At 47.2% G+C, this 69,616-nt stretch overlaps 4 protein-coding genes across 4 annotated transcripts; 2 read left to right on the plus strand and 2 right to left on the minus strand.

The window, feature by feature from the left end:
• Positions 1 to 708: 708 nt before the first annotated feature.
• Positions 709 to 16,637, minus strand: LURAP1 (leucine rich adaptor protein 1). The gene is made up of 2 exons (XM_049617277.1): positions 16,353 to 16,637; positions 709 to 6,819 (listed from the first exon to the last, which is right to left on the minus strand). The coding sequence occupies exons 1-2, from the start codon at positions 16,548 to 16,550 to the stop codon at positions 6,298 to 6,300; spliced, it is 720 nt and encodes a 239-aa protein (XP_049473234.1). The 5' UTR covers positions 16,551 to 16,637; the 3' UTR covers positions 709 to 6,297.
• Positions 16,638 to 20,017: 3,380 nt separating this feature from the next.
• Positions 20,018 to 29,496, plus strand: POMGNT1 (protein O-linked mannose N-acetylglucosaminyltransferase 1 (beta 1,2-)). Its single transcript, XM_049617278.1, has 22 exons — positions 20,018 to 20,120; positions 20,635 to 20,804; positions 21,429 to 21,543; positions 21,695 to 21,813; positions 22,459 to 22,524; positions 22,614 to 22,727; positions 23,549 to 23,666; positions 23,860 to 23,958; positions 24,126 to 24,253; positions 24,608 to 24,678; positions 24,905 to 24,980; positions 25,161 to 25,244; positions 25,334 to 25,375; positions 25,588 to 25,646; positions 25,986 to 26,058; positions 26,147 to 26,275; positions 26,360 to 26,485; positions 27,692 to 27,756; positions 27,951 to 27,995; positions 28,227 to 28,362; positions 28,627 to 28,736; positions 28,836 to 29,496. Exons 2-22 carry the CDS (start codon positions 20,685 to 20,687, stop codon positions 28,921 to 28,923), a joined length of 1,983 nt encoding a protein of 660 aa, XP_049473235.1. The 5' UTR covers positions 20,018 to 20,120; positions 20,635 to 20,684; the 3' UTR covers positions 28,924 to 29,496.
• A 2,916-nt stretch (positions 29,497 to 32,412) lies between these two features.
• TSPAN1 (tetraspanin 1) lies at positions 32,413 to 37,426 on the minus strand. The gene is made up of 8 exons (XM_049617279.1): positions 37,172 to 37,426; positions 36,662 to 36,726; positions 33,999 to 34,205; positions 33,717 to 33,791; positions 33,502 to 33,600; positions 33,267 to 33,422; positions 33,083 to 33,166; positions 32,413 to 32,899 (listed from the first exon to the last, which is right to left on the minus strand). The coding sequence occupies exons 2-8, from the start codon at positions 36,716 to 36,718 to the stop codon at positions 32,852 to 32,854; spliced, it is 726 nt and encodes a 241-aa protein (XP_049473236.1). The 5' UTR covers positions 36,719 to 36,726; positions 37,172 to 37,426; the 3' UTR covers positions 32,413 to 32,851.
• Positions 37,427 to 40,932: 3,506 nt separating this feature from the next.
• Positions 40,933 to 41,669, plus strand: P3R3URF (PIK3R3 upstream open reading frame). The gene is made up of 2 exons (XM_049618682.1): positions 40,933 to 41,239; positions 41,523 to 41,669. Exons 1-2 carry the CDS (start codon positions 40,993 to 40,995, stop codon positions 41,564 to 41,566), a joined length of 291 nt encoding a protein of 96 aa, XP_049474639.1. The 5' UTR covers positions 40,933 to 40,992; the 3' UTR covers positions 41,567 to 41,669.
• The last annotated feature ends 27,947 nt before the right edge of the window (positions 41,670 to 69,616 follow it).

Here is a 69,616-nt window from a genome sequence, read left to right on the forward strand (position 1 = left end):
TACTCATGAGGTATTTCACCATATGTATGTTTGTGCGTACATGTATATATGTATGTGTATGTGCGTGGGTGTATACAGTATACAGTTGACCCTTGAAAAACACAGGTTTGAACTATGCAGGTCCACCTATACCCGGATTTTGTCTTTACAAATACAGTACAGTGCTGTAATTATATTTTCTCTTCCTTATGATTTTCTTAACATTTTTTCTCTAGCTTGCTTTATTGTAAGAAAAATATATAACATACAAAATATGTATTAATCAATTGCTTATATTATTGCTAAGGCTTCCAGTCAACAGTATGCTATTAACAGTTAAGTTTTAGTCAAAAGTTACATGTGGATTTTCAATTGCGCTGGGGGTCAGTGCCCCTAACCTATGCCATTATTCAAGGGTCAACTGTACTATTTTCTCTACTTGTGTCTATGTTTTAAATTTTATGTGATATAAAACAAAAAGTAACTGCAAGTGATTAAGACATTAAATATGTTAAAAACTACAAATTCACAATAATAACAAAGTGAGAGCAAAACAAAACAAAATCATCGAACTCTAAGTTGCTAGGGGATCAATTCACTACTTTAAAAGGGATAGATATGAACTGCCAAAACTGACCCACACAGGCACCCCCCTGGGTGGTGAATTTAAGCATTTAAGCATTCATCTTGCTATTCTAGTATAAACTTTATTTTAGGTTAACCAAATGGTCCTAGAGGATGTGAAAAAGGTTTTATGTGTAGAATTAGAATAACAGAGGGAATAATATTACTAGAAAAGGCATCATTTTGTAATCTCTAATAAAATAACCAATTTATAAAATGGTCATTAATAGATGTTAAAACAATTTGCCAAAAAGTTGACAGGAATTTTATGACACAGAATCAGGCTATCACCACCTGAAAATGGAAGGAGCCATTTCAAACCTGAAATGGCCAGGGGAAGAGAGCCGTCCAAGCGGGAATACCTGTGCTCCTGTGTAAGTGAAAAGGAAATGTTTATTGTATTAAATCACTGAAATATGGGGCAATGTGTTATGGAAGTTAGCTTATTGTAAAATAATACCATTTATATATATATATATATATGTATATATATATATATATATCTCAACATATAAGCGCACAATTATCTATTTTTTTAAAGATACAAACATATCCGAACACATACTAAACACATCAGAGTATATGCCTAGGTCAGGAAGAGGAATGAGAACAGGGATCAGGGATCAAAAGAAGAAAATAAAGCAATAAAGGGGCCTAATATCAACTGAGGATGAGAGTTCATCACACTATGAGGAGCATGGTTTAACTTATTAAGGAATAAAAACTAATTTAAAAAGGAGAGAACAAATCTACCCTTTCTAAAGAGAGCCCAGCCTAGTTCGCTGGTAATTACCTTCCGCCTTGCACAGAATGGTTCTGGAGAGGAGGCAGTGTTGAAGACAGAGCTTGCTGGAACCCTCCACCATGTTCACTAGGAGAGTGTCAAGCCTGAAAATTCCCTAAACTGAGAATTTCTCCCTTTAATCTCAGCTCTGCCTGGTAGTGATGATGCAAGAGGCACTTGCCATTCTCCAGACATGGGGCCTGCACCTGGCCACCTTCCCCTTGGCCACCACTTTCCCACCACCCTTCACTCCAGGCTGAGGGAGGCTGGACAAAGCATACAGGCTCATTCGGGGCCTGGGTGCATCCATCTGCCCACCTTCCATCTCTGCCTTTGGTAGGCTGAATAATGGTTCTTACTCCAAAGATGTTCATTTTCTGATCCTCAAAACCCATGAATATTTTACCTTTTGTGACAAAAGGGACTTTGAAGAGGTTAAATTAAGGATTTTGACATGAGGAGATGATCCTAGATCATCCCAGTGGGCCCAATATAATCACAAGCATATGTAATCACAATATAATCCTCAAAAGACAGAATTAAAGAAGATGAAAGAATGGAAGAAGAGGTCAGAACCTAAATATTAACACAAGGAGAGAAGATGCTATCCTGTTACCTTGAAGATAGAGGAAGGGACCATGAACCAAGGAATGCAAGCAGCCTCTAGAAACTAGAAAAGGCAAAGAAATGGATTCTCCCCTGGCGTCTCCAGAAGGAATACAGACTTTAATTTAGCCCGGTGAAACTGATTTCAGACTTCTGACCTCCAGAACTGTAAGATGCTAAATTTGTGTCATTTTTTTGTTTGTTTGTTTTTTGTTAGTGTTTATTATTTATTTATTTTTAAATTTTATTTTTTATTTTTTAAAATTTACATTCAAGTTAGCATATAGTGCAACAATGATTTCAGGAGTAGATTCCTTAATGCCCCTTACCCATTTAGCCCATCCCCCTCCCACAACCCCTCCGGTAACTCTGTTTGTTCTCCATATTTATGAGTCTCTTCTGTTTTGTCCCCCTCCCTGTTTTTATACTATTTTTGTTTCCCTTCCCTTATGTTCATCTGTTTTGTCTCTTAAAGTCCTCATATGAGTGAAGTCATATGATATTTGTCTTACTCTGACTAATTTCACTTAGCATAATACCCTCCAGTTCCATCCACATGGTTGCAAATGGCAAGATTTCATTCTCTTTGATTGCCGAGTAATACTCCGTTGTGTATATATACCACATTTTCTTTATCCATTCATCCATCGATGGACATTTGGGCTCTTTCCATACTTTGGCTATTGTTGATAGTGCTGCTATAAACATGGGGGTGCATGTGTCCCTTCAAAACAGCACACCTGTATCCCGTGGATAAATGCCTAGTAGTGCAATTGCTGGATTGTAGGGTAGTTCTATTTTTAGTTTTTTGAGGAACCTCCATACTGTTTTCCAGAGTGGCTGCACCAGCTTGCATTCCCATAAATTTATGTCGTTTTAAGCCAATAAGTTTGTGGTAATTCATGATAGCAGCAGGAGGAAACTAGCATACTAGCCCTGCTGCTAGGCAGCATAACCTGTTCTCCTAGGGGAGTAAGGTCTGTGACAGTAGGGAGTGGGGAATCAAAGACTTCTGGGAAGCCCCTGCAGCCAGACTGACCCAGGTTCCTATTATAGTTGATTTATTACCTATCTCACCATGAACATATATCTAAGCAACAATACATGATTAATAATGCATTATTTAGAGGGTTGCTAAGAATTAAATAGAATAATATTTATATTACCTACTATGACCTAATTAGCTACTTTTTAAAAAACAAGTCCTATCTCCTTGTGGGTTTACACACATTCGTTCTTCCATTCATTCAACAGGTGTCACTGAACACCAAGTAGTGCCTGGAACCCATACACACAGTGAGCCTGTCTGCTACAAGCTCCAAGCATTTCTCATCTAAGCTGCCACCGAGCTTCCAATCAGTCCAATACTCAACCTTACTGCTCCATCCTAAATGCAGGCTCTTACACTTGCCCACTCCCAAGGTCTCATATCTCCTCGATGGGCTCATCCTGTCAGCACCACCCTTTACCCTCCCAGGCATTGTTTTTGCAGCTTCCAGGAGCAGTCTCATCTCTGCCTTTACCCAGTTGTGCCTATCCAACTGTGCTGTACTCCCTAGACCTGCGGAGCTCCCCAACTCCACAGGATTCTTCCGGATTTCCTAATTTCAAAGCTCCCCACCCCCACCTTACTTCTAACCTCCAGGTCTGAAATGCTGAGCTCTTCCTCCATAATGTCTGGGCCTACTGGCCCTCCCTAGGAAAAGGGTTTGTCCAGGATGATTTTTCTTATATCTGCAGTCCAGATTCATGCAGCTTTTACCTAGTCGAGGTCCAAGGTTCTCTTTCCTCAGAGCCTATAGCACTTTCTCTAAACCCTGAGCTGCCTCTCTAGAGTAGGATTAAGAACCTAAATATTAACACAAGGAAAAATTGCTTTCTGTCCTTTGGGTGGTGTTAACTGGGTGGAATGGGGGAACAGTCTAGCCAAGTGACGGCACTGTGGGCAGACAGGCAAGAAATCTGGGTTCTCTAGAGTCTTGCCTTGGATCTACAATGGGTGACACTGGGCAAATCTCTGCCCTCTCTAGGCCTGTCTCTCTAGCTTGTCTGTGCACTGAAGGTCCAGTGTTCTGTAAGGCTATACTTGAGCTTTGAGATTCTAGGCAGCTACCCCGGCTATGGCACACAATGGCCACAAGATGGCGCACCTCCTCTTCAGCTCAGAAGTTTGTAGCCTAACCAAACAAGTAAGCTTCAAAAAAGAACACAAAGCTTCTAAGTGAAAAGGTAGTTTACCCGAGGCATGCTACAAAATGGCAACAGAGTAGGAACTGGAGAAGGGCATTTGAACTGCCACCCTAAGGGGAAGTCAGGAGCCCCAAGACCAGAAGAGGTGTTAAGGAGAGGGCTGATAAGTAGCAAAGGAGGAAAGGCTAAGAATATGCTTTAGAAATTTTGATCACTTTGAGGGGATGGGAGAAGAGCGAGTCCTTAGGGGGGAGCTATGGAATGAACACATTGCCCCAAAAGGACTGGGGTGGGAGTTGCAGAACAAAACTTGAGAAATTTAGGGAAAGTGGAGATTAACTTGTCTTCTTTCCCTTCTCCAGCATAGAACAAAAGGTAGAGAAATTGCAGGAGTTATTATAGCACTTGGGGAAGCTCCTCCTCCACGGTGGAAGGCACAGCAAATAGGCAAGGATCACCTGACATCCTTTTCTCTCTTTTTTGCCTTCCAATGATTAGTTTCAGGCCCCAGGAAAAACAAAGACCAACATATAGGCAGTTAGCTGGGGTTCAAAGGGTTAATCTCCAAGAATTCATTCTCTGACATCAGCCACAGCCCTTCTTTCACAACTGCACCCCCCCCCCCAACTACCCCCACTTGTCCTCTCCTTGGGCCCCAGGTTGGCAGCCTCCTTGAATTCCTTCTTTGCTGTAATTCACTAGGGCCTTAGGACCTAGGCTCAGAGCCAGTTCCCTGCTCCCACCTCAGGTCCCAGGGGTCTAGGGCTTGCTCTAAGGGAGGAAGGAAAGCAGCCTTCCCCTCTATCTCTGCCCCTCATAGGATGTGGGGCTTAGGACCAAAGAGCCTCTGTCTTTCCCTGCCACACCCCCACACTCCCATTGTAATCCAGACAAGGAGATTTCTTGTGTCTCAGCCTCTGGCAGGCATCCTTGTGACAAATGGTAGAAGGTCCGGGGCAGGATGGGGGAAGGGAAATCACAGGATCAGAGAAGATACCTCCCCTCTTTGGAAATTATGATACACCCCCAGAGCTCTTCAAGCTTCTTCTCCCTCTGATTCCCATCAGCAATGGGGAGAGAGGGGGGTAGATGGGGGACTCATCTGCATATAAAAGGCCGGAGGCCCTGAAGAAGTGGAAGTGGAAACTGAGAAGGTGTGGAGACACAAAGGCTAAACCTCCTGGCAGACAGTTTTGGAGCCAGAATACAAAAATGGGGGCAACCCAGGGAAGGGGTAAGACAGGAGACTGGCAGGGCAGGCCAAACAAACTTTTGAGCCGTGGGTAGAGGCCCCTGAATTTCCCTCCCTAAAAGCACAGATGTAGGAATACTGGCATCAGATAGGGATGTGGTCACAGAGGAAGTGAGACCCCCTAGAACAAAATGAGAACACCCAATTTAAAAAGTAAGAACCTTTCTGAAAAGGAACACAAACATCTGACAGTGAGAAGCTTTCCTACCAGGAGGGGTGATATGATCCCCCTAGCAAGAAGTAACGGTATGGAGAATAAATGGTGTGGTCTCACTTAGCAGCAGGGGCTCAGACAACCCTATACTGCCCTATCACCACTAAGAGACTGGTACAGAGGAAAGTCTATTCCATCCTGGCAGGAAATGACATCACTCACCAGACAGGAAGGGATGGTTCTACCAACCCCAGAGGCTTCTAGGAGGGCCAATCCATGGAAGGTTGGCCCTGAATGTCCATGTCCCTCCACAGTTCTCCATCTTGGCCAAGAGGGGGGCCAAGACTCCTAGATGTTGGGTGAGGTAATTACACCCCCATCTCTTCATCAGTGATCTCCTATGGGTCCTAAATCCCTCAAATCCTTACGTAGTTGCAGGGGGAAGGGGAAGAGATACTATCACACCAGAAGCTACAGGTCAAGCCTCTAGAGTCATTGTATCTATGTAAATAGCTCTAGGGTCCCAATAATTGAAGGATAAAGGCAGAGCCTCCTTAGGGGCCAGAAGGATGGTAAGGCCAGGTTTCCACGGTAACTGGATTTCAATGCAGCCTCCTCCTAGACCCAGAATAAGGGAGAATAAATTTCTAGGGAGACCAGGACCTAGTGATGAAAGAGTTATAGAAATATGAAAGGACGGGAAAGTTATTACAAGAAGGTCACATCATCCTGGCACTGCCCCCAATACCAGTGGGCCTCAAAGCCAAGCGTAACACTTTCATCCTCTAGTGGTTCAGGAGGTCCACCTTGGAGCCCCTCCCCTGGGGGCTTCCATACAGCCCTCAAGTTCCCTAGCCTGGTGGCTGTCAGGTCCACCTCAGTCCTGGCCCTGTCCCCACTGGGTATAACCTTTGCCCAGTCCATTTCAGGACGGGGAGCCCCAGGGGGGCCCTGTTCATCCATCTCGCTGGGGGCCACCGTGTCTAGGAAACTGCCGATGGAGACACTGTCCAGCCGGTCAGTGGAGCTGGTGTCTGGCAGGCTGTCCCAGCTGCCTCGCCTTGAGCGGCCTGGACTCCCGCCTGTCAGACTATATTGGCTGCTGGTGAGGCTGCTGCAGTGGCTGGTCAATGTCCCCCGCTCCTCCAACAGCCAGCGCACAGCCTCGATGCCCTCATTCAAAGTCACCAGCTGCTGCAGGATCTTCACATCGATGGCTCGCAGGTAAGCCTGGGGGAGTAGGAGAAGGAATCAGTCTGAGCTTCAGAGCCATGGGTTTCCCAAATATTTCTAGAGACCCCACTTTGTGGTCCAACCAACCATGCCTCAATTTTAAGAAGCATGGGAATAGAAGTATGGTTGATTTAGAGTGTGGGCTTTAGAAGCAGACAGATTGCAGTTGTTGTTTTAAAAAATTTTTTTAACGTTTATTTATTATTGAGATACAGAGAGACAGAGCGTGAGCAGGGGAGGGGCAAAGAGAGAGAGGGAGACACAGAATCAGAAGCAGGCTCCAGGCTCTGAGCTGTCAGCACAGAGCCCGATGCGGGGCTCGAACTCATGAACCGTGAGATCATGACCTGAGCCAAAGTCGGATGCTCAACAGACTGAGGCACCCAGACGCCGCAGATTGCAGTTTAAAATCTCAGTTCTGGGGGCACCTGGGTGGCTCAGTCCGTTAAGCATCCGACTTCATGATCACACAGTTCATGAGTTCAAGCCCCGCATCAGGCTCTGTGCTGACAGCTCAGAGCCTGGAGCCTGCTTCAGATTCTGTGTCTCCCTCTCTCTCTGTCCCTCCCCCATTCACACTCTGTCTCTCTCTTTCTCTTTCAAAAATAAACGTTAAAAAATAATTTAAGTATTCAACACAGTGCGTGACACAGAGTTAGGTCTCAGTAAATGTTTAGTATCGAAATCCGATCCCACTGAGATTTGAACTTCATAGAATAGGGCATTAACTATTGAACCAGTCCAGAATCAAAGAATAACCTGATAGGGAGTCTGGTGTTAATTAGGAAGTAGACTGAGCCAAAAGGAGGCAGGAGCTGGGGAATAAAGAGGGAGCTCACCTGGCCCCACAGTCCCTTCAGGGTGTGGGTAGCAGTTGTTCAAAGGGTCAGAATCCTGTTGGCTACAGATGCAGGGCTTCTCTTCACCACACACTAGTCTAGGGTGTCTGTACTGGGAGTAAATCTGACTTACCAGGTAATCTTTAGGTCCCTCCCACCTCAGATCCCCTAAGTTATCTTCCGCAAATACCGATCTGAATCTGTCCCTCCCTTGCTCAAGAAACTTTCTGGGCTTTGCACAGCTCTTAGAGAATAAAATCTAAATATTTTAGCAGCAGGCATTCAAAAGCTGTCATAATACATCCCCTGCCTGTCTCTCCGCTTCACTTTTAGCATACTTCCCTGGAAGCCCCCCAGTCCCGTCACACATGACTTTCTGATTTCATATTTATTTAATTTTCCTTTTAGGCAAAGTAATGGATGCACATAGATTAAAGACACAAAGAGTTCTGTGAGATTTATCATGAAAGTAATAGTCCCCCATCCTAATCCTAAATCTTTCTTCCCAGAAACAACCATTATTCATTTTTTATCTGCTTATTTTGGTACTTAGATTCTAATCTCCAAATAACATTCCACTTACTGACTTTTAAGTTTTAGGTGTTTTCTACTGCCTTCCCATACGATAGAAGGTTAAGGATTTAACTTTTTCATCCTACTCCCCGATCCTCTGCCATACAGACACCTTTCTCTCTGTATTCCAACATACGCGATAAAATGAATTATTCAGTATTTACCTTATTAGGATTTGGAAATGCTATTCGCGGCCAAGTTGTACAGTTTACTATGGCTACTTTTCATTTCTTACTTCATGTTTTCCTTAGAATAATAATATTATTGTAATTATGCCTTAGAATAATAATAAATGATATATATCATCTTACATAATTATTACGTTATCATATTATTACTACTACATACATTACTACTACTCTTTTGCTTAGTTTGCTATATAATCATCAGTAAGTCAGCCTCAAACCCTCTCCCAATTGTCTGAATTTTCCTCTCAAGGCTTTTAAACATATCACATCTTCCATCTATTCCATGTTCTTAGAGACAGCTCTTCAGGAGCCTTCTTTTTTATATATAAAATTTCTAATATTTATTATTTTTAAAAAACTTTTAATGTTTATTTATTTTTGAAAGAGAGAGACAGCGTGTGAGTGGAGGAGGGGCAGAGAGAGAGGGAGAGACAGAATCTGAAGCTCAAACCCATGAACTGTGAGATGATGACCTGAGCTGAAGTTGGATGTTTAACCTACTGAGCCACTAGGACGCCCTTATCTATTTATTTTTGAGAAAGAGAGAGCATGAGCAAGTAGGGGAGGGGCAGAGAGAGAGGGAGACAGAGAATCCCAAGTGGGGATGGAATTCATGCACCATGAGATCATGACCTGAGCTGCCCAGGCGCCCCAGGAGCCTTCTGATCTGCCCCAATCTGTACCTGCTGCACAACTATCCTCCAGGGATCCCCCTTCACTCTCATCCTAGGGACTCCCTTTGCCTCTTTCCTGAGTTGGATCCCTTGTTTCCTGATCCTATGTCTTCTTCTTTCTTGATTCACTCCTTTATTGTGTGTGTGGTGCTTTTCCTTCAGTAGCTTCCTGCAACAATCTACATAGGAGGTACATTTGTTGAAGCTTCACATGTTTAAAATGCTGTTTTCCTCCCCTCCCCTCATAGACAGTTGATGGGTATAGAATTCCAGGTTGAAAATAAATTTTCCTCAGGATTTAAGGCATTGTTCCATTGTCTTTTAGTTTCCAGTGTTAAACTTAAAAGTATGATGCCATTATGATTCCTGATTGTATGTATCCATCTTCCTTTTCTTTCTGGAAGTTTTTAGGATCTTCTCTTTGTTCCCAATGTTTTGTTTTGTTTTGTTTTGTTTTAATTTTTATTTGTTGTTTTTAAGTTTATTTATTGATTTTGAAAGAAAGAGAGTATGAGTGAGGGAGGGGCAGAGAGATAGGGAGAGAGAGAATCCCAAGTAGGCTCTGTGCTAGCAAAGTGGGGCTTGATCCCATGAACTGTGAGATCATGACCTGAGCTGAAATCAAGAGTTGTACGCTTAACCAACTGAGCCACCCAGGCACCCTGTTCCCAGTGTTCTAAATTATCCCAATAATTTGCCATGGCGTGGGTCTATTTTCATACATTGAATTGGCCACTTGATGGGTCCTTTTAATCTGGAGGCTCATATCCTTCAGTTCTGAGAGATTTTCTTTATTTCTTTCTTGATTTCTCCTCCACTATTTCTATGATCTTTCTGGAAATCCTATTATTTGAATAGAGGGTGTCCTGGACAGATCCTCTCTCTTTTTTTTTTTTAATCCTCTTCCATCTTTTTCTATATTTGTTCTAGTTTCTGAAATATTTCAACATTATCAACCCTTCTACTGAGTTTTTCATATTTTCCTATCATGTTTTTATTTCTAAGAGTTGTTCTAGTTCTCTGAATGTTTTCCTGTTTATAGCTTCCTGATATGGCTGCAATATTATCTTATCTTTTTAGGGATATAGTTAATGATTTTTTTATAAGTTCTCATCTTCCAATATTATCTCCATTTCATTCAAGTTGTTTTTTTCTGTTTATCTACATCTGTACAGTTAGAGGGTCTCATCAGGTCTCTTACAGTGTTTAGTAGCTGCTCATACTTCAGAGTGGTCTCTAAAAAGCTGGTTGCAAACTGGCAATTATCTGGCTGGGCTATTTGGGTTAGCCCTGAGTCAGTATCTCTTATGGTTACTTTCTCTCAGGTTCACCATATTCACCATATTATACCCATCTTGAGAATATAAGGAAAGCTGCCAAGTAGGGGGAAATGCTAGAAGGGTATATCATAACATTTAATACATTTTTACTTAATCCCTCTTGCCTTCAACTTTGTTGTCTCTCAATCTGGAGACCTTTGGTTCTAGGTGTTTTTTTTTTAATAACAATTTATAAATGTTTATTGAATTATTCAGTAAATGATTGTTTTACATCTAGAATGATAAACCAGAATATAACCAAGTATTTGTACACTGAGAAAAATATAGGCACTGGAATTAAACAGATCTGGATTCAAACTCCAGTTATGCCATTAATGAACCATATGATTTTGGAATTTTTATTCCCCTTTAAACCTTCATTTCTTCATTGTAAAATGAGGATACTATTTTTTTAAATTTTTATTTAATTAATTAACTTATTTATTTTTAATTAAAAAGTCTCCACACCCAACATGGGGCTTGAACTCACAACCCTGAGATTAAGAGTCACATGCCCTACCAACTGAGCCAGCCAGGTGCACCGAGGACACTACCTAATTAAAAAGTTTATTTTAAAAAACGGAAGGTTGTCCCTAGGTGGCTCAGTTAGTTAAGCGTCTGACTCTTGATTTCGGCCCAGGTCATGATCTCATGGTTCATGAGATGGCCCTGTGTTGGGCTCTGTGCTGAGCATAGAGCCTGATTGGGATTTTTCTCTTCCTCTCTCTCTGCCCCTCCCCCTCTTGCTCTCTCTCCTTCATTATAAATAAATAAACATTTAAAAAATAAAAATAAATGGAAGGAATGCATTAACATGCACAAGATACTGCCTGACAAGTATTAGTTCATAAATGGTAGCTATTTAACTTTACATATTACTATGGTAAACCTAATTACCATGGCATAAGCACAGAACAAAATTCTGTACCTGAAATTATTTGTGACTTTGGAATAATATCACAACTCTAACTCAATGAAACAGATGGTTATTTGGTTCCTGAGTTGTCTAATGATTACAAAGATAATGGAGAAACTGTCCCTACTTAACAGAAACTTGCAGTTTCAATAAAGAGATATGAACAGGGGCAACTGGGTGGCTCAATTGGTTAAGCATCCAACTTCTGCTCAGGTCATGATCTTGCAGTCTGTGAGTTCGAACCTCACATCGGGCTCTGTGCTGACAGCTCAGAGCCTGGAGCGTGCTTCAGCTTCTGTGTCTCCCTCTCTCTCTGCCCCTCCCCTGCACATGCTCTGTCTCTCTCTGTCTCTCAAAAATAAATAAACATTAAAAAAAATTTTTTTTAAATAAAGAGATATAAACATGAACAACTGAAATGCCACAGACTATACAGATTATTGACATATGATAAGGAAGATTATCTTCAATTGTTTCATACTGGGGACAAATAAGTTAACAGTGAAACCAACAGCCCTAGTCCAAAACCAAACTAGATGTATTAAATAAAACTTCTCATACTAAAAATGCTTCTCCTGCTATAATTCCTCCTTTCTTCCTTTCTTCTCTCCTTCCTTCCCCTTCTTCCCTTCCTTCTGTACTATTCTTTTCCAAAACTTACATCTCCAATCTTCTGTTAGGATAAAGAAGTGGCTGGCACCTGGTTGCCCAGTTAGGGAGGAGATCTTAGAATATGATTCTTTTTTTTTATTTTTATTAAAAATTTTTTTTAATGTTTATTTATTTTTGAGAGAGACAGAGACAGAATGTGAGTGGGTTGGGGCAGAGAGAGAGGGAGACACAGAATCTGAAGAAGGCTCCAGGCCGTCAGCACAGAGCCCGACGCAGGACTCAAACTCACAAGCTGTGAGATCATGACCTGAGCCGAAGTCGGACGCTCAACCAACTGAGCCACCCAGGCGCCCCATCTTAGAATATGATTCTTAAACAGACATTCACAAACCCTTCTGTTTTCAGCTTCACTTGTGCCCCTCAGTTCTAGAAATACCCAGTGCTTCCAACTCCTGTGACCTTTGAGGGTTTCTGTAGTGCAAAATGTGTTGCTTTTCAGCTTTCCTTGCTGCTAGCTTGAAATTCAGCTTTTTTTTTCAGGTCTACTAAGTTACAAGTCTTCCTTCTGATCTTTAGCTTCCAAAATTTTATTCCTATCATCTTCTCTCCTATTTTTGTTGTCATAATGGTTTCATGGCCTTTAAAATAATCCTTCTATTGGCTTTTTAGTGAAGTTTCAGAAGGAAATGAAGGTAAATGCATGTGTTCAATCTGCCATCTTGAATTGGAATTCCCACTGACTTTATTCATTTTTCAAGCCCCAGCCTCAAATGCCACCTCCTCTAGGAAGTCTTCCCTGCTCTTCCTCACGATGTAATTAATCCATTCAGTTATGAAACAATATTTACTGGGTGTTTCTTATAGGCATTGCATTGTGTTAAAGGAAGAAAAGACACCATTTCTTAGCTTCAGGGAGTTCACAATCTATGGGTAAGATAAGACAATGACACAAGCACTAAAAATTCAATGTAGTAAATGCTAGGGGAAACAACTGCTATATAGAGGGTCACAGGTACCTAGAGGGCCCTAACCCAACAAAGGGAGGTAAGAAAATGCTTCCTAGAATAAGGCACATCAGCCGAGGCATGAAGGTTAAGTAGGACTTAGCCAGACTAAGCAGTGGAGAGAGACATTCCAACCAGAGTAAACAGCATGTAACCCCTCCAATTCAAAGTGGCCTTTCCAGGGGTGCCTGGCTGGCTCAGTCAGTAGAGTGTAAGGATCTTGATCTCAGGGTTGAGGGTTCAAACCCCATGATAGATGCAGACATTACTTAAAAAGTAAATCATAAAAAAAAAAAAAAAGTAGCCTTTCCAGAGTACAAATCTGACCATGTCACTCCTTAATGAAAACTCTTCCAGGAAGCCCATGCTGTGTTCCAATAACACTTATGGTCCTGTACCAGAGTTATTAGTCTCTCTCCCTCCTTCCTGTGAATTCAGACTGTGAGCTCCCCGAGAGTAGGTCCTGCACAGTTCATTTATGGTGCTTAGCCTAGGTCATATTAGACTTTGTGATTCTATTGCCTTTACCATCCTTGGCCCCTCTGGAGGTCTCCAGGATTCAGGGGGTTGGGTTTTACCATGCTGATGAAAAATGAGTTCTGTGACAGTGGGATTCCCTGACTGTGACAGCATCACTCCCCAGAATAGAAAAAAGCAAGGCTTTTCTTGCCAGAAAAAGAAACACTCATTCCACACCGTCTCTTTGGAAACAGAAAGGTATAAATAGCTCAGAGAGATGCAGCCTTAAAGGCCACCACAATCCAATTCTCTTCCCAGGGGGATTCAGGTTCCCCACTCCCCCACTTAACACATACATATTAGACTCTCGGCCCAGCCCTGGGGTCACAAGTATGGCACCCTCATCACTCAATACAAATCAGGCCCTGGGGTAAAGCCCGGAGATTCCAGGCCCAGCTCCCCGGCCACAGATTGAGATTCTCAGACTATTCTTACTAGGACTATCTGGTCCCACAAGCTCCTGTCCTCTCATCTTCCAAGAGGCAGAAAAACTGAGGCCAAAAGAAAGTCAGGGCCCTGCTCAAGATCTCAAAATGATTCAGGAGCTGAGCCAGGACTTGAACCCAGGTCTTCTCCCCCTTCTTGCCTGAAGCTTTTTCTCAAGCTGCTCTGTGGGGGCTCTGTGGGGGCAACAGTTCTTTGGGTGGATTAAGTAGGGAAGGTTGCTATTGTTTTCCTTTCCTACATACCCCAGACTCTGGCTGGTTCACTCAACGTGTGAGAGGGGGAGGGAACCAAGAGGAAAGGAGCCTAGAAGCAGGAATAACCTTGGCCTCAAGAGCAGGCCTGTCCCCTCCCTACAGGATTGCTGGGAGAGGGACAGTTGAAAGACAGTGCTTAGAGGGCTTGGACCAGTACTGCCACCAGTTGCTCCAAGGGAAACCCCTTGCCCTGTCCTGTCCTCCCTAGGTGCAACCCAGTGGGCAGGGCAGAGTACGCAAATATATCAATGACACCTTGACCAAGGAGAGAGAAAGGAATGGGGTAGGTAGTGACCTTTCACTGTTTGGGCCCCCAAGCAAGTGCCCTCCTTTGTGCCTTTAATGGGCAGCCTAGGGTCCTAGACCAGGCTGGGTCAAGAATGCAGAGACCTGGGGCTCCTGGGTGGCTCAGTCAGTTAAGCTCCAATTTAGGCTCAGGTCATTACCAGGGTCTGGCTCTGTGCCCAACAGCTGGGGCTGGAGCCTGCTTCAGATTCTGCGTCTCCCTCTCTCTCTGCCCCTCCCCCACTCACACCCTGTCTGTCTCTCTCTCTCTCTCTCTCTCTCTCTCTCTCTCTCTCTCTCTGTCTCAAAAATAAACATTAAAAAATTTAAAAAACAGAATGCAGAGACCTGATCAGAAGTTAAATGCACCCCCTTAAAGTTTACAACCAGAAAATCTCCATCAAAGGCAGAAGAGTTCTGAGCCAGAGAGGAGGCATGGCTCCACCACGGAGCTCCTGAGTGAGCCCAGGCAAGCCCCTGAACACCTGCAAGCATGCTTCATCCTATGGAGGAATGATGACTGCTCTTCTCACTTCAATGACGTAAAATGTCTTTAAAGTGTCTGGCACAAAGCAGATCTCAACGGTAAAAATGTAAAGTGCAGGCAGATCATCTGGATTCAAAGCCTGGATCTGCATTTTACTTTTTATATGACCTTGAGTAGTTATTTAACCTCTCTGTGCCTCAGTTTCTTTATCTATAAAAGATCACTTGCCAAATAGGGTTGCTGTGAGTATTAAGCGAATATTTTGTAAAGTGCTCAACATGATACCTGGCACCACTCTGTACAATGAGGCAAATTCGAGCCCCTCCCTTAGGTGGGCAGTCACAGCCCTGCCCTGAAGAATCTGGCACTCACCTCCAACCTTCAGGGCCAAGTGCACACATGGCATTCGAATCCTTCCCCCACGAGCCTTCCCTGATTACTCTGCCCACAAGGCTCTCCTCTCAGACTTGCAGGCTGTCTAGGAGCTCCCATGCCCTCCTTCTCTGCTCTCTCACAGCCCAGCCTGGCACAGAACTGGGCAGACAGTAGGGCTCCAGGAAAACCTATTAACTGACACACTCACCATGGCCTCCTGGTTCTAAGCCAGAGAAAATTCTTCGGATCCCCAGAACTGGCTGCAAAGTGGTGGCAGGTGTGAATCACCCCCTTCACCGGAACCAGGGCCTTGGGGAGCCTAGGCAGCCCCAGATGCCCTTCTGGCTCTGAATCTAGACCAGCAGCAACAGGGGAGGGGGAGGGTGCCTGTTTCCTTCTCTTCTCCCCAAGAAGTTACAGATAAAATATAAATATCCTTGGGGTGCTCGGAGATGATGGAGCCAATGCTGATGGTGCTGCTACTCTGACTGCTCAGGTTCTAGGAACTTCCAAATATTTTAAGTGGGGGTGGGAGAACATTGCAGGAAGGGAGGATGTCTTTAGTGGCCCTAGTCCAGGAGGTTTTCACCCAGATCTCTTCTGTGCTAAATCCTGTCATGAACACTGAGGCCTCAGAGGAGCAACCCAGTTTGCAGGAAGAGAAGAAACTGGTTGCCCTTTAATGGTGGCGGGGGGATAGACGGCACCTGGTGGAGGGGTGGGGTGGAGGAGATTTGGGCTGTGCTAGGTTCTCAGTGTTTCCCAATCCTCACCTCTCCCCTCCCAATTATTTGGCAGTAAAAACTTCCTAGAGCCCATGCCTCCCACCTCAAGTCTTCAGGACCCATCAACACCCCACTTACCCTTGGGAGGGGCAATTAATGGACCCCAGGGTTTAAGGATTGATCTGGAAGGGACCCTGAGGAGTAAGGTGGGGAATTTTAATGTTCTCCTCTCCTGTCCAACTCTGGGGGCATAAGTCTGTCCCTCAGCCCTAGCTGGGGATTCCATCCCCTGGCCCATGGAGCCCACACTCACCAGCTCCATCCTCAGCGCCATGATCTTGTCCCCCAGGCCGTGGCCCGTGTTGGGCGCCCCCGGGAGCAGCAGGGCGCCAGAGGTTCCTGGCTCCCATTCGCCTCGCAGCCCGCGGAGCAGCCCTTCAGGGGTCTTCCTGCCCACCTTGCCCTCCACATCTCGAAGGTCAGGCGATTGGGACTCCGCAGTCCCCTCCATGCCGGGCTACCGCTTAAAAGTGCTGGGAGACCGGACGGCGGGATCTTGTTCCCAGGGGTCCTCCTTTCTCCGCTGCTAGCGCCGAGCGGAACCGGTGGGTCCCCGCCCGCGCCGCGCGGGGGCGGTCGAAGGGCGCCGTAACACTCAGAAAAGCAGCGCAAAGCCGCGCGCGCGTGTGCGTGTGCGTGTGTATGTGTGTGTGTCGGTCGAGGGCTGTGCACACGTCTGAACGTCTGGCCCTGGAATGGGTGGGGGTCGGCGATTTGTACTTGGATTTGTACTTGAAGGGGAGCTAGGAGAGTTCAGTGCCTTCTGCCCACTCTTCCAACTAAATCTAGCCAGGCACACAGCAGGCGCCCCGTAAGTGTTGCAGAACAAAGGCTAAATAAGCATCCTCAGGAATTTGGGAAATTAAGAGATCTGCAGAGGTTTTTGAAAGACTTCCTGGAGTAGAAGGGCTGGGTCTAAAACAGTGGTCAGAATTTAGCTACCTACACACACACACACACACACACACACGCACACACACCACTTTCAGTGTAGCCACTGAATTTATTTTTTTAAGTTTGTTTGTTTGTTTGTAAGTAATCTCTTCATCCAAGGTGGAGTTCAGACTCACAACCGGGGATCAAGAGGGAGTCAGTCAGGCACCACCACCACCCCTCCCAGCCACTGAGTTTAGATTAAAGAAATAGAAAGTAACATTCTGTGCCTTGTAGCTCAGTTGGTTATGCAAGGGACTCTTGGTTTAGACTCAGGTCATGATCTCACGTTTTGTTGGTTCAAGCCCCGTATCTGGCTCTGTAATGACAGTGTAGAACCTGCTTGGGATTCTCTCTCTCCCTTTCTGTCTGTCCCTCCCCTGCTTGCTCTAAACAAACAAACAAACAAACAAACAAACAAGAAAGTAATGTTCTTCTGGCCACTGAGAAGTAATCAGTATGAAAGATGAAAGGTCCACATGGGCCAGCCAGATCAGATCCTGTAGACTGATGCTTCTTAAGCTTGACTGTGCATATGAATTATCTGCACATCTTGTTAAAATGCAGATTGTAATTCTGTAGATCTGGGATGGGGTCTGAGATTCTTCTTTTCTAACAAGCTCCCAGGCGATGGCCATGCTGCTGTAGAACTGTAGAAGATAGTTCTATAGTGCTTGGATTATGTTTTATAAGCAATGAGGAGCCATGAAAAACTTTTTTTGTTGTTGTTTTGGCTTGATTTGGGTTTTTAATACAAATTATTTCAGCCCATGGTCACAGAAGGATTTACAATGCAAACCCTGCTTTATCTTTTCCCACCTCTATACCCACACCCCAAAGACAATGATGTTCAGCTTTTTTTTTTTTTTTCTGGTGTTTATACACATAACTCTACATATGCTTATATAGTACTACTATTTATTAATTTTAAATATCATCTACTGACTTCTATTATGATAAATATAGATTTATCTCACACTCTGTACTTCCCTTCTTCCACTGACCCTAAATATTTCTATCACTATTTTTAGGTCATCTAATGGTTACCTTGTAACCTTAAGTAATGTGTTTTTCCTTGATATCTCTTGATCCACAGAAGAGTTTTAAATCAGAGGTTAAAAACCAGATTTACCTTTTTGGAAAACTGCTCTGGATTTTGCAAGGAGAAAGGATTGGAGGGGTACAAATCTGGAGTCAAGGAACCTGGTTGGAAGGGAAGAAACTGAAATGTCCTGGACCAGGGAGGGGCAGGTTGTGAGATTGGAGAACAGTTAGACCACAGTGGAGGACTCTTAAGGAGGTAAGACTGACAAGAGTTGGTGACTGGTTACATTTATTTGTTTATAGTGGCATTCATGAGTATTTGCTCAGGAAACGAGTGATTTCAATAAATATTATGGAGCATCTACCATTTGCTAGCCATTGCGCGTGGTGCAGAGAGTATGCTGGTGAGTAAAGACACCTCGGCTGGTTGTTGGAGATGAGGAGTCAAGGATGATTTCAGCTGTTCCTGCTGTCATTCACCAAGGAAGGGAACCCCAAAAGAGATCTAAGAGTGGGAAGAGATGATTACAGCAGGGGTCACATTAAGTTGGAGGGGCCTGTGAAGATGTCCAGCAGGCAATTAGATACAGGTCAGCCTGGAGCTCAGGAAATATTAGGACTGCAGATATGAGTGTAAGAATCTAGGTGGTTACAGAGGTCAAGAGAGTGGATATGATCTTCCATAGAAAGTGAGATTGAGGAGTGAAGATCAGGAAGGAGCCCTGAGGGACATCTTTTTCAAATGCTAATAAAATGTGTTGCATTTTCTTCTGTTCTCTAATACATACTTATTAGGAAAAATCACCTATTATCTTAGCTTCTAAGATAAGTACTGTTAACATTTGGTGTGTGTGGGGGGGGGGATACCATCCCACCACGTAGGGAGCAGGTGGAATATGGAGAGCTCAAAAAAAAAAAATCTAACTGGTCTGGCTTCCTCTGTTTCCTTTTAAAACAGTCTTCACAAAACAGTAAAGCTTCTCTTAAATGGGACTATATTGCTCCTCTGCTTACAACTTGCATAGCTACCCATTCACTTCAAATAAGCATCTCCATCACCTAGAAACTTGTTAGAAATGCAGTATTCTGCTCTACCCCAGACTATGAATCAAAAACTCTTAGAATGGGGCCCAGCAATTTGTGTTTTAAGACACCCTCCAAGTGATTCTGATGCAAGGTAAAGTTTGAGAATTACTATGTTAAGCTAAGTGCTTTATATGTATTATCTCATTAAACCTTCACAACAACTCTGTATTTTTCTTGTCAGTATAGGGCAGGGGTTGTGAGTAAAATCCGGAGCTGGGATGCCTAGGTTTGAATTCTAGCTCTCCCAGCTTTGTGACATTGGGCCTCATTAGTAATAGCACCTAACTCATAGGGTTGTGGAATTCAATGAGTTGATGGAAGTAAAGTGCTTGAACAGTGACTGGCATAGAGTAAGCATCATATAGAGTAAGCATTTCACAGATGAGGGAACCTAGGCTGAGACTTGCAGTGACTTGCCCAAGGTCTCGGGTCGTGGTAGAAGCAGGTTTTTAATTCCCCTCAGCCTCCAAACGCATACCCTAGGCCTGCATACCCTAGACGTAGGTGCATGCAGCCTTGGCCAAGCAAGGGGAGCAGGTAGCTGTGTCCGAGGCCTGTAGGCCCTATGACCCTGGAATCCCGAGTGGTCTAGTCCAAAGCTCTAGGACTCCGACTTTAATCCAGTTTGCCATCGGCGATGCTGGGGACCAAGACATCGGGAGTGGGGGGGGGGGGGGGGGGGATCTGCTCTTCCCCAGCAGCCACCCCGCCCGCTGGTTGCGAGCCAGGGGCTGCTGAGTATTCCCGGCACTCGCGGGCTGCTGACACTCGTCGCCGCCGCCCTAAGCGCCGCCCGCCGCCCTCTCACCCCGCGGCGGCGGCGGCGGAAGCGGGGAGGCGGGCCGGGCCGGGCCGGGGCGGGGCCGCGAACGGCATGGAGGAGGCGGAGGCCGCGGCGCGCCGGGCCGAGCAGTGCGGGCCCGAGAGGGGCCCGAGTGGGGCCCGGGCCCCCTGAGCCGTGAGTGCCTCTGGGCAAGAGTCCGGGAGGGGTGGCGCGGCCGGGGCAGGTCTCCCGAGTCCTCAGGCGGCCCGAGCCCTGGGAGGAGAAGAATGGGGCCAGATAGGAGAGGGCGAGGGCGCAAGGGGGTGGAGGATTGGGGGCTGGGGAAGGGGGTTGTCTCCGCCCTTTGCCCATAACAGGACTAGGAAGACCTGGAGCTTGGCCCTTTTAGGAGCTGATAAACCTCGAGAGCCGATTATTTGGCCCCTTCTCCGGCGCGGGGGGCGGGGGGGGGGGGGGGGGGGGAAGGTCCCCGAGCAGCTGTGTCAGTTACCCCAGCCCCAGGGGGAGTTTCCAGGTGATCTGACCCCTCTGAAGGTTTCCTCTCCAGAGAAGTTGAGCCACTTTTCTCAGGTCACACAGCGTGGATGTCTTCAGAGAAGCGTTGCTGGGAGGTCCTCCCTGGTCTCCCTAGAAGGCATCAGACTTTGGGAGGAACACCTTACTCCATGTGACCCTCTGGTCTTCTCAGATTCCTGAAGGCATGGGTTGGCCAGGACAGTGGTGACTCCCCAGTCCGGCATGGATGACTGGAAGCCCAGCTCCCTCATCAAGCCCTTTGGGGCTCGGAAGAAACGGAGCTGGTATCTTACCTGGAAGTATAAACTGACCAACCAGCGGGCCCTGCGGAGATTCTGTCAGGTATAGAAATGTACCAAACCTCCTAGGGGCTCCCTCCCAGCTTTACCCTAGCCTAGACTATTGGCACTGGGACTTACCTTGGCTACCCCCAACCCTGGAAAGGGGCGGCAGGTTCCTAGAGAGGAAACCTCTTTGTGTCACGTCGCTACGAGGTGGTGGTATGGGCCCAGAGTTCTAGAATCAGAACCCAAGTACAACCTCCTAGGCTTCTGACAAAAACCTGAAGTCTAATCAGGAAGGCTTTGCCCAGGGGTACACACACCTGTCAGGCAGTCAGAGCTAAGACCCAGGTCTTCTGATCCCCAGCTTGGTTCTCTGGGACTGGCTCCATCTCTAGGAACTAATTGTGGAGGGGACCAAGGAAATCAGGGCCTCAAATGGAAGAATACAGGAGCTCTGGGTAGGAAGGGCCCTGATGAAGAGAGAAGGGTCAGGGGTGGTTCCCAGGAGGAGGTGGTTGTGAAACTGGACCCTGGCTGGGGGGAGTAGAACTGGGTGGACAGAGGGACAAGAGGCCCCAGGATCTCCCTGTGTCCTCACTGCAGCCAGGGCCCTCCTTTCAGGAAGACCCTCAATGATCTGGAGGGGGTGCCCCTCTTTAGTCATCCCTACCGCTCCTCTCAGACAGGGGCAGTGCTTTTCCTACTGGTGACCGTCATTGTCAACATCAAGTTGATCCTGGACACGCGTCGAGCAATCAGTGAGGCCAATGGAGACTCGGAGCCAGAACAAGACTATGGTGGGGCCAGGCTGAGGATGGGATTGGCTGTTGAGGTGGAGTGGTGGTGGGGGAGGGGTCCCCCGGGATCTCACAGCTGAAATGGTAGGCAGATCCCAAGGGATGAGATGCTGCTGGAAAGACCATCTCCCTGACCTTTGCACCTCTACAGATGAGGCCCTGGGCCGATTAGAGCCGTCACGGCGCAGGGGCAGTGGTCCCCGACGGGTTCTGGATGTGGAGGTGTACTCAAGCCGCAGCAAAGTATATGTAGCTGTGGATGGCACTACGGTAAGTGGGCCAGTGTCGGGTGTACAGTCATTGTATTCTACTCAGGGTGTGGGTCCGTGGCTCTGGGATCCACTGCCTAAGTGGGTACTGCATCTCTGCCACTTTCAAACTATGTGGCTCTGGAGGCCTCAGTTCCTTATCTAAAGGCTGGGACTAATGATTTCTCCTTGTCAGGATTAAAAGAAAAGTATGTGAAATGTGTTGCATGTAGTGGAATATTATGCAAAGTGATCGTTAGTATCAGTAGGTAGATAATTCATTGACTTATCCCATAACTGCTTTCTGGTCCCTTTGACCTCAGCCTAGTTCCAGGCATTGGGGACCTAGAGGTAATCAGAGCTGGCCCCAGTTCGAGGGGCTTAATCTGATGGATTATAATATCTCCAGCACGAGGAAGAGATGTTAGGGCTCTAAGAGTCTGAAAGCCGTAGAGAGGAGGGTTCTAGAAAGATCTGATCTCTCTAATGGATAACTTAAGGAGGTTTTCTGGAAGAGGTGGCATTCAGGCTGGGTCAGAAAAGAACTGTTAACAGAGGCATAGGCAGGAGGAGAGGTTTCATGCAGCTGATTTTTTAAATTCCCATAAGACAGAGAGACCTTGAATGCCACCATGAAGAGTTGGATTTTGTCTCTGCCACTCTGTAGGTGCTGGAGGACGAGGCTCGGGAGCAAGGCCGGGGCATCCATGTCATCGTTCTCAACCAGGCCACGGTGAGGTTCTAGGGGTGGGGGACCTGGAGGGCTGAAGCTGAGCCCACCTTGCTGGTGACATTAACTCATGAGAGGTATGTCCCTGCCAGGGCCATGTGATGGCAAAGCGTGTGTTTGACACATACTCACCTCATGAGGATGAGGCCATGGTGCTGTTCCTCAACATGGTGGCACCTGGCCGAGTGCTCATCTGCACTGTCAAGGTCAGTGACTCTGCCCTGGTCCTTCTCCCAATGCCCCCAATTCCAACTTTGCTCATGGCCCTGGGTTCTATACCCCTCATAAAGCATAGTGGGAAGAACCTCTGGAGGAAGGTAATACAGGTTCCAATCTTAGCCTTGTCATTTTTATTTAGCAAATAGTTATTGAGCAACTACTGCATGCCAGGCACTGATCTGGGTGCTAGAGCTACAATCAGAAGCAACCTTTATGGAGCTTACATTCTGCGGGGCAAGATCAACAACAAAAAAGCCAGATAAACGTGTGATGTCAGGAAATGATAACTTACTGAAGATAGTGAAGCAGGGAAGACAGAATAATGGGTGATGCATTTTAGAAAGGGAAGGTGTCTGTTAAGTGACATGTGAACAGAAAGCTGGAGGAAGTAAGGAGAGGGCCAGGTGGCTATCTGGAGGAAGAGTGTTCTAGAGAAGAAGATTGACGAGTGCAAAGGCCCTGAAGTGGGAAGGTGCTTAGCATGCTTGAGGAATTGCAGGGATGCCAGTGGAGCTGGAGCAAACTAAGGGAGGGGAGGGGAGTGGTGGGAAAAGAGCAGAGAGATGCAGATTGTATGGGATCGTGGTAAGGATTTACTAGCATGGCCGTCTTGGATAATTCTCAGAATCTCTGTAAACCTTCAGTTTTCTTAACTGTGGTTACTATCCTCAGAGGGTTGTTGGGATAATTTAACGAGCTAATTTAAATAAAAGGTTTTGTGTGATGCTTGACACATAGCGAGTGCTCCATGAAGCCAGGTCACCCAGAACCATGGCAGGCAGGCTGACCACTTTCTCTGGTCTCCCAGGACGAGGGCTCCTTCCACCTCAAGGACACGGCCAAGGCTCTGCTGAGGAGCCTGGGCAGTCAGGCTGGCCCTGCCCTGGGCTGGAGGGACACTTGGGCCTTCGTGGGACGGAAAGGAGGTACCGGCACCATGGGCCATCCACCCTAAAGTATCACGGGTCTGGAAGGAACAGAACACCAAGAGATGGGGTGGGGTTGGGGGCAAATAAGAGCCAGAAGTGGTGGGCTGGATGAAAGTGGGCAGAGAGTTGGGAAGAAGCTTTCAAACTGGAGCCTGGGCCCCCATTGCCCCTCATTCCTGCCCCCTGCTAGGTCCTGTCCTTGGGGAGAAACATTCTAAGTCACCTGCCCTCTCCTCCTGGGGGGACCCAGTCCTGCTGAAGACAGATGTGCCGCTGAGCTCAGCTGAAGGTGGGGTTAGTGGGGTCTGGGCTCCAGGGCAGTGCCTGGGCTGGAGGTGGGGATTTGGGTCCTCTTAATGGAGCTTTATTCTCTTGACTGAGTGCCTGGGGTTTTGTAAACCACACTGGTCTTCTGCCCCTACATGCCTCATCCTGTTGACCCCATCCCTCCCTCAGAGGCTGAGTGCCACTGGGCAGACACAGAGCTGAACCGTCGCCGCCGGCGCTTCTGCAGCAAAGTTGAAGGCTATGGGAGTGTGTGCAGCTGCAAGGACCCCACACCCATCGAGTTCAGCCCTGACCCAGTGAGTGCAGCCTTAGACAGTGAGGCTTGGACTCCTTCTCAACTTGGCCAGAGGCCCTAGGAAAGAGCCAGGTTGGGCTTTCCCTACCTCAGTCTGAGAGGGAACCAGGACCTGAGGATCTGTGCTGAGCTCTGAAAGACGGGGGGGCATCCTGTTGGGGGGAAGAGTAGGCCATGTGAACAAAGGCCTGGAGTTGGATGTGGGTTGAGTGTATGGGAGGGCCAGGACAGGGAGACCCTCTGCCTTTTCCCTCTCTACTCTGGAGTCGCCTTCTCCCCAAAGAACTCTTCCCTAGGTGGGCATCCCAATGTGAAGAGGGAGTGAGGCAAGAACTAAAAGCTGTTTCTCCCTCAGCTCCCAGACAACAAGGTCCTTAATGTGCCTGTGGCTGTGATTGCAGGGAACCGGCCCAATTACTTGTACAGGTGAGCCTGGGAGTGGGCTGTATCCAGCACTGAACAGGAGGGTGCTTAGCAAGTGGGACCCTCAAGCTTATCTGCCTGCAGGAGGAACTCTTGAGGTGGGCAGAAAGGCAACAGATTCTAGGCCCATTCACCCATGTGGGTGAACAGGGGGATGTGGACCCATCTATAAGCACAGGGGAACCCAGAGTTGGGTGACAGAGACCTAACCCATCCCTGGGCTCCCCAGGATGCTGCGCTCTCTACTCTCAGCCCAGGGGGTGTCTCCCCAGATGATAACGGTTTTCATCGATGGCTACTATGAGGTGAGTGGGGTTTGGGGGCTATGGGAAGAGCAGAGCTCAGGGCCGTGGGTGCTGAGTAGCAATGATCACAAGAGACGGCCGAGGCAAGGGCTGTGAAATGTGAATGGTTTGGCATGGTGGAGCCTGCAAGGTGGGCAGGGGGAGGTGGCTCACATGGTGACCAGTGGCCATGCCTTCTAGGAGCCAATGGATGTGGTGGCCCTGTTTGGTCTAAGGGGCATCCAGCACACTCCTATCAGCATCAAGAATGCCCGTGTGTCTCAGGTACTGCCTAGGCAAGGATGGAAGGGGCAGACACCTGACCCTGCCATCCACCCCAAAGCTCACGTGCCCTCTTTCCGCTCCCCACCCAGCACTACAAAGCCAGCCTCACTGCCACTTTCAACCTGTTTCCGGTGAGTAGTAAGGACAAAGTCCTTGGACCTAGGGAGGAGAAACATGGGTATAAGGTCTGGTCTTATTATATAGCAAGCTCTTCTCCTCTCTGGACCTCAGCTTCCTGATCTGGAAAACAGGGGTAGTGCTGCTTGAGAAATAAGATGGGGGTGGAGGAGGCACAGGATGGGAAAGGCCCCCTTGGGGTCATGCTGTCCCCCTCCCCCTGCAGGAAGCCAGGTTTGCCGTGGTTCTGGAAGAGGACCTGGACATTGCTGTGGACTTTTTCAGGTGAGGGGAGTGCCCTTCCATAAGTACCTCTCCACTCAGCTCCTATAGGCTTCCTTGGGCCTCTTTGCTTAACTGGGTCTCCAGGGAAGAAGACAGTGGGGTGTCTGGGAGAGCTTTCTGAGGGAAATAAGCTTAAAAGTGGGGGGAAAGCCTGCAAAGGTAGGACAGCAGGTGTTGGGGTTGGAGTAGAGAGTAGAAGGATGGGTAGAGACAGTGGGGATTTGGGGAAAGGGACAAGCAGGCATGACTCCTGAGTCCCATCTCTAGCTCCTCCAGCATCACTGTGTGACTGGGTTTGTCCTTGTCCTTCCCTGAACCCTTGGACCCTGCCTGTCTCAGTTTCCTGAGCCAGTCCATCCACCTACTAGAAGAGGATGACAGCCTGTACTGTATCTCTGCCTGGAACGACCAGGTAAGCCAAGTGGCCAGGGGTCCACTGGGGTGTTGGTACAGCACAAGCACCAAGCTGATACCTCCCACCATGACACCCCTGTCCCCAGGGATATGAACACACAGCTGAGGACCCAGCACTGCTGTACCGTGTGGAGACCATGCCTGGCCTGGGCTGGGTGCTCAGGAAGTCCCTGTATAAGGAGGAGCTTGAGCCCAAGTGGCCCACACCGGAAAAGGTGCCCTGGCAGGGTAGGGTGAGTGGGCTGGAGTCCCCTCCCAGCTCCAAACCTCTTAACCATTATAATCTTCCATGCCCCCAGCTCTGGGACTGGGACATGTGGATGCGGATGCCTGAACAACGCCGAGGCCGAGAGTGCATCATCCCTGATGTTTCCAGATCCTACCACTTCGGCATTGTTGGCCTCAACATGAATGGCTACTTCCATGTGAGTGGGAGGCAGGGATATTGTGGAGGTGGGCACAGAATAGTAGATAGAGCAAGAACATGGACTCTAGAGCAGTCCCAGCTCTGCCACTTATTAACTTTGGGGAAAATTCCTTATCTTCATTGGCCTCAGTTTCCTTATTTGTAAAATGAGGATAAAGATACTACCTATCACAAGGGTTCCAGGTTACGAGGCTTAAATGAGTTAATATATGTAAAATGCTTTGAACTGCAAGCATTATATAAGGGTTAGCTCGTATATTTTTTATTATTACTATTCTTAGCACCCGATTGTGGGTGTGGGGAGGGGATTTCTGCCACCAGGCGCTTATGCAGCCCTGGAAGCTTTGCCCTCTCCTGTCCTTGCAAGTGGAGGGGCCCAAGCCTCAGCTCAAAGTGAACAGGGAGGTCCCCAGGCCTCCATGCTTTACATGGCTGTGTCCAAAGGGTTAGGGTTAAGCAAGAGTATGCATTGAGACAGGCCAGCCCAAAGGAACATATGGTCAGCTTAGAACCTCCTAGATTCCAGAAGGACCCTGAAAGATTGGCTTATACAAGACCCTGCTCATCTCCCAGAGAGGGGCAGGCATTGACACTTTCAGTAACTTGGTCTTAGCACTTTCCTCCGTTTCAGCTCAGCCTGGCCTTTTGCCCTCTGGTCCCCACAGGGCCTGCTTCTGGCTTCTGTGGCTCTACAACAGCAGACCCGGGGAGAACCACTGGGAATAGGGACTAACCCAGGGGTCAGGAGCATGAGCTGCTGGTGTGGGCATGAGGTCTCTAGCAATGGGGGAGCTGAAATTAAAGCTAGTAAGAGCAGGAGCGCCTGGGTGGCTCCATCAGTTAAGCATCTGACTCTTGATTTTGGCTCAAGTCATGATCTCACAGTTTCTTTGAGCCCTGCATTGGGCTCTGCACTCACAGTGCAGAGCCTGCTTGAGATTCTCCCTCTCTCTCTGCCCCTCCCCTGTTCACAGTCTTTCTCTCTCTCAAAATAAATAAATAAACTTAAAAAAAAAAAAAAAAAGGCTATGAGAGCCGGCCAAGGATGCTACAAAGAGGAGGATAGGGAAGATAGAGGGAAATTAGGGGGACCTCTGTGGGTCCAGGACTTCATCTGTGGGCCTTGTGGCTACGTGGTGGGTCAATGGGCGGGTGTGGGCCTGACAGTGTAATGCCCTGATGTTCACCCTCACACCCACTTTAGGAGGCCTACTTCAAGAAGCACAAGTTCAACACGGTTCCAGGTGTCCAGCTCAGGAACGTGGACAGGTCAGGGATGGGGACAGAGCAGAGGGGAGGATATCTAGGAGCCTTGATGACCAATCCCCAATATTCCCCTCCAACCCTGGGGCCTGCTGTTTACCCCAGGCTTGCTGCCACCCAATTCCCATGTAATCCCTTGCCTTGCCCCTGGAACCTGAGGGGTTACCCCTTCCCCTGACCCATTTTTCCTTCTCCTTCAGTCTGAAGAAGGAAGCTTATGAAGCAGAAATTCACAGGCTGCTCAGGTATGGCCTATGGCAGTAGGGATATATGGCAGGGAGTGAGGAGGCAAATACTGGGGGTCTTGGCCCCATTATTTTTGGGTCCTGCTGCAAAATGAAAAGCAGGACACCTTGTTGAAAAATTAAGAATTTCAAGACAGCAAGAGCAGAGCTTTAAACTAAGCACAGGGCCTTGTAAAACACACCCATGAAGCAGGCTCTGTCGTGGCCTTTCTCCCCTACCCTCTGCTGCAGCGAAGCTGAGGTTCTGGACCACAGCAAGAACCCTTGTGAAGACTCTTTCCTGCCAGACACAGAGGGCCACACCTATGTGGCCTTCATCCGAATGGAGAAAGATGATGACTTTATCACCTGGACCCAGCTTGCCAAGGTGCCCCACTAACATACCCACCCCAGGCTTACTCCTCCCCACCAGATACAGGGAGCCTTTGTTCTGGAATCTTCTACCTCAGAACCTTCTCTACATCCTCTGGGAACCCCTCTTTCAAACCCTTTGTCCAATTCCATATTCTAGAAGATGCTACCTCTTACAAATTGAGACTGTTGAGGGGCTGGAGGCTGAGCCAAGGGTCCTCAGTGGCCCCTCCCCACAGCTCTCTGACCCTTGCCTCTCACTCTGTCCCACTCCTACCAGTGCCTCCATATCTGGGACCTGGATGTGCGTGGCAACCACCAGGGCCTGTGGAGATTGTTTCGGAAGAAGAATCACTTCCTGGTGGTGGGCGTCCCAGCCTCCCCCTACTCGTGAGTGACTCTTTTCTGCCCTGGGACATGAGAGTCTAGTGGGATTAGCAGGCATAGCTAATTACCTTTTCCCTATACATTTTCAAATTATCTTTCCAGGGTGAAGAAGCCACCATCCATCATCCCAATTTTCCTGGAGCCACCCCCAAAGGAAGAGGGAGCCCCAGGAGCTGCAGAACAGACATGAGACCTCTTCCAGGACCCTGCAGGGCTGGGTACTGTGTACCCCCAGGCAGGCTAGCCCTTCACCCCATCCTGTAGGATTTTGTAGACACTGGCAGGGATTGGGGCTGGTTTGTTTTTAACATGAGACTTAATTACTAACTCAAGGGGAGGCTTCCCCTGCTCCAACGCCCCTGTTCTTGAGTTGGAGGTCTATTTATTTACTTCCTTGTGGGAAGGGGCAGGATAGTACCTGGGAATCATCGGGGTCCCTGGGCAGCTGATCCTGCCCTTTGCACACTCCCTCCTCCCAAGCCTGGCTCAGAATCTAACCTATTTATTGACTGTCCTGAGGACCTTGGGAAAAGGCTGAAGCCTGGAGGGCCTTGATTCCTTTCTTGGCTGGGTGCTGCCCTGAGGGTGGGGCTGGCTCTTACTCAGGAAACTGCTGTGCCCAACCCATGGACAGGCCCTCTGGGGCCCACCTGCTGATGCAGACTCACTCAGAGACCCTCAGACACTGAACCAGGCCTCTTCTCAGCCTCCTCTTTGTCCAGGTTTCCAAAGCTGGATAAGGTGGTCATTGATTAAAAAAGAAAACCTCTGGGGATGTGTTTTATGATGGTGTGACTGTGGGGGGGGGGGGCGGGGGGGGGAAGAGAGAGAGATGGGTAGGAGAGAGAATGGTCATGATGGATAATGAGTTTTCCTTACTGTCCTCCACGGAGTTTAGCTTCCATTTGGCACCATTTGGCCACCAGGGGATGCCCCAGTCTCAAACACCAAGGTTTTTCCCTAAGCTCCACCTTAGGACAGCTGAGCCTGACCTTAGCCTCACTGTACTTGGGGCTGAGCTTACAGAAGCCACCCCAAGCCTCTTCCCATCAGGCAGTTAACCTGCCTAGCTTGTCTGTTTAGGTACCGGTCTCCAGAGATGAAGCAACAGAGCAAAAGGGATACTTGGCGTTAGGGGAGGTGATGGGAGAGCAGGTGAGTCTAAGGGGGTTGGAAAGGAAGTGAGTGAAACAGAACTGGGGTGGCATCATTCAGGAGGCTATGACTGGGCTGAAGATGGAGTTGTAGGAACAAGGATCTGTGGTCCTTAGGGTACTTTTTTTTTTTAATGTTTATTATTTTAAATTTTTTTATGTTTTATTTATTTTTGAGAGAGAGAGAGAGAGCGCATGAGCAGGGGAGGGGCAGAGGGAGAGGGAGACATAGAATCTGAAACAGGCTCCAGGCACTGAGCTGTCAGCACAGAGCCCGACACGGGGCTCAAACCCATGAACCGCAAGATCATGACCTGAGCTGAAATCGGACATTTAACTAACTGAGCCACCCAGGCACCCTTTAATGTTTGTTTATTTTTGAGAGAGAGCGAGAGCAAGCAAGTGGGAGAGGGGCAGAGAGAGATGGAGACAGAGTATCATAAGCAGGCTCTGCATTGATAGCAGAGTGCCTGATGTAAGGCTCAGACTCATGAACTGCAAGATCATGACCTGAGCCAAAGTCAGACACTTAACAAACTGAGCCACCCAGGCGCCCCCCTTTGGGTACTTTGTAAGCAGATTCCATATCTATAAATTTTTCTGGAGAAAAGCTATCAATTTCTTCTTAAAAAAATTTTTTTTAATGTTTTTAATGTTTATTTTTGGGAAAGAGAGAGAGCATAAGTGGGGGAGGGACAGAGAGAGGGAGACACAGAATCTGAAGCAGGCTGCAGGCTCCAGGCTCTGAGCTGTCAGCACAGAGCCCGATGTGGGGCTCGAACTCATGAACCATAAAATCATGACCTGAGCTGAAGTCAGATGCTTAACCAACTGAGCCACCCAGGCACCCCCGTTTCTTCTTATTTTTTAATGTTTATCTTTGAGAAAGCATGAGCAAGGGAGAGGTAGATAGGGGGGAATAAAAGAACTGAAGCAGCTCTGAGCTGACAGCAGCAAACCTGATGTGGGGCTCAAACTTACAAACTGTGAGATCATGATCTGAGCCGAAGTCGGATATTCAACCAACTGAGCCACCCAGATAGCCTGAAAAGCCATCATTTTCATCAGATTCTCACCTAGCCAGTGATCCAAAGAAGTTAGAAAGATCTAACTTAGTCATAGAAGCACCAGGAAATGGATAGGACTGTCTAGAAGGAGTGGATAAGAAAGTCTAAGGCAGGTGGCAGGACATTTAAGGGATCTAGTGTAGACCACACCTCTTGAGATGGGTCAGCCTGCAGAGTCTGTTCAAGGTAAGTGGTGAGTGCCTTATGTAGAGCCTTGGCCAGGGAGGCAGGAACTGACTAGAACTCCTGCCCTTTTATCAGCTCTACCACTCCCTCCACCATGGCACAGGTGCTCCGACATTTCTCGCCACCCTGACGCCTTCAGTGTTTGCTGGAGCTAGAGATAGTGCTTGAGGTGCCACAACAGTCAAGTTGAGGAGCAGTTAGCTCACGAGGTGGTGGAGGCCCGCCCTGGGCAAACAAATCCCCTGCAGCCTCCATGTAGGTACCTGGGGAAGGGTGGTGTGTGAGAGATGGTAAGGTTGTGAAGGTGGGGAGAGGGACTAGTTGCTCTCCCTGCCCAGCCCCCCAGCAGGCTCCTGATCTGGACCTGGGACTAGCTCTCAGGCACTGTGTGGTTCTGTCCAGGTTGCTGTTCCTTCGTGGGCTCAGCAAGGGGTAATAGTTCTGGACTGCCCTAGGAAAACCAGGTAGGGAGTAAGGAGGACTGGTTTGCTAGTCTGGGTTTTGCTGGCTGTAGCCTCCCTCCTTAGTGTTGTCCGTCCTGGTTCAGCAGCAATCAGATCTATGTCTGGGATATTCTGGCCTTCAGGTAAATTGGACTCCACATCAGCCAGGACCCCACCAGACTCTGGAGTCAGACAGTCTGGGCCCAAGTCAAGGCTCAGCCCTTCAGGGAAGGTTGTGGACGTGGAACAAGTCACTTGGCCTTTCTAGGCACAGTTTCTAGAGCTTGGGGGTGGTTAAGATTAAGAGATCAGATCTGTAGAGTCCCAGAGGCAAGCCAAGACCAAAATAAACAAAGTTCTTTCTAAAATCCCCAAGGCAAGGACAGGTATGGGCTTTGCCTGAGTGAGAAGGGTAGGCAGCTTGGATCCTCTGATGGGGGCTTCTGGAGGGATTCCAGAGCCTAAGAAGTGACCCTCCCATTGCCTTGGCAGTATTTCTTGTCTCTCCACCCCCACCTGGGCACAGGCTTGTTATTTTCATAGCTTTCCAGTCCACTGCCCCCACCCAGGAGGGGGTAGTTTCAGGCCAAAGTCCTCCGACATTATGGGAAGGCAGACTGGCCCAGCCCCCAGTTCCTCCCCGAGTGCCCTCTTGGTCATCCCTGTTAGGCTCCCTCCCAGGCCTGGAATCCAAATGAACGGGGAAAATAGGCATCTACCTCCACCCTTGTGACCTTTCCAGGGGCCTTCTGAGTCACCAGCCCCATAGGAATCTGAGGCCAAGTGAGGCAAGATGGGCCTGCCTCTCCAAGGATACGCGAAAAGAGTTCCAAACAGAGACATTTTAATTGGGTTATGAGTTCTGAAGAGCCTTCTACACATCCGCCTGGTGACTGCTGATTTTGCATGTGCCCATGTTTTAGGGTGCCTTTCTCTCATCCTGCAGCGGGGCTGCTGGGATCACTGAGAGCCCCGTTGGCTTGAAAGGGTGTCAAGGGTTTAAGGGACAGACTGGAAGTATGGGCAGGAGAACTGACTGCCTTAGAGGTTCTGACCCCAACCCCACCATTGAAAGGAAAACTCAGGCACAGCTGGAAGGGGGTGGTCCCCTATTTGGCCCCAAGTCCAGAGCAGCAAGGCTGGGCCCACTCTGGCCCAAATGAAACTGTTAGATCCTGTCCTCAGCCCAAGCACTGCCGCTTGACAGTGCCAGGATGCCTCTTCCCAGTTCTTATGTGGCAGCAGCAGTGGCGGAGGCAGAAGCAGACTTACTTCAAATTGCAGTACAGATACATGGACACGATCATGGCTGACAGCTGGTGGGAAAGGAATAGGTAGAGATGAGGGATATGATCAGGGTCCTTACGCTTCAGTCTCCTGCCTCCCAGACACTCTACATGAAGCTCTGTTAGAAGTCTGTCTCCTGCAAGGCCTCCAAGATGGGTCAAGCACCCTGATCCAGTGGGGATATCCTGCCCCAACCTCCTCATGCCCCTTACCTCCAAGCCCCCAATTCCAGCTGCCACAGCACCCACAGTGACTGCGTTGGTTCGGATGTCATACAGAAGCTGATTGAAGCAGCCCTTGGGGGAGGGAAGAGAGGGGCTATAGTCAGCAGCTGCACCCCTCCCTCATTCAGCACTTTGAGGACATTAAAGCAGCCCCCAACCTTCCATATCACACCTGTACAATGTTGTCATCAGCCTTCTCCTTGGTGCAGGGTTCTGTGGCTGTGCCATTGCCATCGTCAAGGCAACAGTATGGGGGAAAGGTATGGTTCTTCATGAAGTAGGGAGAGCCCTCAAAATCCGTGTAGTTGTTAAAGCCACAGCACTTGAGCTGGAAATGAGGAGGGAAGGGTGGTCAGTGGGGCCTCGTTTTTTCTCCCCACTCCAAAATCTCCCCCAGCCCACCTTACCCCTGCCATGGTGGTGTTCCACACTTGGGTGAAGTCCTTCTGAGAACCATAGTCTTTCTTGATGGTAGGCACTACCAGCAACGTCAGGAAGTGCTCAGCCTGGATGGGCCAGGTCAATGCTTAGGGCCTGGTAGGGAAGGTGGCCATTCACAGGCCACAGCCCACTTGCAGGGTTTTTCCCGATCTTTCCCCCTTGCCCCATCCCCACTCCTCACCATGGTGGTATACACCAAGGCAACCACAGCAGCTGCAACCTCAGCGATGAAGATGATGAGGAGGATCAAGAAGAACTGAATGGGGAACAGAGGTCTGAATTTTAGAGACAGTCCCTCCTGCCTCACTTATTGTAACCCACCACCCATTAAAACAAGGCAGTTGCCCCCTCTGCTGAGGCCTCTGGAGTCCAGAGCACGGTTTGGGGATCCCCAGAGCCTGGTGTCAAGGGTGAGGGGGCCCCGGGTCTCGGTTATGGGCCTATGGAGCTGGGTTTGACACACCATCATGAGGGCACACTTGTTCTCAGTCTGAGCACCGTAGCAGCCTAGGAAACCAAGAGCAAAGAGCACAGCACCAGCTGCGATGAGGAAGTAGCCCACGTTGACAAACTGCATGGCACTGGATGACAGCGGCCCGAAGATCTTCAGGAAGGATGACCCATCGACGGACACCCAGATGCCCACTGCCAACAGGGCAACGCCACACAGCTGGGGACAGAGAGGCAGACCGTAAAACAGTGTGGGCAAGCAGCTCCTTACCACGCAGCTGAGTCAGGAAGATGGGAAATGAGAAAGTTTCTCCCTTTATTGGCTAAGGAGTCTTAAAAACTCATCCTGCACGGAGGAAAATATTCTGTAGAGCCAGAAAAATGGGAGCTGGGCCACCCATAGCCAGCACCTATGCAGATATAAATGGGATCAGGGATTCAGAAATATCTACAGGATGGGAGAAGGGCAAGACTTTTCCTCACTGCTGTCAGGGTCAAGCCACATAGCTAGGAGTGAAAACAAGCAGGTGAGGGCAGCAGGGTATCCCCGCCCCCCCCCACCCCATTTCCTTGCAGAGTGAAACGCCTCTGTCTTCTGATAGGTGAAACAGTGGGGTTGTAGCTTGAGCAGGCTCAACAGTCACCATGGCAACAGAGGTGGGGCTGAGGTTTATACCTGCTTCCAACCTTGGAGAGGGACTCTGGGAGAAGGGACACCTACCTTGAGGCCCCATTTGGCCCCTCTCCAGGATCAAACTCCAGGCCTGCCCTTCATCTAACCTAGACCTCTCTTTGCCTCACAGGAAAACTGAGGCACCAGAGGGGGAGTACAGCCAGGGTTTCTTTTAGAGGCTCTCTCTTGCTCAACCCCAAACCTCAGGGGATTCTGAGGCCCAGACTGGGCAGGAGGTACACTGTCCAGACGCCACACCTCTTAGAGCAAAGCCATCCTGATCCAGAGTATTAGCAGATGAATCAGCCTGACATCACCTTGGTGCCCAGCTATAGAAACTGAGGCTAGAACCAGGTGGCAGATTGTGGCTGGATCCCAGGCATGTTTGCCCAAGGACAGAGAGCTGGGCTCCCAGCCTACAAGGGTCAAATTTCAAGGAGGTTGAGACCTGCCCTGCCCTGCCCAGCCTGGCAAAGCCTGACCAACAGAGGCCAGAAACCAAACCGGATTTGCCTTTAACCCCCTCGGACCGGAGCCCCTACTATCTCCATATTGCTGGGATCCCTTTGCCTTCTCCAGATATATGGATAAAGGCTAGTGCCCTGAAGCTAAAAGAAGCCCAAGGCATGGACCATATTGGAGTCAGGTTATTCACCTCTAGCCCAATTTCTCCAAAAATCCATCTACACTTCCTGTCTCTACTTCCTCACTTTTCACTGACTCTAAGCCACTCTAGTGTGGCTCCAAGGTCTGTGGTGCCATGCTGTGCTAAATCTGGTGGACACTTCATGTGCCATGCCCTTCTGATCTCTCTGAGATTGTGCTCTCCTTGATTTCTTTCCACTGCTCTTTCTCTATCTGCTTCCTGGTGGCCGTTTCTCCACATAATCCTTGTAAGTTGGGTTTCTCAGAGGTCACTCTGCCTGAGTGCTCTTACCCACTCAGTGGCTTCACTGACCATTTGTGGTCACATGACTTCCAAATATCCATGTCCAGCTCCAACCAGAGCTGCAGCCCTATTGGGTATGCAGCTGCCTGTGGGACATCCCCCAGGTTGCTCATACCAGAACCACAGACATTACCTCCAAAACCTCTGTCTGCCTTGCCCCCCTTCTGCCCCTTGGCCACCATCTGAGGCCTTTGTCTTTGTCCATCTCTCCCCATCTCCACCACCATCTCCAGGGTTCATGCCTCATTACTCAGCTTCCTCAAACATGCCCTATACAATCTGTTCCTGGTTTTCTGAACAATATCCAATTTCATTGCCTCTGGGTCTTTTTGCATGCTTTACAACCTCCTCACCCAGTGCAAATTCCCAGCCTCACCTATTTCCTCCAGATAGTCTTCTCTGACCAGGGTTCAGGCCCCTCCTGTGGGCTCCCATAGCCCCTCTGCTAAGGCCAGACACAGTACGTTGCCACCGTCTGCCTATCTGCTTTGCTGGATCTGAGATCCTCAAGGGCAGAGAAAGGGCTTGCTCACCTTTCACCCCAGCACTTAGCACAGTCTTAGCACATAAATGTTTGTTGAATGAATAAAGGCTGCTTGAGGTTTGTTGAATGAATAAAGGCTGCTTGAGGCCGACTCTCTGCTCTGAGGTCTTCAGGCATTTCTCCTTTCAGCTGCCTGTCCTACAGAGGCCACTGAATTTCCTTGATCACTAGGTAAGCTTGGGCAAACCTCTCCCTCTCACTGGGCCCCCAGTCCCTATAAAAGGGGACAATCGCTCCTGTTAGCCTACACTGCCCTGCGCTAAATCTGGGCTGAAGCTTCCTGGAAGGGAGGACCTTCTCCTACGCTTCTCCTCCCCAACTTGTGTAGCAGCCAGGCTGCTCCTGAGACCAGGACTTGGCATTTGGGGAGAATTCTGCACCCTATCATAATGGGAAATTTGCACCACAGAGTCTGGACACAGCAGTGTCCTATTTCCCAGCTTGGGCTCTGCTTAGGTTGTGACCCACTCTTATAGGGAGCCCCGAAGAGCCCACAACCCCCATACTTACAAAGATGAGGAAATTGAAGAGGGTCATCATGGTTTTAATGAAGCTGAAGCACTGCATGGTGGCTCCTGAGAGGCAGACAAGGGTGAGTTAGGAATTAGTGCCACGTGCCTCCACTGGCCCCTGGACTGGCTCTGCCATTTGGACCCTGACATAGCAGACTCCAGCATCCAGGACCCATAAATCACCAAAATTCCCCTGAATCTAGACTCTGACACCTCAGGACTTTTCCCAAATCCTCCTGACACCCCTACCTCTTTGTACTGCCCCAGACCTCTACCAGCACCTGACATTCTGAGATACTAACACCCCAGGTTTCCCCGCTGGCGCCCCAAACCTAGCCCCCACACTACAGATTACTTCATGCCCTTCCTTGGCACCACTATGTCCTGGACCTCTCTCCCAACCCAGCCCTAGACTCTTTCCGGACCCTCTCCATTGGCCTCCCAGCTTCCCAAACCTGTTTACAGGTTGATTTCACTTTATAGGATAATCCCTATCCTATACCATCACCTGTTCAGGGCTCTTGGTAGTGAGTTCTGAAAGAAGAATCTGCTGAGGCTCCAGAGGGGACAGGCAACTCCAGGGAATTGCCACTTGAGTGGGCAGGCAGTGAGAAGGGGCTGGCTCTCACACACCACTGCTCACCTGTAGGCGGGGCAGGGCTTTTCAAGGCCTCCTCCTCTGCTTGCCTTCCCGTCTGCCCCACCCAGCAGTCACTCAGCCTCCTCTTGCCCTGCTGCCCCCTGCTGCCTGGAGATCTGTCCCCACAGCCACTGGAGCAGCGGGCCTCGTCGGCCTGGCAACACCAACCGCAGCAACACCTTTCCTGATCTGAAGAAGGAAGAGAAATCTGAGGGTAAACAAGCAGCTCACAGAATTTCTGGGTGCCCTCCACCACCACCGGGCACATATGCTTCTTAGCCCTCATCTGCTGATACATTCATACACCCTGTGTGCTCACAGGCACGCACACCTCTGCCCAAGCTGCCATTTGTATACACACACAGAGATATGTACATAAACACCTACTAGCTCTCGTGAACGTGCACACAAACACATGCAAACACACATACTCTGACCTATGTGTGGACGGATCCCAGCAACTAAGAAACAACAAAGCAACATCTGAGGTACATTCTTAAAGTCTCTCTGTGTTTCTTTGTCTCTGTTTCTCACACACACACACACTCAAGCACATCTATACTTTCAAGGAAATGGCCAAGGTTTAGTAGCTTCTGTCCCCTCTTCTGAGCAGCAAATGACTCCTAGTCCTTTTCCCTCTGCAAAATCTCAGTTTCCCCATCTTTCTCCTCCCTTCTTTCCTCCTTACTCGGCTCCCTTCCCATCCTTTCTCTTGCTCCCCCGCCCTCCGCTGCGATCCAGTATTCTAAGCAATCTGCGTTAAGCACCCTTTTCTTTTCTGCCAGCAGGTGGCACCGTGGTCCCACAAAAACATCACCCCAATTTGAAGGCTCAGCAATCCCGTTCTACAAAAATCCCTCAGGGTTTAATTTGAACTCCTGCCTGCCTCTTTCCGCTGCTGGTCCTACTTTCCACTCTAATGCTGCCGCCCGACATTGAGGTGCTGGGGAAGTTCTGGCCTTGGAATCACTCAGACCAGGTACTCCAATGCTGGTTCTACTGCTTCTTAGCTGTGCAAGCCCAGGGGCATTTCTTAGACTCGTTTATTTTTCTTTTTATTTTTAAAATGTATCTTGAGAGAGAGAGAGGGAGAGGGAAAGCATGGGAGAGGAGCAAAGAGAGAATCACAGGTAGGTTCCATGCTATCAGCGCAGAGCCAGACACGGGGCTTAATACTGTGAGACCATGATCTGAGCCGAAATCAAGAGGTAGACACTTGACCTACTGAGCCACCCAGGCGCCCCTTCTTAGACTCAGTTTCAAGCCTCTGTGTCCTGGTCTGTATAACAGAATAGTTATATAGAGTTTTAAAATAAGATTTTCTCACCACTCTGGGACAAATGAGAATGACCACAGAGTGGGAGGTCAGAGTGGGAAGAATCATCACCAGAGGGGGTATGAGTTGGATGAAGTGGACTTTTAAAATTTTTTTAAAAATTTGAATATAGTTGACACTTTGTTTTGTTTTTTTATAATGGGAAGAGGCAGTGAAGAAACAGGGGAGAGAGGAGGGCTGATGACACTAATAGTTGTATAGATTGTGTTTTAAATGCATTACATATATAGTCTTTTTTCCCCTCTTCACAACCATTCTATGAGATAGATTCTCTTTTATCCCCTTTTTAAATACGGGGAAACAGAGGCACAGGAAGGTTAGGCACTTGCCATGATCACACAGCTCATAAGTGGCAGAGCCAGGATTCAACCCTAGTCAGCCTGGTGCCAGAGTCTGTATCTTAACCACCAAGCAGACTGTCTATATTGATAGAATCTCTGAGAAGGCAGGAAGAGCTGACATCCAGAAAGAGCAGAGGAAGAGGCCTTGGTCTGGGACTTGAGGAAGAAGGCCAAGAGCAAAGTGGGTTTATGGGTGTAGTGGCTAGAAGTTGATGGGAGAAAGGTCCATTTTCTAAGACTGAGGATAGCAAGAGAAGAGGCTAGAGGGGGAGTAGGTAGGTGTGAGGCTGTATAGGGTGGTGCTGAGGACCCTAAAATCTGCTGGCAGGCTCCTGCAGGAAGAGAGAAACAGCAGAGGCTGGGAAGGAGGACTAGAGGTGAAATAGGAGGGAAAGAGATTGTGGAGGGAGAAAGGACAAGTCCATAGTCCCACAACAACTCAGTGCAAGGCCTGGCAGAACCATTGACAACACTGTCACCTACAAGAAAGGAAATAAACCCCGGGTTGACGCAACTTACATCCCCTGGGGACCTAGCTGTTCCTCCACCTGCACTGATTATCCACATGGCTTTCTCTTCCCACTCAAGAAGAATCGGGGCCATGTCACCTCCATCTACATCCCCAGAGCCCAGCACATATGAAGTTGTTAGTGAACATCTCCTGGATGATTAAATGAATAAATGAGTGCAGAACAGCAAGAGTTAACTGTCTGGGCTTTGGGCCCTAGAGCCATCATGGATTTGAACCCCTCCCTGTCTCTAATTGTGTGACCTCACCTAACTGAGCCTCAGTTTCCTTATACAGTCAATCCTCATTATTCATGGCTTCCATATCTGTGAATTTGCCTACTGACTAAAATTCATCTGTAACCCCAAACCAATACTCGTGTCACTTTGGTGGTCATTCATGGACATTTGTAAAAATTTTGAGCTGCCTCATTCTCTTGTTCTCAGCTGAGGTTGAACAAGAGGATACTCTACCTTCTTGTTTCACCTCTTATAATATAAACACATGTTCTTCTTGTGGGCTATTTAGTGTCACATTTTATGCATTTCTGTGTTTTGTTGATGATTTTGCCATTTATCAAATAATGCTGAAGTGTTGTCTAGTGTTGCTAAGCACAAGAAGCCTGTGATGTGCCTTACAGAGGACATATGATATGTCATCCAGGTACAAGCTATAGTGGTGTTGGCTATGAGTTCAATGTTAATGATTCAACAGTATATTTTAAATTAGGTACCTTTTTTTTTTTAAGTTTATTTATTTATTTTGAGAGAGAGAGTGCGCACAAGCTGGGGTGGGGCAGAGAGAGGGAGAGACAGAATCCCAAGCAGGCTCTGAACCATCAGCGCAGAGCCCAATGTGGGGGCTTGAACTCACAAACTGAGATCATGACCCGAGCGGAGCTCAAGAGTCGGGACACTTAACCGACTGTGCCACCCAGGCACCCCTGAATTAGGTGTCTTTAAACAGAAACACATAAAACAAGGTCATGATCTGACTGATCAGTTGACGAAAAAATTGTGACCAGAGACTGGTAGGAATCTAACCCTGTAGATGCATTGGCTCAATTTACTAATGCACTATTTGTGGTGACGACTTTATTAACTACTATGAATAATGAGAATCGACTGTATATGAAATAGGAATAATGATAGAGTTTAAACTTTGTGGGATTAAAGAGATAGTGTTTGTAAAGTAGTCAGTACTGTTTGACACACAGTAAATGCTTAATAAATATTGTTAATATTGTTAATGCGGATAAATGAGAAAGTGAGGGAGTAATTTTCCCCTACTCAGAGTTCCTTTTCCCTAGGGGCCAAGCTGAGGTTTTCTGGCCCTTGGGCTGGACCTGTGGAGAGAATTGTGAGGAAGTCTGACCCATGGGGATGGGCTGGGGACCAGGACCTATAATAAAGAGCACCGCCCTTATGCAGACTCTATGTCATAGAGGCCCCAGCTGCCCTGGCCAGTAGTGCCCTCAGGCACACTACAGAAGCTCCCTGTGCCCATGGGCCCTTCTCAGCTTGCCCGTGCCCCTCGGCCCCGGGGCTTAAGATTCCGCTACCGCAGGCCAGGGATGGGCTGGCCTAGGCCTCGATTTCCCAGGATGTTCAAGTGTAGCCGTAGAAGGTATCGGCAGAAACCCCAAGGCAGAACTCCTACCACTGCAGCCACCAATTTTGCCACCCTGGCCACAGATATCAACAACACTCACACCGTCACCACCACCAGTGTGTGGATCCTTCCACCACCAGGTTAGCCAAGGGCCCTGAGGCAGGGTGGGGGGGTTGGCAAAATAGAGCCATTAGTTTTCCCCCACTTTAGCCCCGCATAGGCATTCTAGGAGGCACACTCTGTGAGAAATACCACCCCAAAAGTATGGTGGGGTCTTGATAGTAGACATCCTAAAGGCTCAGAGCCTTAATGGAGGGCATATTGACTAAAAGCAGAGGGCTTGGGAGACTGTGAATCTAAGAGCAGTAGAGCTTCCAGAACTGCTGTCTTCCTCACACTCTTCCCTTTCCTTCTTCTCCTTAGTTCTCAGACACCTCTGTCAACCTGGCAGCTTTCTGATCTTCTAGAAATGTCCAGAAACTAGTCCAGAAGCTTGGCTGTCTCCGGACCTGCATCTCCTAAGGGCCCTGGGTGGTTAACAGCAGACAAATACAATCAATTCTGCTCCAACTGCCTTACTCCATTCCAAGGTGTTTCCAGATAAATATGCATCAGGGTATGAGGGCAGGGTTGGGGCTGAATGCTCCCAGGGGCGGGCTTTAGTGACAACAGCAGGGATCACAGTTAGGCAATGGAAGGACAGGACAAGGTCGGCAACACACACCATTTCTCCATCTTTGGCCTCAGCTTTTGATCTGCCCTGGGAGGTAGGGATCCTTCCTGCACTGTACAGGGAAAAGGGTCTCCATAGACATCTTGGAAGTTATAGGGAGCCAGATCCTTGAGGAGGGAGGTAGAGGCACAGATCAGAAAGAGATAGGATGAAAGAGATTTCACTACTTGAGTGTAACTCCACGAGTGCTTGAATGTGAGATGTTATGTGGCTCTGTGCCTATGATGGCCAGTGTGCAGAAGTAGCTGTTGGTGTGTGTGTCTGAGTGTGTGTGGAGATGGGAGTCTGAGCAGACATGTGGCTGAGTGTGCCTCTCCAATAGATTGTGACTTTGTGGCCGGCTGTGTGTCGAGGGTAAGGCTACTGGTGTGCCAGACAGAGGCTTCAGCTAAGAGGAATGAAGGTCAGGAGAGAGGGTGAGGGGCAGCCTGAAGGAGGAGAGGGTTGCTTCTGAGGAGGACTGGTCACCTTCAGCCCCCTAGCTGTTCCCCGAGGCCAGTGTTTTCCAGGACTGTCAGCTGAGCTGCGGTGGTTAGGGGTGGGGCAAGACTGAGTTTGAGTCCAGAAAGGGGGAGGGTGTTAAGCACTCTGGCCTGGGGATTTTCCATTTGGATTTCTGAGTGTGTGCCCATGTGTCATCAGGTGTAGCTGCATTTCTGTGGGGTGTATCTCCATGGAATTGTGTCTCAGTGGTGGGAAACGTTGTGAGGGACTCGGTCTCTGAGGTGTCACTTTATGCCTGGGTGTGTGTCCAGGGCTCCCTTCCCTGCGGGGTCGGGGTGAGAGTGAAGTCTGAGAGCTTTGGCCTGGCCTCCTGGGGTTTAAGAAGCCTGTGAGGAAAAAATGAACTGTGTCTGTGTCCTTCCACTCTAAGGCTTGCCGGAGACTGGGACCCTGAGAGGAGGAAGCGGCAGAGAATTCACTGACACATCATGCCCAGACAGTGCTGGCTGGGGTGGGGGGAAGGGGGAGGCAGCAAGGTGGCTGGGCTAGTGCCCAAGATCCACAGAGGGGCCCACACATATAAAGACACATGCCACAGTCCATGAACATATGCAGACATGTAAATATAAGTAGACTCACAGACACACAAAGCAACAAACACAGGTGCATGCAAGTGCATACTTATAAACAGAGATAAACACTGACACTAATGCACATGGCCCTCCCCACATGGCATATGTAACAGCACATACACATGCCTACAAATGAACACACAGATATGCATGCATCTGGACAAGCACATAAGCATATAGATAGAAACATGCAATCACACTCATGCAAACCCAGGCACAGATAGACACCTGCACACGTGCAGACACACTCACCAGACTTCCCTGCCCCTGCAGCCCAGGAACCCAGAAACTTCCCTCCCCTAGCAGAGTGTGTGTGTGTGTGTGTGTGTGTGTGTATGTGTGTGTGTGTGTGTGTGTATGTCCACACTTGTGTCTGTGTGTATCTGTGTCTGTGAGGATGTGTGTGTGTGTGTGAGTGAGGGGGGTGCTGAGCTGTGGGAACCTGATGACATCATCGCTTCTGGCTATTTTTAGCTCCCTCTGCAATGACGGGCTTCTCCTCGGCCCCTCCCCCTCCAGGCTCCCAGAGGCAGCTGCAGCCAGAGGGCACCCACCACTCCAGTCTAGGTGACCCCTAGATGACTGGGTACAGCTCACTCATTCCCACCCCAGCAGGGCTCCCTGGAGGTTGAGAACCCCAGAGGAAGAGGCCTGGGCCATGTGGCAGCCTGGAGCAGGAGCCTGGTTAGGTGAGCACACCCGGCTGGTCTCCAGCCCCTAGGGTGCCTCTGCTTCTGCTTTTCAGTCTGAAACTCTGTCTCAGGCAGTAGTGCCTGCCATGTGCCAGGGAGGGTGCCAAGTTCTGGAGATAGAGCAGTGTGCAAGACAGCAGGAGTTCTTCCTGGTGGGTGTTACAGCTCGGTGGGAGACAGACATTAAACAGACCACACAGGCACGGCACCAAACTGTGGCAAGAACTCTGAACATTAGTAACAAGGGGACTCAGTCCGGGATGATGGATGTTCTCTGTCTCTTTCTGTCTCATGAGATAGCCTGAGGACACCAGAGGGGCACCCTCCTTTACCTTGCACCTTCTACCCCAAAAGCACACTCCAGAACAGAGCTTCCTTCTCACACCCCAGGCTGTGCTTCCAACATTGCACCAACCCACCACCCAAGTGGGGAGCCACTGTTATTCACAGCCCCTTTGTTCTGGAGCCTCCTCACAGTTGATCCCTGGGAGTCAAGCCAGTCCTTAGTCCTCCATCTGCAGATGAGAAAACTGAAACAGAGAGGGGCAGTGCTGGATCACACCTCCTGGTGCTGGGCAGGGGAGACTGCTGGCTGACAGAGGAGGAAGTGGTGGTGGCACAGCTCCGAGTAAGAGCAAGTGGTGGGGGCAGAAGGGCAGGAGGAAGAGGACAGTGGCCTGAGGGGTCCCGGCCCAGAGAAAGCTTCCCGCTCCAGCCAGCTTCTGGGCAGCCACCGGAAAATCGGGTTTGGCAGCTTCAGCCAAGCGCCTGGGGGCTGGAGGAGGGGTCCAGACAGCTCTGGGGAGGCTGCCTGGGGGCGGGCCCGTCCTCCATCCCAGAGTCCGGCCAAGCTGTCCTGTTGTGGGAGCATTTTGTAAAACTGGGACCTTTTGGAGTGTTGGGAGAACAGCTCTGGGCTGCAAGCTGGAGCTCAGAATTCCAGTCCTTGCTCTGTCCCAAACCCTAGTGTGATCCTTGGAAAGTCCTGTCCCCTTTCTTGGCCTCAGGTGGCCCTCCCAGGAAGGACCCCTGGAGGATCAGTTTCCCCATCCCCAATTTCTGCCCTCTGGGTTTTCCTGGGAGTCTGAGTCAGACACAGAAACACAAAGTCAATGGGTAGGGACCAGACCAGACCACTCCCAGGGCGCCAGGCTGGAGGTCCCTTGTCACCAATGGGTCAATGGCAGGAAGCCCAGCTCCAGCCTTACAATGCAATACCGGTCACCCCACCCTGACCAGTACCCTCACCCACACCCCCACTTCCGTCCTCTGTTCCTTCCTCACCTTCGGAGAAAGCTACAGGGCTCCCTGGGGAATCTCCCATACCTACTTCATTGGCTACCTGCCCTGCCCTGTACTCAGCCCTCCCTCCCCCTCTGCCCATTTGACCGGGCCAGCCTCCCAGTTAACTTTCTTTCCCGGATCCTGGGGCGGGGCAGGCCAGGGAGGAAAGGAAGCTGGGTGGAAGGGCTGCAAAGGAGCCTGCTTTTCCTGCTACACTCAAATACTTGCAGCCCAAATGACTTGGGGGGAGGGAGGTGGACTGAATGCTGGGCTGCCCTGAAGCCCCAGGGGAAGTGGGAATGTTACCTTTACCTATCTAATCATCTCCTTCCCTGCCTTCAGTGAATTCAGAGGAGGGAGCCCAGAACTGAGACTTCCATCCTGTGGAAAACAAACACAGAAACCCAGGACAAGTGAATCCTGGTTATTGTCACTAAGTCAATGACAAATTCATGAAACACAAAAAAACATAAAATTCTAAATGCATAGAATCCAGAGTCATGGAATCTTAGCATCACAGAATTCTAGCATGGTGAAATCTGAGTTACAGAATCAGGAATATAGAATTCTGGCATCACTGACTCCCAGATCACAAGTTTAGAGTATCCTTGAATTAGAAGTCTTGAGAAATCAATTAGTGAAATCCTTACCTTCAGGTGAATGTCTAAACTAGAGGATTCCCGGGTACCTGAGTGGCTCAGTCCATTAAGCCTCTGACTCTTGATTTCAGCTCAGGTCATGATCTCTCAGTTTGTGGGTTTGAGTCCCACATGGGGCTCTGTGCTGATGTGCAGAGCCTGCTTGGGATTCGCTCTCTCTCCCTCTATCTGCCCATTCTCTCTCTCTCTCTCTCTCAAAATAAATGAACTTAAAAAATAAATAAATAAACTAGAGGTTCCCCCATTGGGGATGGGCAAAGGAGTTCACACATGAACACTAAGAAGGAGGCGGAGAGCTCAGGACATATGAGCTTAGGATAAGTTAAGAAGCCTGTAATAAACCAGACAGAACAGACAACTTCCAAGAGGACATATCTTGGTTCCTGACGATGAGGGGGGTGGGGTGGCAGGAGGGGGAGAAAGAGAGGGGAACTAAAAGAAGAAGAAGAAGAAGAAGAAGAAGAAGAAGAAGAAGAAGAAGAAAACCTAGCCTAGAGAAAAAATTATCAAGTCGCAAGTACACCAGCCACAATTCCTCCGATTTCTCCAAGAGTGGGAATAACACCAGCCCCAAGACATTTTCAAAGGTTAGTAATGGAATGGCAAGCCACGTCTGACTTTTTTGGGAAGAAAAGTACTAAGTAGAAAATATTTCATATACCACAATTTCTTGGAGCTGCTGGGAAGAGCAGACTCTCCAAAGAAGATGCTGACCCGTGAACAAGATCATGCTGTGGGGTAGGTGGGGTGCAGAGCCCCTAGCAAGGCCTTGGTAAGGGACCTTGTGGAGGGCATCTGCCTGGGGTGGTGCTGGGAGAAGTATCTCCGAAGAAGGAGCCAAAGATGAGGCAGCACTTGGTATGGGGACTCTTGTCAGTATGGGAACTCAGTAAACAACAGGGATATTAACCTAGCATTTCTGGGAAACTACTGCAAACTCAGGAACCCAGAAGGAGCAGTTCTAGAGAGAGGCAAATGCCAAGCCCTTCTGGGCATGGGAAACAGGGCAATGTCAGTTGGAGACCCCCTTGTTCGGCTGTCAGTCCTTGGATTCAGCTCAATACCTCAGCCCCGACCTCAGCCCCGACCTCGGCCCACATCCCCATTTGCCTCCCTCTCCCTGCTTGCCTGCCATTCTACCTACCTCCATCTGCTATATGACCTTTGGCAAATTGTGTCCCTCAAACATCCTTTGCTTTCTTTTGAAGTCTATAATTGAGTCCTATGCACAGGTTTTATTATTTCATAGTCCTGGTTTTGTCCAGATCAGTTCCATTTTAGACGTCTGCATTCCCAGCTTCCAGAGAAAGGGTCAGGCAGCTTCAGGGAAAATGGAGGGAATAGGGAATATAAATAATACTTACATTTGCCATCCTACATATGTCAGTTCCTATGACAGGTGTTTTATAAATCTTATAGGATGCTCACAACCACTGTGTATATAAATCATTGCTGCCATTTTATAGATGAAGGAACTGAGGCTCGAAGAAGATAAATAACATGCCTAAGGTCATTCAGCTAGGGAGGACTGGAAACTCAGCTAGGTCTGTCCTAATTTGAGGGCTGTGTTTTCAGATTAGCATTAATCCATGTGGCTTCAACGGGTAAAGTGAAGGTAATCCATGTGGCTGACCCCGAATTTAAGGAGTTCCTTTTAAGGAAGTGTGCAATAGGGGCTGACAGCCTGTGCTATGAGAGAGCTGAACTGAGTCTCCTCTTGGGGACTCTGGGTGTTCTCAACTCAGATTGGAGAGAGCTGGGGTGGGGTGGGTGTGTAGGGGGTTGGAGTGGAGAGTAGGGTGGTCCTGGGCTGGTCTTCAGGGGGTTAAGGGACTGCTGCCACTGTTCCTGGAGATAGTGTGTATCGGTTGGAGAGGGGCTGTGAATGGGGGGGTTCTTCACTTTCTGGGATGGCCTAACCAACCCCACACCCCCACCCCCACTACACACCCCCACCCCTGCTGGCACTGGTTGTCAGGCCCCTGGAACCTTGGGGGCAGGGGACTTTCCAGCTGGGTTAGCATCATGGTGTGTTGTCACTAGACTCACCTCCTTGAAGTTCCTAGAAACTTTTGGATTCCTAAGCTTCATCAACCTTGCACAGTTGCCTCTGTTTTTTTGTTTTTGTTTTGTTTTGTTTTTTTTTAAGAGAGAGAGGGCACAAGTGAGCCAGGGACGGAGAGAGAGGGAGAGAGAGAGAAGTGTAGCTCTTGTTCACTCGATGCAGGCCTCAAACTCACGAACTATGAGATCACGAACTGAACCAAGGGCTGATGCTTAACTCTCTGAGTCACCCAGGGGCTCCTACAGTTGCCTCTGTTAACTGACTCAAGTGGAAGTGGAAGAATTTCAAATGGAACCCTGACCCCTGCCCTTCCCAATATTGGTCATTATATGAGGCTTGGGGATCCAGGAAGTCACTGGCTCACAGGGTCAGAGCTGGAGGCAACCCTGGGGACGGTTTCATCCAAATCCTTCACTGTAAGGGTGAGGGAGGAGTTTGAAGTTCAGAAAGGGAGAGGACTTGCCAAAGATCACACAGCAGCCAGTGCTGTCCCCACCAAGTCCCAGACACTCCCATTGGCACTGAGGACACAGTTGAATCGGTCCTGACTCTTTTTCTTGAAAACTTGCAGTCTAACAGAGAAAACAGGCTTGGTAGATACACCAAGAGAAGTGTCAGGGCTAAAAGAGAAGTCCAGACTTTGTACACTGGGGGCCTAGAGAGGCAGGGGCACTGACCCTTAGGCTTCAGTGAAGATCTTTAGGTGGTTTTAGAGCTGGGCTTAAACAGGGAGCAATATTTTAGCTGATAAAAAGGGGTAAAAGACTTTGTGGCTGAGAGACAGCATGAGCAGCCTCACAGAAAGACATGAATGAGTTGCCCTGCAAAGACTGGCCATGTGGGTGGAGTGGAAGTCTGATGGCCTATAGTCTAAGCCAAGGCTAGGACCTGAGGTCAGGACTGTCTGCTCTATGAGCACACAGTAGTCACAGAGGTTCAGGCCACCGGGATACAAGGGCTCCCGCGGCGGTAGGGGGATCTCAGAAGACCACGGCTGGGAGAGTCTTAGCAGTATGGGTGGGGATTGCTAGGCTCTCCCACCAGTCCGGGCCGCGCTGTTTCCTTTCATCCAAGTTACACACATGCACAGAAAACCTCTGTCCCCACTTCCTTCCACGAGGACCCAAGCCCAGGCTGAGGTCCAGCCCAGCCAAGGAGAGGAGATTACTCCCCACTAGCTGGCTTCCTGCCCCAGCTTTCGCGGCCAGGGCACACACCTCTTCCCTTTAAGCAGCTTCCCTCCCACTCCCCACTGCTCCTAAACCCGCCACTGGGCCGGGACAGGTCGGGGACATCCTCCGCTTTGGAACTTCGGTGGCAGCGAGCCCTCCCCTGCTGATGTGATGCAAATCCGCTCCGGATTTATTCTCAGGCGTCCTTTCCGTCAAGTGCGACGCACCCGGCGCCAGCACTTGTCTGGAAGTGCCTGCCTCCTCTGGCCCTGACCCAAGGGCGCCAGGGCCTTGAACTGGGTGGGGGACGGGGCCGGTAGTTTCCCAGTTAGCAGCTTCCGCGGTTGCAGCCGGGGACGCGGTGGGAGCCCGGGAGTTGGGCTGCTGAGGCAGCCAGGGGCCTGGGGGCGGGGCTGTAATTAACCGAGCCGGGTGCCTCGGGTGCGCTGAGTGGGCAGCCGGAAGCCTCGGTGCGGAAGACCCGAGGCGTAGGAGTGTGGGGGTGGGGGGCACCTGGGGCGGGCGGGACCGTGGCCTCGAGGTCCGGGCCTGAGGTTTGGGTACAGAGGTGAGAAGGTGTGGGGCTGGAGAGCGTGGGGGTGGAGCGAGGGGGAATCCCGGGCCTTGGGAGGGGCCGCCCCAAGCCTGAGCGCCGCTCGTCACCTCGCCTGGTCTCTGGACTCTGGTTTGTGTACAGATGTGGTCTGTGCACTAAGAACCAATTCGACCCGTCCCTGTCCTCATCTCGCCGGGAAAGTAAGCTGTAGTTACACCTCAGAGGACCGAGAGCCTGGTACTACTAGGGACTGGATGGAAGCGGGAGGGGGGTGCTCGGTGCACTCCCAAGAGCTCCAGATTCAGGAAACTGCAGGAAGGGTGTGAACAGTTTATATAAAATGCTATCCAAATCAGCATGTATATATAGGCATAGAGAACTGGCGCTTACTTTGCCTACTGCATGCCAGACCAAGGGAATTCACCAAAATGACAAAAAGAAGAGTAATTCTTACCTTTTTCTTGGTACTTTCATAATCAGAAAAGAACAATGCAGATTTTTTTATTAAGGAAAAAAAAAAGTAAATAGACTACTAGGCACTTATTTGGCCTTGGTAGTTTTGCTTCAACTTCTATAAGCTTCACTTCTCTTACCTGTAAAGTAGTAATAGGAGAGCCTAGACACAGGGTTTGCTGTGAAGATTAGATGAGTTAAGGCATCAAAGGTGCTTGGAACAGTGCTCAGTAAGTGGCAACAAGGGGAACACTTAATCTAGTTTGGGAGTGTGTGGGGAATGGAGGAGCAAAAAGCCTTCTGGAAGAATGGAAATCTGAGCTAAGTCTTATATGAAAAGGAGCTAGTCAGTGGAAAAGAGAGGAAGAGAAGAACATTAATGACAGGGAATGACATGAGCAAAAACAGGCAGGTGAGAAACAGGACAGTGAATTTGGGGAAACTACAGACATGAGGCAAGGAGTGGAGATGAGGTTAGAAAGGTAAGCTGGGACCAAACTGGGGCAAGGTGGGGGACTTACAATTACTGAGTCTGGTTTTCTGAGAGCTATTGAGGCATCTTCATCAGTGGCAGGAGGAGATGTGCAGGGTAGAGGCCAGGAGACCTGTGAAGAGGTGGGTAGTGGCACGAACTACAGCAGCAGCCCTGGGATGGGAGGAAATGGATGGATCTGAGAGGTAGAAATGACAGGACTTGGTGATGGAATGAGAGACATAAGTGAGAAGGAGTTGTGAGGACCATATCCTGACCTCCAATTTGAGTCCCCTGGGTGATGCTATTCTCTGAGATAGGGAGCAGGAAGGGTAATACGTTTGAGGGGAAGCTGAATTCAGTTTTGGACATGTCTGTGGCCACACCCCTGGACAGACCCTTAATAATTGGGGTCTTGCCATCCCACCTGGCAATTACTCTGTCCAGAAGATGGGAGAGGTATCATTAGCCACTGCTGGCTGTCTGTTCCCTGGCTGCGGCTGGCTGGAGATCTGGGTGGGGAGGTTGGGGGGGGGGTGCCTGCCACCACAATGCTGGGCCTAGTGAGTATTCTCTTGTGGTTCTGGGCTGCTAGGCAGTTTCTTTGGGCACAATCATGTTACAGGAGCTTGAGGATCGGGTTGTCAGGTCCCGGGATGGGGGCAGTTCTGTGTGCTGCTGAGATTACTGTCTCCATTTTACAGCTGAGGAAACTGAGGTTCAGGAATTGAGTGACAAGAGTCAGGAAGTGAACCAAGGTCTGTGTGATGTCTTCTCACAGTACCAGCTGCCACATCACCACATTTGCTCTAAGAGGGGCAAGGAAAGTACCCAGAGCCATGACTCCTTGGGGGAGAAATGTAATATGGAGAGGCAGTGGGGATCAGGGAAGGAGGCACAGAAAGCTTCCTGGAGGTGGTACCATTTGTGTTGTCATAGAAACATAATCTAGTTTTCTGTCTCCCAGTCCAGCAATCTTTGGCAACCAACCATTGCCTGCAGTGAGGGAGACCTTGTCATCTGAGGGGCCTCTAGGTAGAATGTGTCCACAGAACCCAAAAAGTGGTAGGTTGGAATTCTTGCAGGCATTTCAGGCCTGAAATGGGGGCACATTTACCTGTCTCTGGCATCCATCAGCCTGGACAGCCCTTCTGCACTGGCACTTCACTGGCAGTTGGAAGCCCAGTGCCTACTCATTTTCATATCAGGGTTCAGCACAAGTTTATGTTCCATTCCCAGGTTTTGTTTTACTTAGAAAAAAAAAAAAAAAAAAAAAAAGAGGCATCATGTGATGAAGTGATGGATTTTAAGGGAGGACTGGCAAATACAGGAAAAACTGATCTTCCTGTGAATGATGGGAGAAAAGTTGTAAGACACAAAAAATATTGCTGATCTTTTTTTTTTTTTAATTTTTAAATGTTTATTTTTGAGACAGAGAGAGACAGAGCATGAGCAGGGGAGGGGCAGAGTGAAAGGGAGATACAGAATCTGAAGCAGGCTCCAGGCTCTGAGCTGTCAGCACAGAGCCCGACGCAGGGCTCAAACTCATGAACTGTGAGATATGACCTGAGCCGAAGTCAGACCCTTAACCAACTGAGCCACCAAGGCGCCCCTAAATATTGCTGATCTTAATCTGTCACCCACCAAGTGTTTTTCCCCAGGTGTCCAAATGACTGAGACAGACTGACATGGTAAGTGGGCAGCCAAATTCTTAGGAGCTAAGAAGGGGTTACTTTCAAACAAGGTTTAAATAATTTTTGCTCATTGTGGAAAACATAAGCAAGTAAGAAGAAAAAAATATATATAAAGCATCCAGCAAGTAGAGATAAACAGTACTAGCATTTTTATATATTTATTCTTTTTCATTTCTGGGCACATGTGGCTTTCTTCTACATGGTTAATACACTGTGTAGACAATTTTGTATCTTGCTTTCTTACTCAATGAATTTATATGAACTATCTCACATCATTTAATTTGGTCACTGCACAATCTTCTACTATATGGAGTTGCTATATTTTATTTTACCAATCTCTAATTCTTACAATTAGAGATTTTCTTTCCTTCTTCTTTTCCCTCTTTTTAAAAAAACAAGTTACTTTAATGTTTATTTATTTTGGGGGGGGGGGACAGAGGGAGAGAGGGAGAGAGAGTATCCCAAGCAGGCTTCTCACCATCAGCTCAGAGCCCAATGCGGGGCTCAATCTGACGAACCCATGAGATCATGACCTGAGCCAAAATCAAGAGTCAGATGCTTAACTGACTGAGCCACCCAGGTGCCCTTCTTTTCCCTTTTTCTTTCTTTCTTTTTTGTTATTATAAGAACTCTGTGATGAAAATCTTGATGCATAAATCTTTATCCGTATTTTGCATTATTATAATTATATATAATTATATATTATATGCCCCTCAGATGACATATATATATATATATATATATATATATATATATATATATAATTTTTTTACAAATTTTTCTAGAAGTGGAATTACTGGGTTAGAGGATCAAAGTATTTTTAGGGGTACCTGCATGGCTCAGTCAGTTAAGCATATCCAACTCTTGATTTCGGCTCAGGTCATGATCTCATGCTTCATGAGTTCAAGCCTGGCACTGAGCCCCACACCAAGCCCTGCATCCAGCCCTGCATCAGGCTCAGTGCTGACAGTGCAGATCCTGCTTGGATTCTCTCTCTCTGCTCCTCCCCTGCTTGTATGCTCTCTCTCTCTCTCTCTCAAAAATAAATAAAGAAACTTTAAAAAATATTTTTAGAGATCTTGATATGTATTTCCAAAATGCTTTCCAGAAAGAATGGTTCTGCCACTTACACTCCATCACCCTGACAGAAGTGTTAACATTAAAAACAAAGATCTTGCTAATTTGTTAAGTGAAAAATGGAATCTCAGTTTTTTGGTGCTGAGCAGTTTCTTGAAGGTCAGAGCAACATAAATCTACTAGGTCAATGATTTGGTCCAATCTGGCAAATTCATCTACTGTTGAGAAACTGGTAGGGTTTGGCCATTGTTGTGAACATGTATTGCTTTTACCTGCCTGGAATTCTCTCTTCCTTTTGGTTATAGTCTTCATTCACTTCAGAGGTGAGTTCATGGAAGGCTTCCTGGAGGAAGTGGCATTGGGCTGACCTTTGAAGAAAGGTTTTTCGAGCAAAGCAGGCCCAAGAGAATAACTGGCAAAGTGCTGTGGCACTTCAGAGGTGAGTTCATGGAAGGCTTCCTGGAGGAGGTGGCACTTGGGCTGACCTTTGAAGAAAGGTTTTTCATGGATGCAGATGAGGTGGAAAGGACAATTTTCCTTTGAGGAACATCCCTTCTCTATTTTGGTCCATGTGGTTTAAATGGGTTTGCCCCACCCCTGAATTCCAGGAATGAGCATTGAGACCCTGGCCTGACCAATCATCACAGTGATTGGTTTAGTGATGGAGACTTCTATTCCCTTTGACCCTCATGACTATTACCTTGTCATCTGGCTTTGGAGTCAGAACTGGTTTTAAATCTGGGCTTTGCCCCTAACCAGGGGAATATATGCCATTTTATATAGGGTGGACAGAGGAGACTTCATTGGTAAAGTGATATTTGATCAGAGACCTACAAGAAGGGAAGAAGCCAGCCCTGCCTGCATTTGGGGGAAGAATGTTTCAGGCAAAGGGTAGAGCAAGTGTAAAGACTCAGAAGTGGGAGTATGTGGGATGTATTTAAAGATCAACAAAGAGGCCAGTGGCTGAAACAATGAATTTGGTGTCTCTGAGCCTCAGTTTCTCACCTACTAAATGGAGATGATAATAGTACCTGGTCTTAGAGTGATGTGTTGAATAAATGTGATAATGCTTAGCATAATACCAAGGGCTTGCAAGCTGTTGTTATTAAGATGACAGCTAAGTCTTCGACCTTGTTGACCACTTTTTTTTTATGACATGCGCTTCTCCCTGCATCCCAGTTCCCTTCCTCTGATTCATGCTTTCATTAACCTATAATCGGTCTGTTGCAGTTTGTTCATCAGTCACTAATGATTACCAGCACCTACTATATGCTACACTAGGTTATAGGGATTTTTTAATATTCTTATTGTTCCATGAGGGAGAGGGCATCTGTACATTAATAACCACCATAGAAAGCAAAACAGGCCCAAGAGAATAACTGGTAAAGTGCTGTGGCCCTTCAGGGGTGAGTTTATGGAAGGCTTCCTGGAGGAGGTGGCATTTGGGCTGACCTTTGAAGAAAGGTTTTTCATGGATGCAGATGAGGAGGAAAGGACATTCCAGAAGGAAGAAAAAGGTATGAGCATGGGCACAGAGGCTGGCATGCCCAAGTCACATGGGGAAGGGGGAATTGCCTGGTATGGTGTAAGCATAATGTGTTGGAAGGTGAGAAGTAGGGACAAAATTTTGAAGGGATTTACTGTCAAGTTAAGGAGTTTGGACTTTGTCAATGATATAGAGCTGTTAAACATTTTTAGGCGGGGAGTGATATGGTCATGACTGTGTTTTAGAATGATCTGTCTGGCTATAAAGGAGGAGGGCTTAAGTCAGCTTACAGGGATACAAGGGATGGTAGCAGGGACCCAGTGCAGAGGCTATAACAGCTGCCCTGGTGAGAACTGATGAGACCTAGAAATGGAGATGGAGAGGAAGGATGATAGATGTGCAGGGAGAAACAGGATACTCTAACTGGTCTCTAAGGATCATCAGGGAACATATAGGAATCACCCAAATATGGTTACAATGAAATTATGCTTTTAACTCTTCTGAAATCGGGCTTTGGCAATTAAGGTCAGCTATTTTCAGTCCCACCCCACAGAAAGATTTTTCAGAAAGGGGAGATGGATAGGAGTAACATGTGTCTGCCCGGGCACCTTCCTGTTTTGGGATTTGATAACTGCATGAAGCTTTAGCAGCTTGGGGCACTCTAGCCATCACTCTGTCCTTCAGGGGTCAACTTTCTGGACAGGGAGTTCTTGAAGCGGCTTGAATTGAGAGATGTGGAGAATTGAGTTTTGGCCCTAGGAATGTCAGGCTTAAATCTCTGTAAACTGGGAGCAGATAATGCTATGATTCCCACATAATCTTTTCAAAAGGCTGTTTTGACTTTCTAAATGATCTATCTAGCTGAAGAAAGAAATCAAAGATCATCCAAAATTCGATAATTTGGGGGAATCCGAGATCTGCCATGCTGCAATTCCTTTAAATGAGGAAAGTCAAGCCAGACCCTGGGCTTCAGGATTTATGGTACCATTTGGCATAGTATCAGTATCAGGAGGCTGGGGGGCTCTGGCCTTAAACATGGGTGACTACTTAGTGACCTCCTCTGGAATTTTCCCATCCACAGACAGCAAGGTGTCGTGTGGGCTGACTCTGGGGTGGAAGGAATTAGAGGGAGGGGATCCGGCAGATGATAATCATGATAGCCCAGCTGAGCATTTTTCAGCTTCGAGCATTTTTACCCACATTAGCTAATTAACTGACGGTTTGTCCAAGTGGAGATGAGGGATGGCAGGAGACAGGGAGCTCATGCCTGATCACGCTTCCAGGGTCTGGAGGGGACTGATAACGTGACTGCAGTACTAGGGTCAGAGTGTTTGGACAGGGGCTAATGGACAGGAGCTAATTCACAGGCTCTTGGGCCCATGTGCATGATGGTCAGCTGGTTTGCCCGAGACAGGGTGATAAATGCCCCATTCAGTCCGGGAGCATTCACGGTCAGAGAGACCCAGTCAGACCCCGTTACTGATCTGATGACAAGTGCACGGGGTATTAGCTGCTTCATCACAGATGTCTTCTCTGGAGAACTGTCTCTGTGTCCAGGAAACTGAATGAGATTCTTCACGGTCAGAGATGGTGCATATGATTTTTTTTTAAATAGGAAAATTTCACATCAGAACCCAGTCAGTGATAAATTCCTATTATTCACTATTTATCTTCTGTCAGAAAAACCAGAAAGGACATGCACATTTACAGAAATGAGTGTGTTAGCACAGCTCATACTAAATCAGTGTAGGCATCTATAATTTCACATTTTAAAATTCACTTTAAAAATTTTATGTAAGTAGGGGCGCCTGGGTGGCGCAGTCGGTTAAGCGTCCGACTTCAGCCAGGTCACGATCTCGCGGTCCGTGAGTTCGAGCCCCGCGTCAGGCTCTGGGCTGATGGCTCAGAGCCTGGAGCCTGTTTCCGATTCTGTGTCTCCCTCTCTCTCTGCCCCTCCCCCGTTCATGCTCTGTCTCTCTCTGTCCCAAAAATAAATAAATAAATTAAAAAAAAAAAAAACAACCTACCAATTTTTGTGTACATTTCCATGGATATAGACCAAGGGTTAGCGAACTTAACTATAAAGAGCTAGGTAGTAAATATTTTAGGCTTTGTGGATATACAATCTCTGTCATAAATACTCAACTTTGCCTTTGGAATGCCACAACATCCACAGATAATACATAAATAAATGAGCATGACTTTATGCACACTGAAATTTGAATTTATATAATTTTCATGAAATATTCTTCTTTTGATTTTTTTATTTTTTTCCCCCAATCATTAAAAAATCTAAAAACTATTCTTAGCTTGTGGGGCATACAAAGACAGGTGGTGGGCTGAATTTAGCCCTTGGGCTATAGCTTTCTGACCTCTGGCTTAAGCCGGGGTTTCTCAGCCTTGGCACTATTGACATTTGGGGCCAGATAATTCTTGGCTGCAGGGCTTGCTCTGTTGTCTTGTAGAATGTTTAGCAGCATCCCTGGCCTCTACCCAAAGGTGCCAATAGCATCCCCTCTCCCTTTGAGTTGTGGTAAGTAAAAATGTTTCTAGCCCTTGCCAAATGTCTCCTAAGGAGCAGAATTGCTCCCAGTTGAGAATCATTGGTTTAAACAATTGTATACAGCCATCTAACCACCACTACAGTCAAGATACAGAGCAGTTCTTGGATGTTAGGATGATCTGGCTGCGACATCTGTCACCCCATTTATCTCCAGGGTTGATTTGGCTGATCTGGGTAGCTTGGCGGGTGTCCCCTTCCACCCTCACTGCTCCAGGTGCATCCCTCCAGAAGCTGCACACTCAGTGGAAGAGGACAACCTTCCCCAATAGAGGAGGAGAGATTTTTGGTCAAGAGTATACGAGTAGCTGAGCTCCTGTGCTAGAACCTCCAAACAAGCTCTCAAGATACAGAACAGTTCTACTATCCAGAAAAATGTCTCTCGTACTACCCTTTTATAGCCAATACCTCCCTTCATCCCAGTTCCTGGTAGTCATTATTTTCTGTTCCTATAATTTTATATTTTTCTGAACAACATATAAATAGAATCATACAGCAAGTCGTCTTTTGAGTTTGGTCTCTTCTTTTTTTAAATGTTTATTTATTTTTGCGAGAGAGTGGGGGAGGCCAGGGCAGGAGGACAGAGGATCCAAAGCAGGCTCTGTGCTGACAGCAGAGTGCCCGATGTGGGGCTTGAACTCACAAACCGCAAGATCATGATCTGGGTCGAAGTTGGTTGCTTAACCAACTGAGCCACCCAGATGCCCCTTGAGTTTGGCTTCTTTTACCCAGTGTAATGCATTTGACGTTCATTTAGGTTGTTGAGTGTATCAGTAATTTATTCTTTCTTATTGCTGAGTAGTATTTGTCTATATGGATATACCAGTTTGTCTACTCACCAGTTAAAAGATATTTGTGTTTCCAGTTTTTTGTGATTATGATGAAGCTGCTTTACACATTTGTGTGCAGGTTTTTGTGTGAATGTAAATCTTCATTTTTCTTAGGTAAGTACCTAGGAGTGGAATTTATGGGCCATATGATAATTGTATGTTTAATTTTATAATAAACTGTTAAACTGTTTTCCAAAGTGGCTGTACCATTTTATCTTTTTTAATTTTTATTTTTTTAAATTTTTTAAATGTTTATTTTTGAGAGATAGAGAGAGACAGAGACAGAGACAGAGGGTGATTAGGGGAGGGGCAGAGAGAGAGGGAGACACAGAATCCAAACCAGGCTCCAGGCTCTGAGCTGTCAGCACAGAGCCTGACATGGGGCTCAAACTCACAAACTGCGAGATCATGACCTGAGCCAAAGTCAGGCGCTTAACCGACTGAGCCACCCAGGCACCCCATGGCTGTACAATTTTAAATTTACACTGACCATGTAAGAGAGTTTCATCTGCTCCATATTCTCACCAGCCCTCAGTATTATTAGGGTTGTTTTTCTTTGTAGCCATTCTAATACGTGTGGAGTGGTGTCTCATTGTGGTTTTAATTTAACTTTCTCTAATGGTTAATGATGTTGAGCATCATTTTATGTGCTATCTGCATATCTTCTTTGATGAAGTGTTAATAATTTTGCTCATTTTTAATGAAGTGGTTTGTTTTCTTATTACTAACTTCTTTTTTTATTTTTATTTTATTTTATTAAAAAAAATTTTTTTAAACGTTTATTTATTTTTGAGACAGAGAGAGAGAGAGAGAGAGAGAGAGAGAGCATGAACGGGGGAGGGTCAGAGAGAGAGGGAGACACAGAATCTGAAACAGGCTCCAGGCTCTGAACGGTCAGCACAGAGCCCGACGCAGGGCTCGAACCCACGGACCGCAAGATCATGACCTGAGCTGAAGTCGGCCACTTAACCGACTGAGCCACCCAGGCACCCCTAACTTCTTTTTTTAAAGTTTTTTTACATTTTAAAATTTTATTTTATTTTATTTTTTTGAGAAAGAGAGAGAGTGCGAGCAGGAGAGGGGCAGAGAGAGAGGGAGACATAGAATCCAAAGCAGGCTCCAGGCTCTGAGCTGTCAGCACAGAGCCTGATGCAGGGATCCAACTCACGAACCTGAACTGAAGTTGGATGCTTAACCAACTGAGCCACCCAGGTACCTTAAATTCTTTTTTTTAATGTTTGTTTGTTTGTTAGTTTGTTTTGAGAGAAAGAGAGAAAGTATCCCAAGCAGGCTCTGGGCTGTTAGCGTGGAACCCGATGCGGGGCTCAATCTCACCACCATGAGATCATGACCTGAGCTGAAATCAAGAGTGGGACACAGGGCGCCTGGGTGGCTCAGTTGGTTAAGTGTCCGACTTCGGCTCAGGTCATGATCTCACAGTTTGTGAGTTCAATCCCTGTGTTGGGCTCTGTGCTGACAGCTCAGAGCCTGGTCCCTGCTTCAGATTGTGTCTCCTCTCTCTGCCCCTCCCCGACTTGTGCTCTGTCTCTCAAAAACAAATAAATGTAAAAAAAAAAATTAAAAAAAGAGTGGGATGCTTAACCGAGACCCCCCCAGCACCCTTCTTATTGCTAAGTTCTTTATGTACTCTAGATATAAGACCTTGGGGCACATAGGTGGCTCAGTCGGTTGAGTGAATTCAGCTCAGGTCATGATCTTGCAGTTTGTGAGTTTGAGCCCCACATCTGGCTCACTGCTGTCAGCACAGAGCCTGCTTTGGATCCTCTGTCTCTGTCTCTCTCTGTCTCTTTGACCCTCCCCAACTTGCATGTTCTCTTTCTCTCAAAAATAAACATCAAAAAAAAAAAAAAAAAGAAAGAAAGAAATCTTTAGATATAAGACCTTTGTTGGGTAAGTGATTTCCCAATATTTTTTCTTTTCTTTTATTCTCAACATTATCCTTTGCAAGCAGAAAATTTTAATTTTGAGGAAGTCTAGTTTATCAATTTTCTAATTTTATAGATTGTACTTTATGTCATTTCTAAGAAGTCTTTGTCTCACCCAAGGTCACAAAGATTTTCTCTTATGTTTATTCTAGAAATGTTACAGTTTTAGGTTTTACATTTAGGTCTATGATCCATTTTTTAAAAATGTTTATTTATTTTTGAGAGACAGAGAGTGCAAGTGGGGTAGGAGCAGAGAGAGGGAGACAGAGGATCTGAAGAGGACTCTGTGCTGAGGGCAGAGAGCCTGATGCGGGGCTCGAACCCACAAGCTGTGAGATCATGACCTAAGCCAAATTCGGACGTTTAACCAACTGAACCACCCAGGAGCCCCTGTTATCCATTTTAAGTTAATTTTTATATAAGGTGTGAGGTGTGTGTTGGGGTTCTTTTTTTCATTTTTTTTTGGTGTGTGGACATCTAATTGTTCTAGCACCATTGTTGAAAAGACTATCCTTTTTCCATTGAATTGCCTTTGCACTTTTGTCAAAAGTTAATGAGCTTATATGTGTGGGACTATTTCTGTGATCACTATTCTCTTCCATTGATCTATGTGTCAATGCTAATTTTGCTAACACCAAACTGTCTAATCTCACATTTTAAATAAAATTCCTAAAGGTGAATTCTTTTGGAACAATTATGTATCTGATAAGTGTTCTGGCATGCTGAACACATTCAATATTGTGAAATACTTAAAACCCAAAACAATTATTTTGGTGGGAATCTTGGGTCAAAGTTGGAGGGTGACAGAGTTGGTGACTCAGACATGTAAGGGCACTGAGAGGACACTGAGATACCTTTGGCTTCAAGCAAATCCCATAGCTTCTCTAAGTCACAATTAAAAATAACAAAGGAGGGACACCTGGGTGGCTCAGTCGGTTACCCATTCAACTCTTGATTTCTGCTCAGGTCATGATCTTACGGTTTGTGAGACTGAGCCCCATGTTGGGCTCTGTGCTGATAGTGTGGAGCCTGCTTGGGATTCTCTCTCTCTCTCTCTCTCTCTCTCTCTCTCTCTCTCTCCCTCTCTCCCTGCCCTCTCCTGCTTTCTTTCTCTCTCTCTCAAAATAAATAAGTAAACTTAGAAAAAACAAAGGAATTAAACTAAGTGCACTCATTAAACATTTATGGAGCAGTGTTCTAGGTATTGGTTATATAGAAATACAAACCATATATCTGGCTTCATAGAATTTACTTTCTATCTGGAGATATAGTCAATAAACAAAAATAAGCAACATTATTTCAGGTTTGGTAAATGATAGTAATAAATGAAAATAGAGTAATGGAATAAAAGCTGTTGTGGAGGGAACAACTTTGGCTAGACTAGCATCATCATGGAAGGCCACTTTGAGGAGGTGACGTTTGAGCTGAGACCTGATGATGAATGATGAAAGGTTACAGTAAAGATCTGGGATAAAGAATATTCCACATAGAGGTTCCCTGAGACCTCTCTGACTCTGACAGGGAAAAGACCAAAGCTGATGTAAAGGACTGAGTGTGTGTGGGGAGATGGGTAAGAAGATAGGCAAGAGATAGATAGTGGACCTTCACAATCAAACCTCCACTGTGCCTCCTCCTCATCTCCTGCTCTTCTGCCCCTCACATTCCACTTTCCAGGCATCCTGAACTTTTCTCTTCTCCAAACAAGTTGTTCTTTTCTTGAGATTTGCATAGTCTGTCCTCTCAAGTCAGAATGTGGGGCTGGATCCATTCTCCCATTCCTTTGAGTAATAGGATTTCCCTGAGTTTTTAGCCGGGCATTTGGATAGAGAGTCCTACTCGACCTGGACTACTTGCCTACCTCCAGACTATTCCATGACAGACAAATAAACTTCTGTCTTGTTTGCTATGCTATTTGGTGACTTATAGCACTTTAGCCTCTATTCTTCCTTTTTCTCATCTGCCTCTTGAACGCTTATTTATCCTTCAAGACCAAGCCTTAAGTACTGCTTTTTGCATCCTCTCCAGGGAAAGTTAATTGTTTCTTCCTCTGTGACCTCATAGTACTTTGCATGTACAGCTACCATCGTATTCTGTTCAGTCAGTGAGCACTGACTAGGAGCCTAATGTAAGTCATGCACTGTGGTAAATAAGGAGTTTATGGTCTAGAGAGAAAAACAGACACGTGATGGAATAATTGCAAAGTAGTGATAGTACACTCTCTGTGAAGATTGAGTGGTAGGGGAGCACAGGTATCCCTCATTCTTCCTTTCTCCTCAACTCCCACATCCAATTCTAACGAGATATCGGGGAGAGTAAGGCTGTATAACCCAGATCTTGGGAAACTAACATAATGGGAAGGAGAGAAAGAGGAAGGTAGGTGGCATCAGGACATCAGTAGTAAGTCATACCAGCCTCGAGAGGGTAGATTCCAGCACCATCAGCAAAGGTGGCAACAGCCAAGATAGAATGCATTGTTTCTCCTGGAGGCCAGAATGGGTCCCTGCTTGTGGCCACTATTGGAGACTCCTGGGAGTCATCTGCCACGAAAGCTGAAAAAGTATGGTGGCAAGATGACTAGCTTTTGAACTTATTCTTGAGGACTCAAGGGGCCCTGGAGAGACCCTCAGAAATAGCTGAAAGACATTTTGAGGTGGGGTTAATTCCCATAAGTAGGGAAATGGGTGTTTATACCTTTTGGTATAAAAAGGTTATTAAATAATATAATCTCATTTTTTTTTTACAGGCAAATGACCTGAAGACATGTGGGTTATGCTTTGGGGGTTCTATCTGGGATTTCTACATGCTACTGTATATCTGTATCTGTGTATCTTTTTATCTAACTTAAGTTTATATCTGTACCATGGACTCATCACTAATAAAGATAAAGCCAACTAAATGTTTAGGACAGTGACCAAGATAACACTAGAAAATTGCACACGGAGGTAGATATAGACTAGAAGCCTCTATGAATTGTGAGATTCAAAAAGAACCATGAAAAACCTGAAATTGAAGAGGCTGTGTGAACTTCTGTTAGGTCTTTGAGCAGATAAAGAGGGCCCAAAGAGGTCTTTAGGAGCGGTGAGAACACAGCCCTCCTCAAGTTTGCTAAAGATGTTAACTAGTTTGCAGTCTCAGGGAAATAACAGGGAACAGAGTTTCAGTCTTGGATATGATTAGAAGTTCTCCTCTAATGAAAGAGCCCCACCTGCCACCAGAATTATTGGCCTAGTGACTGGAGATGGGTGAAAGGAAACTCCATTTGGCTAATACAGAGGTTTATGAGGATCCAAAAGTTGGGAGTATTTTTGAGGAAGGCCACCCCTGGCATGAGGAAAGTGTGTTCTTGGTTGGGCACATTGCTGAGATGCTGTGAGTGGTGGATGCCTGATGTGGAGCAGTGATAGCAGAACGTCTGAGTGACAGGGACATTTTCAAGGCTACCGAGGCTTCAGTGTCAGTTGGTCGAGTACTGAATGTTCCAACCAATTGAGCAGTTTGGAGGGTTTATAACCACAGAGTTGCTCAGATTTTTTCCCCTCTGCTCTATCAGAGAGTGTGACAAGAGATACCTGCTTTTGAATTGGGGGCGGAGACACTCTTATAGAAGGCAGAGGAAATAGGAGCCAAAGATCCAAACAGTATGAATCAGGTCCCCTGCATAACAGGCAAGGACTAGGGTTGTCCCAGGGTAAGGCTTTGGGGAAAATTCCAGCTGCCAGACTCACAGTGGTCTTTTAGATTCTTCCAACTAACATGGGAAAAGGAGGATGGGAGGCAGCTCAAGTCTTGGAGTAAAGGAAACTCAATCAGCTGAGGTGATTGTAGATATCAAGCAAAGACTCCAATGACTACCATACATGAGGACTAAATGGGACAGATGAAAGCACTAATGATGGCCCTATAGGTTTAGAGAAAGGGTATCATAATGGACACTTCTGAGCCTCTGAAAGGCAGAACACTGGAGGAAGTTGGAGGTGAAGGGGCTCTTGGCCAAGAAGAAATCCTGGCTATAGCATTCCTAAAGCTGAAGAGCATCAAAGAAAGAGGAAGTGAAGATGTTCTTGGAGTTTGAGCTATTTTCAACCCTCAAAACAGGAGGCTCAAGGCCTCCTAGAAGATCCCATCTTTGTCATCTGGAGGCAGAATCCTAGGAAGAGGGGCAGCCAAGAAAAGCATCAAGTCATAAATTCTGTTTGATGGTGAATTCACAAGTAGCAAGCACCCAAGCCACCCTCCATGACAGAAATCAAATGGGTCAGATGTGGTTTTAGTACTGATTGTGGGGCTCCAGTTCTTATGGAGATAAGGGAAGAGGTGAAAAATCTATAGTTATATGTTGGACCCTCACAGTGTTCAGGAGAGTTAGGTATATTGGTAGGGATCAAGTCTAGACTCTTTAAAGTGTTTATCAGAAGTATGCAGGGACAGAGCATCTGGGATGTTCTACCCTCATTCAGATGTGGAAGCCATAGGAAAATCAAGGCAAGGAAGAGCCAAAAATTCCCAACTTGTCTGCTTCCACTCTGGGTCCTCTATCTTAAAGCTTTAAGGAACAGTTTTCTCTCTCCAAGAATGGAGACTGACTGGGCTGAGGGTAAGTAATGAAAGCTTGAGGTTGGAAACCCAGGCTCTTTAGAAAACAGTGCAGGAAGCCTATATTGTCTGAGATGGATGATTTTTTAGATCATTTTGAAGACCTACTGATGAACTGCATCATCTTTGGGGTTCATACCCCATAGATTTCCTTTTGTGATAGTGAAGAAAAAAAATCATGTAGGATCTGGGTTTGTGTGGATTTCTTGGCTCTGAATAGACAGTCCAAAATAGTCCAGCACACTGTGTTCCTTATACAGGATGGCTTAGCCACTTCCTATGGAGTCCATTGTTTCCAGCACTGGATGTCAGAGCAGGTATTATAAAATCCCTATGACTGTGGAGGACATAAACAGGGTGGATTTTATCTATTTTGTGTAGGTCTACCAAAATGAAGGGATGGTCATTTCAGTAACTCCTGTTACTGCTCAGAGGTTACTGGAGAACATGATTGGTCATGTGAATTTATCTGAAGTGTTTTATTTACTCATTTATATGTAATATTTATATATTCATTATGCATATACACACATATGTAAATTCTCCAAAACCTTGAAAAAGCATAAACAGTGGCTCTTCAAGAGTAAAGTGTTTTTGGTCTGCCCATATTTTCTCTGAGAAACTGCCCCCCCTCCCCAGTTCTCAATCTATGTAGCTTGGGTGCAGCTGATCTCATACTCTGCTTCTAAGGGTGCCACATGACCTAGGCCCATCCAATTAGAACATTCCATCTTACTGGACTCGTGATTGGTTCAGGCGTGAGCATGTGACCCACGCTAGGCCAATGAGACTTAACCCCCAGAATTTTCCCACAATTCTGTGGAGAAACTTGCACTCTGCTGGATGGGGTTGTTAAGCAGATGGAATGTAGCCTTCAGCTGCTGGAGACTATCCTTGGCACCACCTGGGGAAACATCAGAGGGAATGAGAAATGAGAATGAATCTGGTTCCTGATAATGTTGTTTGAGCACCTTTACTTAGCTGTTTGTCAAGTAAGACTATGCTTTTATTTGGTTTAAGTTAGTTTTCTGTCACTTATACCTAAAAAAGTCATGCTATTACAATGGTGATACTAGACCATGTGGGAGATTTTGCAACTTGAGTCATTTTTTTTTTATCTCAATAAAAGAGGATGGCATGTAATATCACATGGGGATAAACACAGGCCATGAGAAGATATCCATTTTTAATAACTAGTCCCACCCTATCAAATATGGAAAACTAGTAATATTCACAATGTTTATGTTTATGAAAAACTCTTCCAGGGCTACACACATCTTTTGTTTTCTAACTCGGCATTATCAAGACAGACCCAGAGCACCGATTCAGAAGTCAGCTTAAAATCCAGAAGGAAATCAATTCTCTCACTCCCTTGACCCCTTGCTGGAGTCCATGGCCTTGGTAACCTTGGTGAGCTACTCAGTTCAGGCTTGTCCTAGCAATTGATCCCCTGCATTGATATCAATTTTAAGGGCATCAGAGTAGGTACTATGTTAGAAAAATGAAGATGAGAGAGTGTTTATAGTTTTGTTAACTTTGCTTCCAGGGATGTCAAGTTACTTTGTCTAATAGTGAGGTACAACACTATTAAAAAAAGAATTCCTGGGGCGGGTGCCTGGGTGGGCCATTTGGTTAAGTGTTTTGGCTCAGGTCATGATCTCACAGTTTGTGAGTTAGAGCCCTGCGTTGGGCTCTGAGCTGATAGTGCCGAGCCTGCTTGGGATTCTCTCTGCCCCTCCCTTGCTCACATTCTCTCTATCAAAATAAAGAAATAAACTTAAAAAAAAAAAAGAGTTCCTGGATCAAAAGTGGGAAATCACAGGTAAGTTCTGAGACAGAGCACGTGAGTCAGGTATTAGACTACATACACCTCACTTGCTCATTTGTTTCCCAGTGCTAGGCTAGTTGCTTCTGGCAACTGGCTATTATAGGCCTGTGAGCAGGCTGGTGCTTTCTCTTCACTAGCTATACTTAGGCCACTGAGAGTCAGGATCTGAAAGAGGTCTATCAGGAAGCCTTGGGTACCATGCTTATTATGGTAGCATTTGACTGTATAGTCCAGAGCAAATCATTACTACCCTAACTGTGAATGTAGAGTTTGGAGAGAGGAGTGATGGGTAGGATCCAAGCCAAGTATATGTGTATGGGGGTTGTCCCCAAAGACAATGCTCAAAGTTTCCCAAGGGAGAGGACCAGAGCATCCTCCAAAGGAGATGGCTTCAAGTCCTGATTAATAGGGTTATACAGAAATTTGACATTTTTGGCTGCCTAGCATTTGAACACCCTTCCCATTTTGGAGGACTCCCAAATCAGATGGGAGGCGAGGCCCATAAACTCTAATATGATGTTGAGTGTGGTGCCAGAAGAGACAAGAATGAAATACAATGCTGTTTTAGGATTTGGGGCTGCCCATTAAACTCAAAGTGGCTAATTGGAAGTATAATGTATGACCTGAAAGAGGGAGAGGAAGTCACAGAGATTGATCAAAATAACTTACCACTGGTGGGAGAACCTATGAAAAGAGCTGCTTCCCTGTTTCTGGCCCACTTGGTAAGCATTAGGGTTCATGAGAAAGCCCTTTCAGGCACTACTACAGGCCCCTTCGGGAAAGAGTGAGAAAACTGGACAGTGGTTCAGAGGATAAAGGTAATGGCCTTAGTTAGGATTCTTGGGTTGCAAGTAGTAGTATCTAGTCAGACCCTGTTTAAACAAAGAATTCATACAAGGAACCCCTAATAGACCTGGGAAAGAGGAGGCCCAGGACAGGATCTAAAGGGCTCTAAGCCCACCTAGCCTCAGACAATGAGAAATCAGTGGAGTCAAGGAAATTTATTCATCCAGAGCCCTTACTTCCCTCTTCTTAATCATACTCTTGGAATTGTGCCCAAATGACTGCAAGAAACTTGTTTCAAGATCTGCATTGGGCCTTTTCCATGGATCTGTTCTCCTAAGGATGGACAGGAATGTCAGTGTCAATACCTTTAGACCACAGGGGTGGTAAAGGGATAGCTGTTTGTGGATTGATGGGAGAGGCTTGGACATATGCACAAGGGCCCTCTTCACAGTGCAGGATGAAACCAGGGGTGGGAAGAGATGGGAGTCTGCTCTCTCCCAACTACCATGTTGTATCTGTCAGAACTCTAAGGACCCATGAATCCTGAATTTGAACTGGTCTTCCAAAAAAAGGTCTTCCAGAACCTTTGTATGAAAGTATATTTGTCAAGATAAGATGATTTAATATATTTTATTTAATTGTTTGTTAACTTGATTTATAACTTTCAAGTATTTTGACATATTTTATGTGAGCCTCCATTTACATTCTTGCTCTGGGCCCTGCAAAGGTTACAGGTAAGCCTGTAACAGGGACAGGGACAAAGCTGGGTATTAGGGAGCCACAGACTCAAGAGATTGACCATTGCTTGTGTCCTTTCCATTCCTCATCCCTACCCCTTTCAGAGCATTTCCTTCATTTTTCTTCACTTTGAACACTGATTTCCTTTGAACTCAGCTCTCATAGTAGAGTGGCCACAGTCAGCTCCAGAGATTCTATGCTATAGGTCTAGACCCCTGGAGAGACCAGTCCCTGTTTGAGGTACTATTTCTAAATACTTAAAAAAATTTTTTTTAATGTTTATTTATTTTTGAGAGAGAGAGAACACAAGCAGGGGAGGGGCAGAGAGAGAGGGAGACACAGAATCCGAAGCAGGTTCTAGGCTCTGAACTGTCAGCACAGAGGCCAATGAGGGGCTCAAACTCATGAACCGTGAAATCATGACCTGAGCTGAAGTTGGATGCTTAACCGACTGAGCCACCCTGATGCCCCTAAATACTTATGAAAGAAACTTTGATTCAGCCTGTGTCCCATCAACTATGGACAGGGGCAAGCAGGTCATGTACAAATTGGGAAGAAGAATATCATGGTGAACTGGGCAGAGGTATTAAAATGTGTCCATTAAAATGAGGCAATTGACCAACCACCCTGGGTCATTAATCCACTCACACCCTTAGGTCTTAACCCATAAACAGTGCTCTTGGGGCTGGTTGATCCACCCATTGGAGTCCTGGTAGTGAGTGAATCATCTGCAGAAGCAGAGGAGAATACTACCAATAAAGGGAAAGATTCTCAACCAGAAAGGTTGTAATCTCATTTTGCAGTGATCTATTTAAAAAAATTTTTTTTAATGTTTATTTATTTTTGAGACATACAGAGACAGAATAAGAGTGGGTTAGGGGCAGAGAGAGAGGAAGACACAGAGTCTGAATCAGGCTCCAGTCTCCAAGCTGTCAGCACAGAGCCCAATGCGGGGTCCAACTCATGAGCTGTAAGATCATTACCTGAGCCAAAGTCAGACACTCAACTGACTGAGCCACCCAGGCACCCCTGCAGTGATCTATTTTTTAGAATAGGGGTATACTGGTTACCTAATCATTCATCAAGTGTGGCCTTTTCTATCCTCTAAATGTCTCTCAGATATACACAGGGCTCTCCACCTTTTTGCCTACATTGTTTCAATAGTATTTTGTCTTCAAATGTTTTTAGAGTCTGCCCCTTTATCTTCTTTTCTTCCTCTTTCTTTTCTTCCTCTTTCTTTTCTTTTCTTCTTTTCTTTTCTTTTCTTTTCTTTTCTTTTCTTTTCTTTTCTTTCTTCCAAGAGTGAAGGAGAGCACGCGCAAACCTTAAGCAGGCTCCATGCCCAGCGCCCAGCTTAGGACCCAACAAGATCTCCCATATGACCATGAGATCTTGACCTGAGCTGAAATCAAGAGTCGGCACTTAACCTACTGAGCCACCCAGATGCCCCCAGAGTCTTCCCCTTTTACTCTGCAATCTATGATGATTCTCAGGTGCAAATCTGACTGTGCCACTTCTCTGCTTAACTCTTTAATGTCCAATGCCTTACCCCCTTTCTCCCTTGCTTTGAGCACACATGCCTTATCTTGGTTTATAAGACTCTTTATGCTTACCTTGTAGCTTCATCGCTCACCATCTTCTTCAATCTTAGACCAGCCTGCACAATTTTCAGTGCCTTTAAGAGACATATGCTCTCTTCTGGGCCTTTACACGTGCTGTTCTCTCTGTTGGCCCATATTTCTGGTCCTGTCATCTAACTAGAAAAGGAGTTAAGATATGATGATTTTGGAGGTAGTTTGGGGACATCCAAAAGTAGG

Source organism: Panthera uncia (assembly GCF_023721935.1).
Source record: "Panthera uncia isolate 11264 chromosome C1 unlocalized genomic scaffold, Puncia_PCG_1.0 HiC_scaffold_4, whole genome shotgun sequence".
NCBI classification, from domain to species: domain Eukaryota; kingdom Metazoa; phylum Chordata; class Mammalia; order Carnivora; family Felidae; genus Panthera; species Panthera uncia.

Excerpts from the sequence above, each read along its gene's own strand:
- LURAP1 (XM_049617277.1), bottom strand. The coding sequence starts at position 16,550 with ATGGAGGGGACTGCGGAGTCCCAATCGCCTGACCTTCGAGATGTGGAG. Across the intron at positions 6,820-16,352 it reads TGGCGCTGAGGATGGAGCTG|GCTTACCTGCGAGCCATCGA; the intron begins GTGAGTGTGGGC and ends CTACTCCCCCAG.
- TSPAN1 (XM_049617279.1), bottom strand. The coding sequence starts at position 36,718 with ATGCAGTGCTTCAGCTTCATTAAAACCATGATGACCCTCTTCAATTTC. Across the intron at positions 33,792-33,998 it reads ACAAGTGTGCCCTCATGATG|TTCTTCTTGATCCTCCTCAT; the intron begins GTGTGTCAAACC and ends TTCCCCATTCAG. Across the intron at positions 32,900-33,082 it reads CTGGAATTGGGGGCTTGGAG|CTGTCAGCCATGATCGTGTC; the intron begins GTAAGGGGCATG and ends CTTTCCCACCAG.
- P3R3URF (XM_049618682.1), top strand. The coding sequence starts at position 40,993 with ATGGGCCCTTCTCAGCTTGCCCGTGCCCCTCGGCCCCGGGGCTTAAGA. Across the intron at positions 41,240-41,522 it reads GTGGATCCTTCCACCACCAG|TTCTCAGACACCTCTGTCAA; the intron begins GTTAGCCAAGGG and ends TCTTCTCCTTAG.
- POMGNT1 (XM_049617278.1), top strand. The coding sequence starts at position 20,685 with ATGGATGACTGGAAGCCCAGCTCCCTCATCAAGCCCTTTGGGGCTCGG. Across the intron at positions 23,667-23,859 it reads CTTCGTGGGACGGAAAGGAG|GTCCTGTCCTTGGGGAGAAA; the intron begins GTACCGGCACCA and ends GCCCCCTGCTAG. Across the intron at positions 25,647-25,985 it reads ATTGCTGTGGACTTTTTCAG|TTTCCTGAGCCAGTCCATCC; the intron begins GTGAGGGGAGTG and ends TGCCTGTCTCAG.